Raw genomic sequence first — 72,089 nt, 5'->3', positions numbered from 1 at the left:
GCACATACTGACGATTCTGAAATAGCACCCATAGTGCTGAGTTGAGACTAGCTTTGTGTTTCTGACCAGTCCCACTTTTGTTTTTTTTCTTAATTGTTTTTATTATTAGCTCAAGTCCTATGCTTCTAGTCACAAGAACCATACAAAGCCAAATACTTCTCTGAGAAAAAAACCTTAAGCGTGATTGTGGGAATGACAATCATATTTCACCACACTGAAGGCAGATATTCTAGGAAAATACTGATTTCCTCAAATGCTGTATAGGGCAAGCTGTACCCGAGGTGATAGCACAGACTATTTGCTAGGCTTACCGAGGGGTCTCACCTTCAATTCTGATAGAGCTGGGTTTGAAGAACATTCAGTTTCCCGTGGGAAGATGTGTTGTTTCTGTTTTAGAGGATGTGGATAGTATGGACTGGATGTCCCAAGAAACCCATTGCAAGACACTTCAAGCCTCTCAGGACTCCAGAGGTCGGAATGTGGTCATCGGTATTCTAGCCTTGCTTGCTTCTAGGGTGCAAATGTGATTTAGCTCCTATCCAGTTGCTTGAGATTTTGATTGGAAATTGATTTATAACACTGAGATGTCCCATATTCTCCATGTATATTATTAAACATAAAAAAATTTTTAAATAACTCTGAGTTATGAAAGAACTAAATTACTCAGGGACAGAAATAATCTGTGAATATCCCTTTTGTAACCCAAAGGGAGGCAGAAGTAGTATGATCTGGAGCAGATGGCTCGATAGAAGATTCCAGTTTCTGCAGCTTCCTAACTGAAGCAAAGGTAGCAGTGTTCTTGGTGGGCTGGTTCTGTGGTGAGGTTTTGAGAGGGAGTTGTTTCTGGAAGCTCAAACTAGGGTCTGCTTTTTTAGCACCTAATCCCGAAGACTCTATCCTTTAATAAATCCTTTTCTTCATGAAGCAACTGGAACAGATTCCAAACCTGAAATAAAAACTCTGACCACCTACAGGACCATGAGAGAAGTCATGATATGAAGGTACATAAGGAGCCATGGAACTCTCTTAGACTTACCAACAGGAATGTTATCACAGAGCATGTCTCAGAACTTTCCTTCTCAAAGGATACTCTCTTGGGATGTATGTTTGGCTGAAAATAATAGACAACTCAGTTTCTGCTGTCTAAAATCATAAAGAATATGTATCGTCTTACAAAATAAGAAGGTCTAAGATAAGGCATCTCTACTGAAAGTAATTCTGTGGTTCAGTTATATCAACAAGAGTCAGGTTCTTTCCACTGTCCACTCCACTGTCTAGGTACGATGGCTTTGATTTATGGAGCAGCTGCCCCTACAATTGTTAAATGTCTACCCTAACTCTGGTTGCATCCAAACATACCGACATCCTTTCAAAGACAATAATTTGTTTGCTTTGTCATTCCTTAATGAACATCCCTTAATGAATGGCCGTCCCACCCTGGTCTCCTGCTATAACAAAAACTGTAACAGTGAGTAACTTTGGACATCTGTCTTTGCTCATGTGTGTAGATGTAACTGTTAAAATCCTAGAAATGGAATTTCTCAGTCAAAGCAAGCAAGCATTTGAAATGTTGATAGCTCTTGTCAAATTGTCTTCCCAAGAGATGTGTCAATTATAATGTATGAGAGGGTATGTTTCCCCAAAGAAGGGTGTGCTTTCATAGGAGATATTCAGGGGTTGTTTCTGTGAATGGTGGATCAGAGGTACCTGAGGCAAGGCAGAGGAATAAACCTGCTTAAATTTGTGGTCCCTCCATTTGGCCTCAGGACAGAAGGAAAGACATTATCTTTCCAAATTGAAAATCCATGTTTGTGCCCAAAGTACTGGCCTCTTTGTAGTATGCTCCATAGTAGGATTAGAACCCAAGGAAAATGAAAACTAACTGAGCCACAAGGCAAAGCAGGTTAATGAATGGACCCCAAACAAAGCTAGAGAATGCTGTTGTTTCTATGAAGCTGATAAGAGTTATGGAAAGGCTGTTTTCACAGAGCTTTTTTCCAAACTCTCATGAGTTCCCTGGAAGTGTTTTTCAAAATACTGATGGATCTAATTATTTCACTGTTAGTTCAAGGAAAGTTTTCTTTCTTCTTCTTTTTTTTTTTTTTTAATTAATTCATTTATTTTGGGGGGGAGAGAGAAAGCATGCATGCGGGGGGTGTGGCAGAGGGCAGAGGGTGAGAGAGAAGCAGACTCCCTGTGGAGTTCCGAGCTCAAGGAGGGCTTGATCCCAGGACCCTGGGATCATGACCTGAGTTGAAATCAAGAGTTGGATGCTCAATCAACTGAGTCTTCCAGGCACCCCTCAAGGAAATTTTTTTTTTATCCTTAAAAAACTTTAAAGTTCAAATTCTGAAATGCAACTTTTCCTCTGATGGAATTCTGAAGGTTTTACAATAATTAGGAAGTAAAGACTTAGATCTTATAAATATATTTTAGCACCTTAAGAATGGATTAATTTGCAGTCTTTCCCAGGAATGTCAATGCATGATATTCTGAATTATTTTTTCTTGCTCTTTTTGCTTATTTGAGAAATTAAGATACTGCTTGATTTTACATTTGGAAACACTTATTTTAATTGTTTAAAGTCTCTTTTTCAATACAAATTATTCTTTTTTCCCTTGTTGGGTACTGGTGGAGATCATTTAAAACCAACTAAGTGAGAGGTCCTCCAGGAATAATTGAATGAGGCACACACTGTATGTACCTTCAACTGTTCCTACCAAATCTTCAGAGGATCCTCTCTCAGAAACCCATGGCAGCCTACTCATGAGAACATTATTCTTAAATTTCAATGTTATAGCTAATATCATCAACTCATAAGGTAATTGTCTCCAGTGGGATGAAATTAAGCCAGGAAATAAAGTTCTGTAGCCTCGTTTTAAGGCTTGATCATAAACCTGTGTTTTATCTTCTTCCCTTCCAATAGGTCACACACTATCTTCAGGCCCCACGGCGACAATAGTCCTTGAGCAGTGTGGTTTTCAGGCAAGCATGTTTTGCCCCAGTATTTCCTTTCAACACCCTTTGATGGCCATTTTATTTTATTTTTAGAACAGAAACTAGGATAGATGGCCCCAAATATAGTAATGACATCCCTGAATCATGGTGTCTTAATTAATTAATGTTGGAGAGTTATCTAACTAAGGCACATCCACAGGTCGCATTCTGGGCCTCCAAAACCACTCCTAACAAACTCAGCATTTCATAGTTAGACAGTTTTCTGACTTTCTTCGGCTGGGCCTCTTTGCTAACTCCTACCAACTTTCTCAGTTAGCTCAATTAGCAGGTGAATTTACCCTACTGAAATTTATTTTAGCATATATTTGCCATATGCTATGGACATTTTTGATTCACACATTGAGATGTAACTTAGGATTACGTTTTACACAAGTTCCATGAAACCTGATGAACCAGGACTAATACAAAGAAGGGACTTAAGTACTCCTTGTGAAAAGAAGTCTAGGTTTAAGCAAATCAGGGCCCCTACAGCAACTCCAAAAATGCCATCAAGGGACTAGGCTCTCTCTCTTCCTGTTTCATGACCATGAAGATAACCGAGCTACCGAATATAACCGAGCATGAAGCTCCAGCTCTGGTCGGGAAGAAAAAGGAAACAGAAGAGGCAGAACCAACTAACTTGAGCTTATGTCTTAGTCACCAGATATCACGTGGTGTCTGCTAGCTGCAAGGGACTCTAGCAAGGTGACATTTAGCTTTCCAGCTTCTGTATAGAGAGACATGGAAGAGTGGGTCTCAAGTGAGCCACTTTACACTGTGTACCCAGCAGGCTTGTGCCTTCTGGTATTTGGTCATACTCATTCCAGGTTTGGTTTTTATTGTTCATCAGTGAGAGTTAACAGTTACCGCTTCCCCTTCTGCTGCAGAGATGGGGCAATGAAGACCAAGATGGTAACCTGTCATTATGGGTTGCTTAGAATTTTTCTAAATCACAGAATGAACACAATGATCAGATGTCAGAAAACCTGCATTTTAATCTTGTATTATTTATCTTAAAATGTCTCATCACTTCACCTCTCTGAACCCTACTCTCCCATCTACACAGTGGAGGAACTGGGCTTCAACCTTCTGTTCTTCTCTTTCTCATAGGATTGCAAATGCCTGCTATGAAACCAGATCTCCCCTATGTTACCATGAGGACTCGCAGACGCCAGGCCAAGAGAGAAAGTCTCACCAGGCTGCCCATTATCCTTCTCTCCTCTCTCCCACTTATCTGTTAGGACCTCCCAGCACTTAAGGAGGGAGAACTGAGGGGTATTAGGAAGTTAGGACCTGTGTAGTAAACTGTTTCTCATTGCATCTATGTGACTTGTGCCTTAAGGGTATAAACTAGTCTAGTCTTTCTTACTAGAACTACAAGCCCCACTTCAGATAGTTAGGGCTTCTCTGGGATCACGAGAATAACCAGCCTAGAGATCAAGCCACCAAAATGGTAATATCTACCAGCTTTTAATTGCCTCTTGTCCCAGCATGTTCCAAGAGGCTGCCTTAAAGGCAGAGCCTCCATTCTTCATATAAGAAGCCTTTCCCAGGCCATGCCTGTATACACAGCTCCTACTTCAGTCTCTAAAATACTTCCAAAACTTATTTAACTGCCCAGAATCTCACAGTATCACTAAAGATGCTCACACCCATCTGGGGGTGTGAGGTTTATGGCTGATTTTCAGAAATTTTCTGCAGTGACTGTCACTGGTTTCTCTTTTCAACTTCACTCAGCCCAGGCATTTTTCACTTTGCAGCTGGGGTTGTGGGAGCCCTTGCCTCCAGCCAAGTTGTTGGACCTGCTCAAACCTGGTACTTTCCCAGGCCTGGGAGTTGATCCACAACACCTTCCCCATCTTTCCCAAACCCACCTTCTCTTCCAAGTCAAGGTCTTTATTTCTTCCACCTTGCTCCCTGCCCAGTCACCAGGAGCTGCAGACACCTCCGCTGAGGGCATGGCATCTATTAGTTGGTTTCCTCTTTGAGCTACAGTACTTTCTCAGAGTTCTGGTAATACCTCCTTTTGCTTCCCTTTGGTCTAATGGGTAACAGCCCTCCCTGTCACTGGCCTTGCAGGACCAGATCTTGTTTCCCTGGACCCTTGCCTGCACCTAGATAAGCAGTTCCTCTACTGCATGATTCCCATCTGAGGTTGCTGTCCACAGCTGCGGTCCTGACCCATCCACCTGACTGCATCATTTCAGCGGCAAATGAAAACCCCTCCATCTTGTCTCATTGCGTAGGAGGAAAACGAGAGAAAACACTATTGCCCCAGCAGTCCTGAGGTGGTGCTCTGTCCTCCATGATAGATGCTGCGGTCTGAAGAGAAGGCACTAGCAGTACATCACCTGCCCAGTGACCCGTAGGCAGGAGCCATGCAGCCCCTGTGAGGGATTGACTCCCAATGACTCCCCAGTGACCACCATGCAGAGTTTTCTGTATCCTTATCTTCCTCTCTGTGCAAGCTTGTCAGCTTGGGAAGAATAGAATGAGACCTCTAACAACAGCTCTGACCGCTGAGATCAAAGAGGGTACATTAGAAAGAATAAAAGGCATAGATTATAACAACACCAAAAAAGGGGCATGAGGCCAAGAAAGAGCCCACTCAGTACTATGGGAATGAGGCTACTAGAACATCAGACTCCTGGGAAGAGAACTCCAGAATATCTGTGCCTGAGTCAATCCCAGCAAATGGTCCTGCTGCTCAGAGAAGCTTATTTCTGGAACTACATTGCTTGAATCACTTACCTTCCAGAAATTGAGTTGCAAAGGGATCATTCCTGTCATCATTCCCGTTCTCGTGCATTATGGATACCCTCACCGCAGGAAGGATGTGATGGGGGCCCCAACGGGAGTAGGAATATGTAGGGAAAATTTAGTGCTGCCCAGATGGACTCTGGTGTCATTGATCAAGTGAAAACAGTAATGCCTACAGCAAGACAGACAGAGGGGGCACTGAGAATAAACATTTATTTCAAAGCAGCAGTCTTTATGAAATATGCATGATATGGCTAGCTGGTGGTATCATGCCTATTGCAAATATTTCTCTGCCTATTTGCAAACCCATCAATCACACTACCAAGTGGTACTGTGGGCAGTACAAAAAGGAATAATCACAATTAATTGATGTCTGCTGTGTATTAATCATCGTACTTGCACTCATCCAATTCTAATGACAACACTATGAGATAAATGTTATTATCTTCATTTTACTGAAAAGGAAACAAACTCAGAGAGATAGAAAGAATTTGTGCAAGTGCACATAATAAGGGACAGGGCAGGAATCCAACCATGAGCCTTAAGCTAAAGTGACTGATTGGAACTTCTGGTTATATATTAGTGAAAACAGGACATAGAACACTTTTATATTCATGTACAAAATGTATCATTGCTATAAAATATGACTGAGCCAATACAAGGTCCAAATGAGGTATGAGGGAAATAAATTCCAGGCTACTCAGAAGGAGAGTGAGTTTTTGCTTCTGAGGCAGTCGCTAGGGATGTGAGATTTGAGCTCAACTTGGAATAGTAGGGAGGTTTGGGAAAGATGGGGAAGGTGGTGGGGTCAACTCCCAGGCATGGGAAGGTACCCCCGTTTGAGCAAATCCAGCACCTTGGCTAGGGGCAAGGGCTCCCACAAGGAAGTAATGAGAAATGAAGCTGGAAAAGAAAGACTGAGAGAGCAGCTAGGAGGGAGATGACAATAGAGGGACAGAGGACAGACTTCAGGCTGTCAGAAGGGAGTCAGGAAATGATGAAGCAATGTTTCAGAAGGACTGACCAGGCAGTGCCACAACAGAGGCACAGAGAAGGAAGAGGAGCAGGCCTGGATTTAAGGAGCCCAGGAAGAAGGTGACAGCTGTCATCTGGCATGGAGTCAGAGAGGCCTGGATTGGGTGGTGGGGGGAGTGGGTATGAGAAGGAGGGATGAGTGAAGAGTCATTCTGAAGAAAAACTCAAGAGGCTATAGCAACTGACTCATACTAATATTAATAATAATATCAGCTAACATTTATTTGTTTGTTCATTTCCACAAACATGACCTAAGTGCCTTCTTTGTATCAGACACAATTCTGGCCCCTAGGTATATAGCAGTAAATATGACAGAGTAGGCTGTCATATTCCATTTATATTCCCATGGAAGAGATATACAACAAACAAACATGCAACAAATAATAAACAGATGCACAAAAAACTGACCAGTGTAATGGCATTTCAGGTGGGCAACTTGAGCAATACAGACCTATAAAAGAAGGTTATGGCACTTGACAGTAAAGGGTGGGGAGTTTAGGTCAGAATAGGTGTCTCTGAGGTCAAGAGGGAAAGAGAAAAGCACTATGGGCAGAAAGGGCAGGAAGTACAAAGGCCCTGAGGCAGCTGCAGCCTCCCAGTGATCTGAACCACAGGGCCAGGGTCAGCAGAGGAGACTGGGAGTCAGTCTGATGGACAGCAGGAGCTGAACAGGGAAGGGTCTTGAAGGGCATGGCGAGGGCTTTATGCTATTCTCTAAATGAGGTAGAAATGGAAACATTTTGGAAAAGGGGCTGAGATAATGTGATTTAGATTTTAAAAAATCATTCTGAGCACTTTATGTGAGCTGACAATGTCGTAGGGAGTAGAAGCAGGAGGCCGCTCAGGAAGTTGCTACAATGATGCAGGTGAGAGAGACTGGGGGCTTGGACTCGGGGTGAAGCTGATGAGAAGCAGGAGGGTTTGGGACACATCTGAAGGCACAAGGCGCAGAAGCCGGTGGTGGACTGCGTGGAGTCTATGGAGTATAAGGAAGGGGAGGATCAAGCAGGCATCTCTGAGAGGCTTTCTGCTCTTAGATTCCTCAAAATTTATCTTGGGGTACAGATTATCTGGAGTCTTTGATTTTCCTACATTTCCATCGTCTAATCCATTAATAAGTCCAACAGACTCTACCTCCGAAGCAGATCCTGGAGCTGCCTAGTTCTCTCCACCTTCCCCACAACCACACTGGTCCACAACCGTCATTTCCTTCTTGGACTATTGCAAAGTGTATCTCAGCCTCCCTGCTTTTGCTCCCAGCTCCTTCTCAACAAGCAACTCTGTGGAGAATCTAGATTCCATTGGCCTCCACTGAAACCTTCATAAGTAATTCTTGACATAAGAAGTACTCAGAATAAATTCCAGATTTCTCACCCTGGTTTACAAAATCTTATGTAATCTGGCCCCCATGTTTGTTTGTTGTATAATCTGGCCCCCACGGCTTTGCCGACGAAAGCTCACAACAGTCCTCCTCTTTCCTCTTTTCTCCTTTTCTCCAGTCTTCAAGGCCCATCCTTCATATGACTCAGATCTCAGTTTATATGGTCTATCCTTATACCCTTATATCCTTATATCCTTATATCCTTAGTCAGCCTTCCTGCTCACCCAAGTCACTGTTGACTTTGAGAGGAAGAGTATAATCTCCTTCCCCTTGAATCTGGGCTGGCCTTCCTGATTGACTAGACTAATAGAATGCAGCAGAAGTGACACTCTGGGACTCCTGAAGCTAGGCTCCTTGTAACGTCTGCCTGGGCCTCTCAGAACATTCCCATTTGGAGCCCTGAGCTGCCCCATAGGAAGTCTGGCTACCTTGAACACCATCATGCCGGGCAGGCCATGTGGAGGCGCTCCGGGCAACAACCCAACAATCCCAGCCTTCCAGTCATCCGCCCTGGGCACCAAACTTCCCAACAAGAACAGCCATCAGCTGAATACTGTGCACATAATGCCATGGGGAGCAGATTTTCCCAACTGAGCCTTCCCCAAACTCCTCACCTCAAAATTGCGAGATAATTGTGGCGCCTCTGTGGCTCAGTGGGTTAACGCCTCTGCCTTCTGCTCAGGTCATGATCCCAGGGTCCTGGGATCAGACCCCACATCGGGCTCTCTGCTTGGCCAGGAGCCTGCATCCCTTCCTCTCTCTATGCCTGTCTCTCTGCCTACCTGTGATCTCTGTCTGTCAAACAAATCAATAACATCTTTTAAAAAAGAATTGTGAGATAATAAAATGGTTGTTATATTAAGCCACTAAGTTTTAGGAGAGTATGTTATATAGCAATAGATGACTAGAAAACTATCACAATATTTCAGTTCTTGTAGAACACTTACCACTATCTGATATTTTTCTTGTTCATTTAGTTACTCATATGCCATCTATATATCTACCTAATCTATCATCTATTTACTTTTTATCGATCATCTATCCACCCATTTACTCTCTCTTTTTCCTCCACTAGAACAGCAGCTTGAAAAGAGCAGGGGTCTAATCTGTCTTGTTTATTGCTGTATCTTTAGCACTTAACTCAGCACTTGTACAGATAAGTGCTCCATGAACACCTTTGAGCAAATGAGTCCCTGAAAACCCGACCCCTAAGGGCAGCCAAGGTGAAAAAGTACAATACACATGTCTACCTGTATACCCACACATTCAAATGCAGAGAAAAAACCTGGGTGAGCATCTCAAAATATCCTCCTCCAGATTCACGGAGTCGGCAAAAAGCAGAGCCTGGGTTGAGACCTAGAGAATTTGACTTTCCATCTGTACCCTTAAATACCCATGCTCATTTGTAAAAGAAAAAAGAGTGAGGGAGCAGTCCCTGGTATTTCCAAGTTTACCACCCTTGGTAGAACAGGAAAAAAGAAAGGGAAGCAGAGAGGGCAGCAGGAGGAGGGGAGCCCCGATCTCTCCCTCACTTCCACGTTTTCATTTCTGATTTATCATTTCTAGAGCAGATGTCTGCTATGGATTTAAAAATAATTATCTGACTTGTATTATCTTAGTTCTAACTTTGCTTATTAATTTTAATAGGTTCTGGCTTTCTAAGAGTTTTTTTAGTGAATCATATTAATGAAGAAAATATATTTTGGGGATTAACCTGTATGTTTACTGATAATTTCCTTCTTATTTTATTGCATTAGTTAAAACTTGAAAAATAATATTGAGTAATAGCAGTGACACCAAAGATATCAATTGTAGTCTTGATTTGAAATTCTCTCTTTTTTTTTTTTTTGCCTTTATATGTGATGCCCCCAAATTCTCATTTAATATGATGTCTGCTGCCTGTATTTTGTAAATGGTCTCTGTCAATTTTAAGGACAGTAGCTTTATTTCATTCTTTTTTACATTTTTTTAAAAAACTATGACTGGCTCCTGAAATTATTAAATATCTTTTTAGTATCTATTAATCATTTTCTTCTTTAATTTGCTAGTATAATGAATTACACTAATTACTCAACATAGTACTATCCTTACATTCTAGAATAAATTCTATTTTATCATGACTATTATTCTTTGCTATGATAATATCCTATTTTGAAATTCTACATATTTTTCATAAGCAAAATAGTTCTATGATTTCCTATTTATATTCTGTCTTCTTAAGACAGTCTTGGGCACCTGGGTGGCTCAGTGGGTTAAAGCCTCTGCCTTTGGCTCAGGTCATGATCCTAGTGTCCTGGGATTGAGCCCCGCATCAGGCTCTCTGATCAGCAGGGAGCCTGCTTCCCCTCCTCTCTCTCTGCCTGCCTCTCTGCCTGCTTCTGTTCTCTGTCTGTTAAATAAATAAATAAAAATTTTTAAAAAAAGACAGTCTTTATTGTTCTGTCTACATTTTTATATTGCTTTTTCAACCAATTTTAGCAGATTACTTTAAACTGACAAATTATCAATTTCTCCCAGATTTTAAAATTTATTGCCTTATGCTTATACCTATTATTATTTTTTAATTTCTATAATCTCTTCAGGATCCATGATGCAATCTGCTTTCTCATTTCTCACACAGTATATTTTAGCTTAAATACTCAATCAGATTTGACAGAAGATTATTTTATTCTTCTACCCAAAGAACCAACTTTTGATTTTTCCTTTCTATTTTTTTCTGTTTTCCATTTTGTTTATTTATGCTTTTATCCTTATTATCCACCATATCCTAGCTTCCTCTGTTTAATTTAGTTGTTCTTTTTATAACTCCTGATGGTTGAATAATTATTTCCTGTTAGTTTTTTCTTTAAAAAAATTTGCAGCTCTAAATTTTCCTTTGATGAGAAATTTATCTGTGCTGGTAGCCTTTTCGATGAACTATTTATACTTTCCTTCTTTCCAGATAATATATAATTTTAGTTTTAACTTACTTTTACATCCAGGGGTTATTTTTCATTATTATTCTTTCCCAAATGAATTTGGAAGGTCTGCTATTTTGTTTCATTTCTTCTAGTGGATACTTTTTCTTTTTAGCTGTCAAGATTCAACTTTTATTTCTTTACCAATATGTTAAAAATACTACTAACTACATCTTCCACCAAAATGTTTTACTTCTCACTCTTTCATACTCTACTTCAAATCATGTTTGGGCCTCTCTCAATATTCCTAAGGGCATAAATGAGAAAGGATTATGAGTTGATATATTAAATCCACAGCAATTATCTGTCCTAGAAATTATAAGTTGGAAATGAAAAAGTAAAGATGAGGGAGAAATTCTAGTCCCTATAGGGACAGAAACTGTAAAATATGAGAGACATAGAATATGTTCTGCACATACAGAAAGGCATATTATACTTCCCAAATTAATAAATGAATTTATCGTAGTTTCACCACAATCTCAAAATAATTATTTTTGGGGTGATATAAAAAATGATTTAAGAGTTCATATGGAGGAATAAATGATAGAGAATGGCCAAAAACTTTTTTGAAAGGGAAGAATAGTGAGGAGGGACTTTCTTCCCCAAATACTAAAAGATAATAGAAAGCTAATAAAATCAAAACAATATGATACTGACAAAAGATTACTGAAACAGGACAGAAAATCTAAAAATAGATCCAGAAACATGTGAGATCATAAAATAGGACAAAAGTAGTAATGAAAACATAAAATGTACATTAAATAAATCTCATATTAAAAAATAAAAATATTAAAAAGAGCATTTTGAAGAAAATCCATATAGCAAGCAGGGGGCAGGGACAGGGAAATGCTCCTAAAGCAAAGCAGAAAAATCAAAAGACATAAAGAAAAAGACAGACTTGACCTTATAGAAATTTGAATAATTTGTAGGCCAAAGGTATCAAGAACAAAGGTAAAGACGAAAGTTGGCTAGAAAAGCTTGCCCAAAAAAGAGAGAAGTTGTTGTAGCATATGTGACAGCTCAATATTTTTAATATCCAAATATATCTTATAAATTAACAATTAAATGATTCAAAAAATGAGCAAGTAAGATCCTTGAGAATTTAATAGAGAAATGAAAATAACTGGCAAACATGGAAATACATTCAGCTTAACTAGTGTCACCAAAATGCACATTAAAAGAAGTCACATGTCAACGTGCTAAAATCATTTAATTTCATTGTTTTTACTTTTTGGAAATTTTTTAAAATAGGTTTTTTTTTATTCATTTATTTGAGAGAAAGAGAGAGTGAGAGTATGGGAAGGGGCAGAGGAAGAGGGAGAAAGAGAAACTCAAGCAGACTCCCCGCTGAGCATGGAGCCCAATGTAGGACTTGATCCCAGGCCCCTGAGATCATGACATGAGCTGAAACCAAGAGTCGAATGCTTAACCAACTGTGCAACCCAAGCACCCCACTTTTTACAAAAAAGTTAAAGGGAATGGTATAATGAACATGTATATCCATTGCTTAGATTTAATAATCATTAATATTTTGCCACATTCCTTAATCTTCTTTGTTTTTTGATGAAGTATTTTTCATTGAGGATATCAGGCTGTTTCTCCCTAAACATTTTAGCATATCCCTTTTATAAAATGAACATTTTCCGAAATAACCACAATGCCGTTTCCATCAAGAGAATTAGCAGTAATTCCTTCAAGCTCTCTGTCACACAGCCTCTATTCTAATTTGCCCAGTTGACCCTAAAATGTCTTTTACAGGTCGTTCGCCCAAAGTGTAACTCAGCCGAGGATCACTGATCACATTTGGTGGTTTTGTCTCTGGGGAATCTCTTTGACTCTGTAACGGAATCCCCACCCCCACCTTTATGTCTATGGTAGTGATTTGATAGAGGCTGGGGCAGATGAACTATATAATGTCCAGTCTTCTGGGTTCCTTCCTTGAAGTTTTCCTTATGTTTTTCCCTGTATTTCAGACAAGAAATCTTCATAGATGATGCTGTGCACAGGCCCTAATGCACCACATCGCTGTGCAGATAATACCTGGTGTCCACCATTACTGTTTCTAAGATTATGCATTGGTTCAGGGCAGCAATAACCTGATGCTATGTTGTAACCGTGTGTTTTCCCAGTTATGACCAGTATGTAATTTGTGAGGTGATATTCATCTTCCCCCTAATTGCTTTGGCATCCACTGATAATCTTAGCTTGAATGAATTATTTTCATTATGGGTTGAAAGATAGTAATTTTCTAGTTTTATCATTTATTCAACATTTAATAGCTGGCATTAACTCTCTAAGAAGAGCTATCCTTCATTATCAAGGAACTATTGGGTAATTCTGATAGAGTTCACACCGAAAGGGCAGGATAAGTAATTAATTCCTTCTGCTTCATAACCGATTTTCAGAGGAAGAAGTAGTGCTAGGAACCACCTCCCTATATAACTTCCTCTTTTCTTACATTTTTAAAAAACAAATTGGATTTCTCTTTTTGCATTTTTGCATATCCCACTCACCTACCTACCTATCTAGAAAATAAGCAGTTCCTAATGTCCAAGAATAATCTGACATTTACAATTGGTCTTCAGTGTTATTACAGACTGATCTAATGCTTACAGCTAAACCATGCTGTTCTCCTGTTGGACACAGACAATTTCATAGAACATCCACTTCAGACAAAGTCACTTTGCCACACACAAAATGCCACTCCCTTCTCTCAGCTAATATAAGTGACCTCTGCTTCTTCAGCAATTTCAGCTTTATCTTGGCTCCGTTCTGCTCTCCCTACAGATAACATTTACTAAGGTATTCAGTCATCTAGAATGATTTCTGACACTTTCTAACAACACTCAATCTAGAATAAACTTCTGCTTCCTTAGGTTCTCCCACAAGTTACCCAACCAAAGACCAAATCCCAGAATAAATTCCTTCTAACACTCTTTTATGGAGATGCCTTCTTCAGTGCGACCCCCTCCCCCATGGTATACACTCTCCTTTGCTATAATGAGCAAGGAAAATAAATTCAATTTATTCAGTGACATGTGTTCCTGGTGGTCTTTTGATGGAGGAAATTGAAGAAAAAACACATTTTATATACGATGTGTTGCAATATGGTGTTATTCAATCCATTACAGTTATTATTCCTTTTGATGTTTAAATTGTCCCAATTTCGTTGATGGGAAACCCTTCAGACCAGTTCATGTGACTCTTTGCCAGAACACCATCAATCTCTGAAAACATCCTTGTGTTTTGGCACACAAAGATATTCCAAGCTCGCCTGGTACGTTTCCTGCCCTGGACCTAGATAAAATGTAAATTAGTAATATGAGCCAATGATTTCAAGGATATGGGAAGTCAAATACTTCCATACCTTGCTGGTTGAAGTTGAATTTTTATGTTTTGGGGAAAACATAAGGTATTTACTAATATTTAAAGTATTCAGGAGCATCTGGGCATCTTAGTTGGGCTTTGTTTTTGGCTGAGGTCATGATCTCCTAAGTTGTGGGTTCAAGTCCTGCATTGGGCTCCACACTTAGCGGAGAGATTCTCTCTCTCTGCCTCCCCTCCTGCTCACACTCTCTCTCAAATAAATACATCTTTAAAAAAATAGAGTATTCATTCTTATTGACTCGGCAATCTCATTTTGAGGAATCTACCAGAAAGAAACAAAGTAGAATATAGGAATTTATGCACAAGGATGTTTAGTAGCAACACTGTGTTGGCAGGAGAGTAGAAACTGATTATCCACCAAAGAGAAATAGGAGACTAAATTATGGTATATAATATAGAGTATAGACTATTAGGCAGCTATTTTTTTTTTTTAAATGAGCTCCAGCTATAGCTAGAAACTATACATGAAATACTGATACACAAAAGAAACAAGTTACAGTGTGATATGTATAGGACAGTCTTAATCTGGAGGGAAAGAAATCACCCTGTGCTCCTGTTTTTGTTTGATCATGAGGGAAGAATTTTATTATATTAAGCCAAAGGAGTGGGAATGTATCCAAACCATCTTTGATTTTAGGATGCAGCAGATATGCATATTTTTTTTCATTTACCAAAAATTAAACTAGAGGGGGAAAATAAGCAAACAATAACCAAACTAAAAAACATGGAGTTTGATTTAAATATATTTTACAGGTAATCAAGAGGATAAAGGATAGACGTTTTAGGGAGAGAGTCAGCTAGTTTCTTAACAAGGGCTTGGGTTTCTCTCAGGAGGCTATATCATCAGATCCTCCGTCCTAAAATATCCTCTCTGCCATATTGAGTCCCAGGTTATACAGGAAGAACTCTTATGGTGGCTTGGATGGAGCCAGTGCACTTCTTCACCCGCACTTCCACAGAGAAAAGCACCAGACTTCTTATCAACAAGAAAAAAAAGTTCACTTTGCAGCCTCACGGACTGCCCCCTAACTGAAGTTTGCCTTTAGCTGTTCATCACAAAATGTACATACATATGGAAATTGTAGGGGATTGGGGACAAAACAACTCTGGGAAAAGTATTTAAAGTCATTATATTTGGGCAATTTAAAAATAAATTAACAGAGCTTTTCAAAGATAGGGGAACTAAAGCTAAATGGAAAAGAAAGCTGAAATGAGAAAAAGGTGCATCCTTGCCACGGCAGAAGGACTTTCCGCCCAAGGTAATTTCCGTTTTCCGGGTGAGTGGGTTTGCATTCTGGCTACACTAATGCAATGGTTCTATGTATGAGTAATTTTAGAGTTCTACTCAGCAATTCTAACTCCACTGATAAAGCCTTCTTGTGGACGAAACAGTATGTTTACCTTTACCAAAACCGCATTGCCTACGACAGTAAATTGTGACAAACACGGGAAAGTGTATTACTACTGACAATGCTATAAATGAACGCAGGCTCTGCTCATGGCCATGAGTACTTTCAGTAATCACATATTACATAGTTTAAGTATAATTTTCTGATGGTGCAATAGCCCCGAGCAGTTCTTTGTTTGTTGTTTTTAGGACATGAAGCATTACCCAGAAAGTACACTGCCTGTGCGCCTGATGTTATAGGAACAGGAAGGCTATTAATTCCCCTCTTTCTCTGAATGCATTTCTCATTTATCTTGCCAGGATTTCAACAGAGCTGAGAGGAGGCGACTCTCCTGGTTAATCTCAAGACCTGGCTTTAAGGTCTGCTGTTTGGGGCCTCCATTTGTCGCTAGTTCCTGCTTCCACACCCTCCATAATTTAGAAACCAGGGTTTCGGAAAGGGGGAGATGGTGACTATCAAAATCTTTCTCCACGCCAAAATATTTAAGTCTCAAGTTTCAGCAAAAGGCCCAAGGATTCTCTCTAACTTATTTGCTCTCTTCTGTTGGTGACTGTGGGGTTGGATGTGTACTTGCTTCCCTTACTTTAACTCTTTGAAAATATCCTTAGTCAAATAAGTTTTGTCTTTTGTCAAAAAAAAAAAATATTTTTTTATATCTTTACTGTCCATGGGGCACTATTCTCCTTTCTCTTTCTTCATTCCCACCTCCAACCCAACACGAGTTGGGGCTGATGACAGCATTTGATTACACGCTCTCTATCCCCTCTCTGCCTAATGCACACTCCCCTCTTGCCTTCCATTCATTGGATGGAAACCGCTATGTTGGACAGCAAATATTTTCCCCTTCTGTCTACTGAACCTGGCACATGAAACTTACCATTCTAGGTACAAATATTTCTTCTTTTCCATTTTAAATGATTTTTAATATAAACACATTTAATCTAAACTAGCACAGTGCCAAGCTCATAGAAGGCAACAAATATATATTAAACGAAATATTCTCAGTCATGAATCTGACTCTCACGTACGAAGCTTGGCGTGATGTTGCCAGCTGTGAATAGATGAGAAAGATGTGATAGGGGAATACAGATACATAAAGAGTCAAGGGAACATGCAGGTGTTGTAATCAATGTGCAATTTATCAGCAGCCGAATCACTTTCCTACTGGATAGAGACCTATTTTATCCAGAAACTGGTCCCTACTGGCTCTGACAAAGGCAACTGAAAGAAATGCACGCTGAAGATAACATCTCCCAACAGATTTTAGGGTCAATTCTATGGCATGACCTTACCTAAGCATCTAGAAAATAATTCAGGCTATGGAATAGCCTGGCTATGAAATAACTACTTGCCTCGGATAAAAATATATTCTGGACATGTAGAAGAGAGGAGTAATTTCATTCATTTTTTCATGAGTGTATTTCTATGGACCATGACTAGCCAGTAAAACATTTTTACTGATTGCATCTAGTACTCATTTACATGGTTGTTTGCAAGTAATTACAACAGCAAATGACATTATTTCTAAAGGTCCAAGCACCTGATATAATTCACAGTGTCAAAATCCTATTTCAATCGATACAATCTAAATAGGACGTGTTAGAAAAAAATCCAAATGTTTTCTTTTAACCCAAAATGTTGGAGGCATGGAATAAAAACGGCTGCAGCCACTCAAGTTCGATTTCCGAAATGCCCAGGGAATTGCACAAAATCTCAGAGCCTTGATTCCTAAATCAAAAGATTTACACACATGAGCTTCCGTTGTGTACTGGTGGAGCCTTCCTCTTTCCATTCTTCCCAACTCAGCAGGACCTTCCTACCCTCTGCAGATGTGCCAGATGACTAAGGATTGTAGGGTTTGCCCCCATGCTGCCCCATCCTTCTGCCCTTAAGCATGGAGATTTCTGCCTCCATTATTTTTTAACTTCTTATTTTGAAATAATTGCAGTCATTAAAAGTAGCAAAAAAAAAATTACAAAGAATATCTCAATACTCTTCACCCAGATTCTCCAAATACTGATATTTACCAAAATATCTTTATCATTCTCTCTTTATATATGCATATAGATACACACATATAGACGTATACATATATAAATATATATGCATGCCCATTATATAGAGAGGAATGTTTTCATGAACATCCAAAACTAAGTTATTAGACATGCTTTTCCCTTTATTCCTAAATAGTTCAAGATCTGTTTTTCTAAAAATAAGGACATTCTTTTATATAACCATAGTACAAATTACCAAAATCAAGAAATTATCATTGATCCTATACTGTTCTCTAGTCTACAATATTTACACAAATTTACTCTTTTTCCAACCAAGGTCATTTATAGCAAAAAGAAAAAAATTCAGTCCATATCTCTTTAGAGTCCTTTAATGTTTCATGAACTCAACAGTTTTGGTAAGTACTGGTTAGTTATTTTGCAGGATAACCCTTAATTTGAGTCTGCCTGATGTTTCCTCATGATTTGATTTCAGTTATGCATGCCAGGTAGGAAAACCACAAAAGTGATGTCATGTTCTTCTCAGTACATCAAATCGGGAGGCACATGATTTGAATTTCCACAATTATTGGTGGTGTTATCTTTAATTACTTAGTTTAGGTGTTGTCTCCCAGGTTTTCTCCACTGTAATATTGCTGCTTTTTCCTTGGAATTCATAAAGAATTTATGGGAAGGTATTTTGAGGATATTTAAATATCCAGTTTCCCATCAAATTTTCATCTTTAGTATCCATTGATCATTCCTTTCTGCTGCTTCTTCAGTTTTTTCTTGTATCACAGTGTTTTCTCAAGGTAAACTGATAATAGCCGCCTTTCCTTAGATAAAACATTTTGGAATGGTTTGGGCAACTCTACAGAAATGCAATTTCTCCTGTAATAACTTTATTCATCAGAATACATCATCATGGGATGCCTGGGTTAAAGCCTCTGCCTTCAACTCAGGTCATGATCCCAGCGTCCTGGGATTGAGCACCGCATCGGGCTCTCTGCTCTGCAGAGAGCCTGCTTCCTCCTCTCTCTGCCTGCCTCCCTGCCTGCTTGTGATATCTCTCTCTGTCAAATAAATAAATAAAATATTTAAAAAAAAATACATCATCATTGTAGCAGATAATTATTAAACCGGTCCCATAATTTAAGAGAACTGTTTAAGGATCCATTGAGTAAAATGCACTAAAAGAAATTACTTAAAAAGACATGAATTTGATAAATCTCCAAATGGACAGTCTGAGAAAGTGACTGAGGAGTGACTGAGAAAGTTAGTGGTGACAAGCTAACGCTGTTGTTATTTAAATTCACAATAACAAAGGGGACCTGAATGATCTTGGCACGTTTAAATCAATACACACATTCCCTCCAGGAAAAGAGTGAGTGAGGGAGTGAGGCTCTCAATTTGAGATTAAATATTGATGAATAATTACTTTCCACACCCTTTTCTCCTGAATTTGCTAGAGTGACTTGTTTCTTTGCTTTACAGATGTTTATTGGAATCATAGGGCTTTCTGTTTTATTCAACTCTGGGGATGTGAAATTCACAGGGGGGCAGAGAAGAGTCATAGAAAAAATAATGGAACTCCTACTGGGCAGAAAATATTAAGGTATTCAGCCAAAGCAGAACTATATTCATTCAGTTCTCTCAAGATTACCTGAAAACTCTATGTGGCCATATTTTCTCTGAGGTTTCCGGTAGGATGTGGTTTTAAGCCTTCAGTAGGCAGAGAATATATCACCTCCATGACTAAAATGAAAGCTCTTTAACGATAGGCGAAAAGTACCAGGTACCTGGAGAGCACTGGCCTTCAATCTTGGTCTACAGGTAACCACCTGGCCCCCATTTTGAGATTCTGATATTATTGGACTGGGATGTGGCTGGCATTCAGGGCTTTCAAAAGCTTCCCTAGATGATTCAGACAACCATTACTATAGAACATTTTTATTTTTACTTTGAGTTTCAAGAAACAAAATTCAGACCTTACTTATGTAGATTTCTGTGACTAACTCGTCTCCCCTACTAAGGTATCTCTACGCGTATGAATGGATACAAAAAATCAAAAGCAAAACAACTTACCTAAGCTGTTTTGTACAGTAGGGGTTGCTAAAAAATTTCAGAGACTAATTGGGCCAAAGATATTTGCCTGATGTTTCACCTTAGAGAATAACAAATTAGAAATGTCTTATTTTTCACATTTAAGTTTCACTGTGTATGTCACGGCATTGTTTCCCCTTCACACTTGTTCTCATCACTGTGATGCTTTCTGTTCTTGGCAGCCGACTGAGCTGGTTTGGGATAGTTATTACATCTTCACTAACTGAGTGCTTCCTAGCTACCAAATGCTTTACATATAACTTTTAAAAAAAAACATATTTAAAGCAGAAAATTATCAGCTTTTAAATAGCTAAGTGAGAGCCAGGATTAGGACCCAGGTGTGGAAGACTCCAAAATCTATCTATTGATGAAGAAATTTGGGGGACATTTCTCATCTGTTGATTAGTCCAAGCCATTCAGCCCATTATTTTCTGAGACAATTATTATTGGTTTAGAGGTAACCATCTGTTCTAGGCTCTCCTGAAAAAAGTAAGTATATTCCGTTGTTAAAGGATAGGTTAAGGGAACCTGGGTGACTTAGTCAGTTACGTTTCTGACTTTTGATTATGGCTCAGCTCATGATCTCAGGGTTGTGAAACGGAGCCCCAAATCAGGTACCATGCTCAGCTTAAGATTTTCTCTCTCTCCCTGCATATGCTCTCCCTCTTAAAAAAGGAGGGGGGGCAGGTTAATGCCTCTCTCCTGCTGAACATAAATGAGGAAGCATGGAGCCTTTTAAAAATATTTTATAGAATTCAGCCATAAAACCATCTGGGTAGATTTATATCTTTCTTTCCTCTTTTTTTTCTTTCTCAGATTTTATTTACTGATTTGATAGAGAGAGACACAGGGAGAGAGGGAACACAAGCAGGGGGAGTGGGAGAGGGAGAAGTAGGTTTCCTGCTGAGCAGGGAGCCTGATGTGGAGCATGATCCCAGGACCCTGGGATCATGACCTGAGCCAAAGGCAGACGCTTAATGACTTAGCCACCCAGGTACCCCTGTGTAGATTTCTTTTTGAGGAGGCCTTTAACTAAAAATTTATTTTTTTTATTTAAAGATTTTTATTTATTTATTTGATAGACAGAGATCACAAGTAGGCAGAGAGGCAGGCAGAGAGAGAGGGGGAAGCAGGCTCCCTGCCGAGCAGAGAGCCCGATGTGGGGCTCGATCCCAGGACCCTGAGATCATGACCTGAGCTGAAGGCAGAGGCTTAAACCACTGAGCCACCCAGGTGCCCCTAAAAATTTATTTTTAAATCAGATACAGTACTACTCAGGTTATCTATTTTATCATAGCTGAGTTTTGGTAGTTTAAGTTTTTTGAGAAATTATTCCATTTAATCTAACTTGTTAAATTTATATGTGAGAGTTGTTTATAGCATTGCTTCTTATCCTTTTATTTATGTTTTTAAGTTGCTTATTATCCTTTTACTGTCTATGAGGCTTATAATGATTTCCTCTCCTTCAAATTGATAATAGTAATTTGTTTCTCCTTCTTTCCTTCTTCCTTCCTTTCTTCCTTCTTTCCATTCTTGCTTGAGGCTTATTCATTTTTAAATTTTTAAATTAAATTTTATTTCCATTGAGGTATAGTTGACACAATGTTATATTAGTTTCAGGTGAGCCTTATCAGTTTTATTGCTATTTCAAAAGGCAAGCTTTTGTTTCACTGATTTTCTTTTTCTGTTTTCAATTTCATTAATTTCTGCATTTTATTTTTTCCTTCCTTCTGCTTAGTTTTAATTTTGCTCTTGTTTTCTAGCTTCCTAAGGAGAAAGTTTATTGATTTAAGGCCTTTTTCCTTCTATAATACAGTTGACACTTGAACAACATGGGACTAGACATGCTGAACTCTGTTGCAGTCAAAATTTGCATGTAACTTTTGACTCCCCAAAAACTTAACTTCTAATATTCTATTGTTGACTGGAAACTTTACTGATAACATAAACAGTTGGTTAACACATATTGTGTATGTTAAATGTATTATATGCAGTGTTCTTACAATAAAGCTAGAGAAAAGAAAATGTTATTAAGAAAGTCATAAGAGGGTGCCTGGGTGGCACAGTGGGTTAAGCCGCTGCCTTCGGCTCAGGTCATGATCTCAGGGTCCTGGGATCGAGTCCCGCATTGGGCTCTCTGCTCAGCAGGGAGCCTGCTTCCCTCTCTCTCTCTGCCTGCCTCTCCATCTACTTGTGATTTCTCTCTGTCAAATAAATAAATAAAATCTTTAAAAAAAAAAAAAAAGAAGAAAGTCATAAGAATTTACAGTACTATACTGTACTACTAAAATAAAAAATCTAGATATAAACAAACCTTGCAGTTCAGACCCATGTTGCTCAAGGGTCAACTGCATAAGAATTTAATGGTATAAATTTTCTTCTAAGTACTTGCTTTCCAGAGTCCTCCTCATTGTGTACTTTCCAGGCTTTATAGCTACATTCAGTGGGAGAAAGATGAGGGAGGTTGCTTATTCCAAACCAGCTAATCTTTTTAAATAGAATTTTTACAGGAATCTTCCGTCAAAGAAATTCTCTATTTCACAATATCAGAGCACACATAAACTTCATTATTTAAACAAGATAAAAATATGGAACTTTTCTGCCAGAATTTGCCAGAAGTAGGTGCTTAAAGCAAGTAGTTACTGTGATAAAACTTTTTCATAATTAGTGCTTAGCTTTTGCCTGATTTATTATTAATTATTGCTCCAAACTCTTCTGTTGGAGAGGAATATATTGTTAACTGCTCTTAAGAAGAAAAAACTAAGACCTTCACAAGAGAAGTCTTTTGTCTGAAACCTTTACTGATCAGTCCTCTAGTTCAGAGATTCTTTCCTTCATTGTGACCAGTTTATTAACAAGCACATTAAGGGCATTCTTTATTCCTGTTCCAGTTTTTTGATCTCTAGCATTTGTTTATGCTTCTTTCTTAGGATTTCTCTCTCTCCACTTACATCCTCCATTTGCTCTAGCATGTGTCTATCCGTTAGAGCCCTCAGTGAATTAACCATATCATGTTTAAATTTCGGGTCTGATAATTCCAACATCCCTGCCAGGTCTTGTTTTGATGCTTTTTCTGTCTCTTCTAATTGTGTCTTTGGCCTTTTGGTATGTCCTGTCATTTTTTCTGGAGACCCAGTCATGATGTATGGGGCAAAAGGAGCTTCTGTAAATAGGACTCAGGTAATGTGGTGGTCAGGTGTTGGGAGGGCAAGAGCTCCAGAGTTCTATGATTAGCTCTGGGTTTTTTAGTGAGCCTGTGCCTTCTGAACTGTGGACTTCATAAGTGTTTCTCAGTATCTTTTCCTCCCTGCCCTTAGGTAGAATAGGAGAGCTAGAGAGGGCTAGAGTGGGCGTTTCCCCTCACTCAATTCAGTGAAACTCTTAGACCCCAGCAGGTTAGGCTTTGGCTAACTAAATTTTTATTTGACAGAGATTGCAAGTAGGCAGACAGGCAGGAAGAGAGATAGAGGTGGAAGCAGGCTCCCTGCTGAGCAGAGAGCCCAATGCTGGGCTTGATCCCAGGACCCCGAGATCATGACCTGAGCCGAAGGCAGAGGCTTAACCCACAGAGTGAGCCAGGCGCCCCACATTTCACAAAGCTTCTTTTGCCCCTTCCTCTGCCAGAATTCCTCGAGGAGAATTTTTTTCTTCCATATTTGTTGTGAAAATCTGGTCAAGCTCCTGGAGGTAAATCTCAGAATATTATAGGGACCCTCTATGAATGAGTCAGGAGTTTTGAACTCTCATACTTGTCTACACTGAGTCTCCAACAATTATTCAGTTACGGTTCAGGTTTTCCTTCCCTGGGCCCTGGCTCCTATGGTGATTTCTGCTTGAGAGTCTGTGTTTTGTGACACCCTGTATTCACCTGTTTCCCTAGTTTTGGGACAGGGCTTTGCCCTGTATCCTTCCCCTCTTACAAATACAAGAAGAATTATTGATATTTCAGTCTATTCAGCTTTTCACTTACTGTCTGGATGAAATGGCAACTTCTAAGCTCAGTACTTGTGATACTGGAACCTAGATGTCCTGGCTGGAGCCTCTAAGTGTCAGTCTATGCCCCTAATTCAAATGACACAGGAGAAAAATATGGATCATCTGTGGATGTTCCTATGGCCCACCTTGCTGGCTGTCTAGTCCATTTGGCTGGGCCTGGAAATAACAAGTGGACTCAGATGAACAGATGCAACCAATCTTACTGCATACATTTCTTTTCCAGTGTTTTAAAAGGAAAAAGTAAGGGAATCAGCCAGGATTATGCTTCCAAATCCCTGAGGCCGCAAATTGATTCTCTTTACGCTCCTCAATGATACAAGGATACTTGATCAGTCTCTCTCAACCCCACCCTGGTATGATTTAATACTCGGTATTTCATCATCATTTCAGCATCATCCTTGCTACTAACCTATCTTTGTAGTATTGGTCAAGTGTCTCTCTTTTAATCATGTGGAAATCAACATAAATAATGGGCATCACTCAGAGGGATGTGTGACACCCAAGTCCATATGTCAGACCCTTAAATTCTGCACATTGTCACAATGATGTAGGCTGTGTACTTCCAGCCCCTCAATTGTATTTTGTTTTTTTTTGTTGTTGTTGTTTCTTTTTTTTTTTTTTTAATTTATTTATTTGACAGACAGAGATCACAAGTAGGCAGAGAGGCAGGCAGAGAGAGAAAGGGGGAAGCAGGTTCCCTGTTGAGCAGAAAGCCTGATGTGAGACTTGATCCCAGGACCCTGGGATCATGACCTGAGCTGAAGGCAGAGGCTTTAACCCACTGAGCCACCCAGGCACCCCTGTATTTTGTTTTTATCCCCTTAGTAAAGATGAACAATAGGGAATCCCCTGTTTTCCTACCACGATTCATCATATATTTCCTTCACAATTACAATTCTATGATTTGATCTTCATGGTTGTAATTATAATACAGAGCTTTGGGACTTGTTTTTGAACATTTGAGCAAATTAAAATAAAGCCACCAAATAGAAAGTTTTGTTCTGCCAATGAGCAGCTTAGAGAAAATCACCATATATATTTTATCCTCAGAATACCTATTTTCAAGAATTTAAACCCAGAAAAAAAGTGAATTGAGCCTGAAATGTTGGTAAACCTCATTTCAACATTCTTGAGTGATTTATAAGGCTCCCCTGAAATCCTCCAGCATCCTCATCATAACCATCAATCACATTTAGGGAACAGATGCGCAGAAGTGACAGTCTGGAGAGAATTCTAGTTAACGGAATGTCAGCTGATTCAAGAGTTCACTCTCCGGGCAGTGTTTTAGGCACCGGGAAGAACTTCTCCAAATATTGACACAGACGCCCATCCCTTCATCTGAGATACAGGTGCACTCACTGACCTGTCTGAAACTTCCCTCTTATGCCTGCACTCAACTCCTGGCAGCATCTGGACTACATTGTCACCGCCTGGGTCATAATTTTAGAAAAACATAATGCTTAGTAAAACTGATATTATGATACAAAGAGCTGTCCACATCATAATATACGTGTAATGGGAAGAGACAGGAACTTACCTTTCCCAAAAAAGCTCTGATTTCCTCGGTGATGCCTGCTTCCTGGACCAATTGCTCAGACAGCAACATGGCTCATCTTTTTCTTGTCAACCAAGCATGATGTACTGAGAGGCAGAGATACCTTGAATTTCCCATGCATCCTAAATGATCAAAGAAAGTAGCAAAGTCTACAATCATTGGGACTCCTGCTTACCAGGACCTGCATGTGGGGACATGATTGTGCCTGTTCACGTGCAGGGCCATTCCCTGCTTTGATGCTTTTTCCAGCCTTTTATCCCTGTTCACATCAACTGCAGATACCTATAGACACGTGTGTACACCTTCCACCATCCATTGGCAGCATATGACTTTAAGAGCTTGGAAACTAGTGTGCAGATTCCTTGGGATAGTTACTTACTCCTTTTGAGCCTCTGTTCCTGTAAGATGGGGATAATGAAGGTTAACTTGCAGAAGCTTTGTGCCTGTCACGTCGTCGGTGCTCCGGAACTGGAAACCATCATTGGCAGTTCCCCTCTCCCTTGAGTATTTGACTGTTCTAATTGCCCAATAAGGTCACCCCATGTGTCTTTCAAGCTGTACCTCATGAAGCAAGGTCATATTAACTCCACGGGGCTCTGTCATACAGGACACACCAGAACATGCTCAATCAGCTTGTCAAGTAAGAAGCCAGTTCTCAGCAATTGATTTATTTAAGATTTATCCAGTGTTTAGGACAATAGTTCATGGGATCTGTTCCAGCTCAGAGGGAAAGAAATAACTGGGAGAAACAAAATTTAATATAAGAAAGGGAGGATATTCATCTCATTCTGAGCTCAAAAAACAGGAATTTTTCAAGAGATGTCATTGATTTTAATTAACTAGAAACATGTTCTAATGATGGTTTGATTTGTAAACTGGCTAATTTGTGAAGGAACATAGATGTGTGAGATATATATATCTATATATCTATATATATATCTATATATAGATATATCCACAATCTCTTTTCCTGTGACCCTAGGTGTTTCTGTTATAACACAAGATTATAGAGCTGAAAGGACTCTTCTAGTCCCACAGCCGAACAAAGTGCTCTCTCCTTTGTTGACGGTTTTACCTCTACTGGCCCTCTCCTCTCTGGTTCCCCTGCTCTGGGAATAGTCCACACAGGAACTAACACGGCTTCCAGAGCCCAGTGTCACCCTGCCTATTTAGCAATCTCACGTGAGCTCATTAGTTTATCAAAACCCACGCCAAGTCAGGACAGAATGTCTGCAACATTTAACTTAGAAGTATGGAATCATTCCGACCTCTTTCCCCAAGACCCTCTTGGAAAGGTATAAGACCAAGTTATTTTGTGCGCTGTTTCAGATTTATTAGCAAAAACTTCTCAGCGCAGGTTTGATGATCAGTTTTACAGATTTAGACACTTTAAAGAAACTTTGACCTCAGAGGGGGCTCAGGGGGCTCAGTGGGCTCAGTTGGTTAAGTCTTTGCCTTGGTGCAGGTCATGATTCTGGAGTCCCAGATGGAGCCCCACTGGATCCCCATGTGAGCCCCACATCATCACATGAGCCCTACATCACCACATGAGCCCCACATTGGGCTCCCTGTTCAGCAGAGTGTCTGCCTCTCTCCCTCCATCTGCCCCTCCCTCTGTTCCTGCTCTCTCCCAAACAAATACATAAAATCTTCAAAAGAAGTTTTTTGACCTCAGGGTGTATTAGTCTTTGCAAGAGAGACTCACCTAAGTGACCATAACAATAGATAGATCTATAGGCTAGATCACCTATGTATTAATTTTTAGGGTAATTTAGATGCAGCTAAAGAAGCCATGTCTGATAACCAATAATTGACAATCCCTCAATTAAGGGCTAGTCCTACAGAAGAAAGGTTGAGATGAAATAGAATGTTGTTTAAAGATATGGCATCAGAACAATCAGGACATCAATATTAGATGTCCCTGAGGCAGTGGTTTTCAGTCAGTAGTGATGTTAGCCCGAGGAGATATTTGGTAATGTCTGGAGACAGTTTGGGTTGTCACAGTGGGGAGGGGGTACCCCAGGCATCTAATGAATAAAGGCCAGGGATGCTGGGGAACATCTCATGATGCACAGGGCAGCCCCCACAGCAAAGAATTATCCTCCCCAAAGTGTGAACAGTGCGGAGGTGAAAAGACCTGCTTTAAGAGGTGGTTCAACTCAAGTCTTAAACTTTTGTCATGTGTCTCTTTGGCATAGAGGCCAAACACAACAAAGTATCACCAGCAAAACTACTCAATAAATCAAACTAAATGATTAACTTCCCTGGGTCACCTGGGTGGCTCAGTGGGTTAAGCCTCTGCCTTCGGCTCAGGTCATGGTCTCAGGGTCCTGGGATCGAGCACCACATCAGGCTTTCTGCTTGGCGGGGAGCCTTCTTCCCACTCTCTCTCTGCCTGCCTCTCTGCCTACTTGTGATCTCTCTCTCTCTGTCAAATAAATAAAATCTTTTAAAAAAATGGTTAAACTTCCCTACGGGACCATTAAAATGCCAGCTATCAAATGTCCTAGTTTTCCCCAGAACAAACAGTGAGTGCTTTCTGGCACATATTTTTCTTCCGTTGAGTGAAAGGTGACAACATCATTTAAGAATACGTATGTATTCCCTTTTAGGCAGCATTTGTATAAGAGGAGGGTCAGCTGGGAGGAAAATCTTCTGGTTGTGATCAAGCCATAAAAGGGGAAAAAACATACACCCCAGACTGGATGAATGTATAGAGAACTGTCCATAATCAATAACAAATCATTACCTAATACTCATGAAGCTTTTGGAGTTAGAAAGGTAATCTTTCTCTTAAAGAATGTTCTGCTATAGTTCAGGGAACACAAGCTTCTCACAAAAGCTTTGTATTGCGGTGAGAAGGAAAGGGGCTGGGCTGGAGGCTGGGGTCTGGGTGGTCACAGCTGTAGGTGGGAGGCAGCTGGTGAGCCAGGGAAGAACAAGAGGCTTTGGGGACATGAGGCGTGGAGGAGCTGGAGAGGACACAGCCCTCAGATGGGATTACTGCGGGCCTATCTCCAACTTTACCGAACAGCGGTCCATCCACTGTCCTCTCAGACCAGTCACAAGAGTCAAGCAAGTTGATCTCAGCTCCTCCAATCCAACAAAGCAGCACTTGCTCCTAGCTCCATACCCGGAACTGGCAGAGCCCATGGAGACTCACAAAGAAGTGAAGGCTAACCCGGGGCAGGCATTGCTGACATCAGGGGATAGCGGGAGATCTGGGGCCGTGTGCGGGCACAGAGCTGGGAGGCACTAGAGGAGACCTCTGGCTTCCATCTCTATTTCTATAAAATGAGGAAGTCAGGTGAGATCCCAGACGAGGGTCTTTCCAACTCTGAAAGGGTCTGGTTTTATCATTCATTTCTATTACCTATTATAAATCAGCTAGTGCCTACAGAAATTGCTGCTGAAGGCTGGAAATCCCAACCCTTCTCCCCTTGGCTGTATCACCGGGTACACAGAAGCAGTCCCAACATCCTCTCTGTTGCATGATTCTCTGCTCCCAGTCCACATGGTGGATGATCCGGGAGGGCACTTGGCCTAAAAAAGTAAAAGGGAGAGTTTTTCTTCGTAGGAACATTAAGCTGGGAACTGAAAGACACCCAGCCTGGGGCCAGAGGAATGGAGTCATGCTCCCAGTGGGGCTCTGGAGAGGAGACCTCTAAATGCCGTTGCTATGTGGGGGTTCCGGAGCTGCCCTTCTGGAGCCTTGGTGGCTCATGGGTGCTGCTAATTCTCTCATATTCCAGTATTATTCCACTAAGTCTCACTTTTCACGTATGCTAACCAGAGTCTGTTGCTGCTGCTTGCTACCACAGGACTTAAATGGGTACTTTCATGAACCAAAGCCTCATCAGAGATAAACCCAGCGGTAGGAGGTGCCCCAGTCTGAGGGTGTTTGCATCCTATGGGGGAGAGAAGACACACACACCAATAACCATCACACAAGGATAACAGAGCGGGGTCACAGAGGCACAATTTATTGACTGCAGTGACTGAGGAAGGCGTCCCATAAAGGAGCACTGTAGCTGGGCCTCGAGGGATGGGCAGGAATCTGGCAGGAGGGATGGGGGAGAGAAACCCCAAGCAGAGTAGATACTGCAAACAACAGTTTGGGGTGTGGATGAGGGGAGAGGGGGTGGGAAGAGGAAGAAATGGGATTTGGCTGCAGCGTGGGAGGGGGCTGGGTAAAGCTCAGACAGCGGCTTAGGGCAAGATGCTTTCCCAGCAAGATTTTTTGTGGTCCTGCTAATAATATATAGCCTTGGAATAAAAATGTGGCTTCATATATTAACTTCTGTTTTTTGCTCACAGGACTTTTTTCCCCTTCTTTTTTAAACTTAAAGGAGACAAGAAAGATTCACTGAAAAGTACTAAACATTGGCCAAAGGAAAAGAAAAGACACAAGAAAAGGAAAGCCATCCAGTGCTCATGGATCAAAAGACTCGAACTTGTTAAGATGGCAAACCTATCCAAGGCAGTCTACAGATTTGGTGTAATCCCTATCAAAATTCCCATTGTCTTTTTTATGGAAAATTTTTAAAAAGACAGTAGAATTCTCATGGAACTACAGTATTTTCTTCTACTTCTTGGCCTTCTTCCGCTCAATCATCCAGACATTCCACACTTTGCCTCAGGTTAGGGATGAGATCACAGAAAGCAGAGAAAACAGCTGTCAATCTTGGGATCTGAGTTTCCAAATACCAACATTCAAGAAGGGACAGTAGTTAAGAGAGAAAACAGAACTGCAGCAGAGAGACACACCTAAGGAGAACAAGTGCAATAAATACGATTTTAATCCTAATAAAAAAGAAAGAGGCACCATGTCAAGGACTGGCTGTGGGTTGCTGCTAATCCACGTGGCTTCCTTCCAGGCCACTTTGAATCACAAATGGAGCCAGATTATCCGTCACCAACAAGGAGCTCAGAGCTGCAGGGTTTTAGGAAACCCATTCCTGAGCATTACATCCTGACTGGACTTTAGAAAAACCCCATTTCTCTGATCTCCTCTTGCTCACAATCTCTCGCTCTCCTCCATCTTTGGGCCCTTCCATGCCAGTGACCCTTGGGCCCCCACCTTCAACCGGGCTTCACTCGTGACTGAACCTAGAGATGTCTCTGGCAACTTTTCTTCCAAGGCCAACGCCCACACCTCCAGACCCGACACGAGCCTGTTCTTGTGACTGCCCTCGTTCTCAGTGCCTCCCATCCATTCTCCCCCTGCAGCCCTGCTGCGAGCTGAACGTGGACACAGGGGCCACCCAGGCACTCACTCTCTCTCTCTCTCTCTCTTTCTCTCTCTCAAATATATATATATATATATATATATATATATATATATATATATATATATATATCTTCTTAAAGAATTGCCTCTAACATAGAAGTTGAAGTTGAGATATCACTCAACCCTAGTTAGCTATAAAATCTGCCAATCTCTCCAACAACAGAAAAGACAGTGCCCTGTGGTTATTTGGAGTGGGCCGCTAGAGTCAAAACTTCTGGGTTTACATCCAGACTCCACTACTTATAAGCCCTGTGTAGCTCGAGGCAAGTCACTTAAACTCTCTGTGCCTTAATATCTCATATGAAAAATGAGGGTATGAATAGTATCTACCTAAAGGGCTGATTTGTGGATTCAGTGACTGAAGTGCAAAGAGTTTAGGACAGCACTGGGCACATACTTGTCTCCCAAACATTGCCTGCTGTTGGTACATGGGGAAAGTCTTTGCCTTCCAACCTATGGCTAAGAAGCTCGGTGTAAACCTGACCTTGTAAACAGATATGCGAGGCTAACATGAAAATGGGAATTTCAGAGCTGTAAAGTTATCTTCAAAGGATTTTAAAGGACTCTCTTAAAAGTAATCAGGAAAGTAGAGTTAAGGCAGTAGTTCTCAATTTTGGCTCCAGGAGACACTGAGCGGTGTCCAGGAACGATGTTGGTTGTCATAACTCAGGAAACGTTACTGGAATCCACTGAGGAGGCCAGGGATTCTGCTGAACATCCTACAGCCACAGGACAGAGCCTCACAATGAAGAATTACCTGGACAAAACGTCCATCATGCCAACTTAATAAAAGAGGATTCCACTCTGAACCTGAGACCCCCGAACTCCCAGGCCAGGGGCACTTGAGCCTTTCTATCATCCCGACTCCCCCAGGGAACTAAAACCAAATATGCAGCTGGCGGTGCTCACGGAGCATGGTGTCCCTCTCCCCATGTTCCAGCCCCAGAGGCAGCTCTGACATTAGCAACATGCCGCCTCCATCAGCATCCTCTGGGATAACATGTTTTAAAATGTTTACAAAGTAACTGGGACGGGCAAACAATCCTAGAACATTTGCAAAAAACATCCGCTCTTGTCCATTTGTTCTCAGAATTCATGACCAGCATTAGAGCCACAAAGAACAGGGCTGGTGTTCCAGGTACCAGTACACAACCAGGACATGAAGCCCCTGCCCCGCGGCCACAGCGTGATGCTTTACACGTTGTCCTCGCCAAGGTCAGGTGCTGTCATCATTACTTTGTTAGATACTGTGGTGTGGGTGTTACCCCCAAAAGGGATAGTCACACCATTTCATGTCCTGAAAATCCTCTTGTTAATATGCACTTAATGCCCACTCCATTTAAGGTGCAGGAGATTTTCCCCCTCCGGTTGATCAATGTTATTTTTCACATTTCCAACAGGAACTCTCATATTAATTATTGCTAAGCCAAATCCATTCACTTGAAAGCCATCCACTGATTTATTCATCTTTCATTCATCGATTCATTCCTGTTCACTGAACCCCTAGAACAATGAGTCTTATCGCCACGTCCCAGGGGCAAACGTATGACAGGTCTTGTGCTTAAGGTTACAAAAACAAAAACAGCTCACAATCCAGTTAGCAGAGATGCAACTTTTTCAAAAACGATTGCATACCCTATGACTCGGTAATTCCAACTTTCAGGAGCAAGAGAAGTGCTCATATGAGCGCAAAGATACAGGCACAAAAATGTTCAGTGTAGTGTTAGGTGAGAAAAAGCTGGAAACAACCCAAATGCCGACCAATAGAATAATTGCTAAATAAAATGTAACTTAGGCATACCATGGAATGTGATGCAGTAATTAATAGGAAGGATCTTCTTCTACATGTTACAACACACATAGATCTCTAAGACATACAGTCTTAGAGGAAAGACACATCAAACTCTGTGGTGGTTACCTCTGGGCACATGGGAGGAGAGGGGATATGGATTAGGAGTGGTGGTCAAAGAAGACTTAACTTTAGTGCAAATAGTTTATTTTGGAGCACCTGGATGGTGCAGTCAGTTAAGCATCTGTCTTTGGCTCAGGTCATGATCCCAGGGTCCTGGGATGGAGCCCCATGCTTAGATTCCTACCCAGTGGGGAGCCAGCTTCTCCCTCTGTTGCTCCCTCTGTCTGTTTTTTTTCTCTCTCTCTCTCATTCTGTCAAATAAATAAAATCCTTAAAAAAAAAAAAAAAGAGGAAATAGTATTTTTCTAGAAAAGGATTAATTGTGCTGCTCATACATCTGCATATAAAACTAAATTTTAAAAAAACACACAAACCACTGCAACTGTAAAGCAAAGTGGTAATTAGTATAAAGGAGTGGAAGGTTCTGCTCTGCTTGGGTGCGTCTAGAAAGACCTCCCAGGAAAAGCGACATGTGAACTGAGTCTGTAAAAGCCTTGACGTAGCCTGATGGCTGAGAGGGAGGTGCGGATTATTACATACAGGAGATAGCAAAGATGCAGAGAGAGCCCCCCCACCCCCCACCTTGGAACATTTCCACATGACTGACCCATTCGGTGGAGAGGAGTGGACTGACCCTGGAGGAGACAGACACATTTGGGACGTGAGACTACTGGAAAATGAATGCTTTCATATATCTTACAGAGAAGCTTTGAATTTTCTTCCACAAGCAATGGAAAGCCTACAAATGAGGGATGACATGACCAGATGTTGAGTTTAGAAATATCAATCAAGTAAGTGATTTTTCTCTCCAGAGGCTGCAGAGGACAGATGTGCCCATTACCCAAGCCATCTATAGCATCCCATCAAACCACCACACTGGTTTTCCTTCTGCTGCCTCGCACATCTGGACCCACAAGAATTATTTGTATAAAGATTGTCAAGCATAAAGGAGAGTGCAAAGTAAAACACTTTAAAACACTGAGGTTTTAATTATTTTTTAATAATAATACACCATATGAATGGAAGAAGGCACAAATCTTAGGAGTAAGTCTGATGAAGTCTCTTTACAAAGCAAACACCCCTAATTAACGAGAACAGAAATCAAGAGAGAAAACAATGCTAGCATTCCAGGTGTGTCTCTCCTGACCACTTCCAGAAATTGCACTCTTGAAAGGTAACCACTATGCTGACTTCATCTGGAATTGATTTTTAAGAATAATGGAAGAATCAAGGTTTCTTTTCTTTTTTTCACGCCATCAAATTAGTCTAGCTTTGTCTATTGACAAGGACATTGTTTTCTCCTCTGTGTGGCAATGTTGATAATTTTTAAAATGCCTTTCTGAATTTAACTACTATTTTACTTGGAAATTTTTCATATATTCCTTTGAGTTACATTGGGTCTGTAATTTTCTTTCCTTATCATAGTTTATTAACCTTATAAAATTGTTTGGGTAACTATTTCTTCTTTTTAAATTCTCAGATACACAGTTGGCCCTTGTACAACACAGGTTTGAACTGTACAGATCCATTTATACATGGATTTTTTTATATATATATGAACAGTACACTACTGTAAATGTATTTTCTCTTACGATTTTCTTAATAACATTTTTCTCTAGCTTATTTTATTGTAAAAATATATAGCATATAACACATATAACATACAAAATATGTGTCAGTCAACTGTTACCCAGGCTGCTTCTCACCAATAGGCTATTCATTGTTAAGTTTGCGGGGAGTCAAAAGTTATTCTTAGGTTGTCAACTTCATGGGGGATTAGTGCCCTAATCTACCTCTGTGTTGTTCCAGGACCAACCACTTTATATAGTTGCCTTATGGTTTGGTCAAATTCATTTCTAAATTTACCTTGAGTATTTGGGAAAGAGCAAGGGAAGATTTTGACTGATTAGGTTTTCTCCATAGTATTTTGTTAATTCAAGTGTCCTTTTTATTTTCTTAATATAATTTTGGTTATTTTGAAAATTTTAGAAAATTCACCACTTCGGGGTTGCCTGGGTGGCTCAGTCAGTTATAGGTCTGCCTTTGGCTCAGGTCATGATCTCAGGGTCCTGGGTTCGAGCCCTGTATTAGGCTCCTTGCTCAGCAGGGAGCCTGCTTCTCCCTCTGCCTGCTGCTCCCCCTTCTTGTACTCTCTCTCTCTCTGACAAATAAATAAATAAAATCTTAGGAAAAAAGAAAACTCACCATTTCTCTGTGTTTTCATATTTATTGGCATAGAGTTGATCATAGTATTTTCTCATAATTTAAAAAAAAAACCTCTACTGTATTTGTCTATGTTTTTAAAAAGAAAATATAATTTTTATTTAATTTTTAAAGATTTCTGTATTTTAGAGAGAAAGAGAGAGAGAGAGAGAGAGAGAGCCAGCAGTGGAGGGGTAGAGGAAGAGGGAGAGAACCTCAAGTAGACTCCCCGCTGAGCAGGGAGCCCACCATGGGCCTTGATCCCCCACCCTAAGATCATCACCTGAGCCGAAACCAAGAGTCAGATGCTTAGCTGACTCAGCCACCCAGATGTTCCCCTACCCCCACAAAAGCAAATCTACTTTTTAAATTGAGGGAACATTCGTATAGAATGAGATGCATTAAGTGCAGAATCCATTCATTTTTGATAAATGTACAGACACATATAACTACCACCTCAACCCAGAAAATTTCCTATGCCCCACTTGCAATAAATCTGTGCCCCTTATAGGCAATCACTGCTTGTGTATTATTACTACAGTAATCTAGAAGAGATGCTGACTATTCTTGAACTTCTTGAACTGGAATGACCAGTATGTATGTATGCACAGTATGAACAGTATGTCCTCTTTTGTCTTGCTGCTTTTGTTCAGCATAATGTCTTCGTGATTCATCCACATTGCTGTTTGTATCAGTAATTTCTTCTGAGCAATATTCTGTTGTTTGCCTACACCACAGTTTTTGTCTGTCCACTGTCCTGATAATGGTTATTTTGATTGTTTTCTTTGGGGAGCACTTTGAATAATGTTACCATAAACATTTTTGCACAGGCCTTTTTCATTTATTTTGGTTAAAAAGCCAGAATTTGATTACTGGGCTATAGAGATATTATACTGATAAGTGGTAAAACCAGAACTGACTCTAGATCTGTCTGCTTCCAAAGCCCCATGACCTCCAGATTAGTTTGATCTCTGGTCCTTGCTCTGTCACTAACTAGTGGTAGGATTAGGAATAATTTGCTTTTCTGGGTCTCAGTTTCTTCATTTGTAAAACAAGTAGGTTGGATAAGGTGATTTTTGAGTTCTTTTCTTCCTCTAATATTTCAAGTTGTATTAGGGCAAATTTAATTGTCACTGCTCCTGAATCATTCCTTAGGACCACAGGGGCTCCCTTCTGGCCTTCAGAAAGGTTTCCCAGCATTGCTACAGAGTGATAAGAAACTTGTATCTTATCTCAGGTACCTGTAGCTATTCCATGAGCCAATCTTGGCCCAACTTCTTGACTTCTTTGCCTTAATAGACCTCAGATACTAAAATTATTACATATGCAAAATAACCTGTATGTAGTCTTTAAAAAGAAGGTAATCATCCCCACTTGACCCTTTGAATGGAGAGAAGAAATGGCTCTGACTAGAAGGCTCAAACTCAGTCGCCTGGGGCAGGCACTTCTGGCCCTTCTGGTTCCTTCTCAATTCACAGCTTGAAAAAGTGAGGAGTCCAGAAGTGGGAGCTCAATGCATACTCTGGGGAGAAAAGGAGAACTCTAAAAGATAAGAAGCTTCATGGAGAAAGCTGTAGAGAAAGAGTAAGTCTAAAAGTCCAAGTTTTGAAACCAGATAGAGGTGATGATTGCACAACACTGTGAATGTGCTAGATGCCGTTGGATTGTCCATTTTATAATGGTTAAATATGGTGGGGAGATCAGGGAGTCTGCTGTAACAGTTAAACGCTGTCTGCACAAAACAATTGGATTCTAACATTCTCTATTCGTTCTGCACTAAATTTTTTGATAAATAGATTAGAGTTGGGCTTCTAGAGTAATATGAGGCCCAAAGTGTGAAAAACATAAGTGAACAGTTTGGGGTCCATGCAGGGACCACTTTTGTTTTCCCAGTCTGCAATGTCTGAGGTTAAAGGCGGCTCTCTCGGTAGGGCAGGGAGCGCTCACCTGCCGCGGCAAACATGGTTATGTGCTGTAAATGCACTTGGAGCTGAGAAGTGGCTGACAAGCAGGCCTGCAGGAGTGATTCAAAGGCTTTACCAACCTCAGCTCTGACTTACAGTCCTTCCCATTGGTGAACTGTCCAGGCCTTTCATCTTACCCACAAATGCCTTCCTTGCATAGATGATCTCATTAAGGAATGGAGAAGCTTACATACGCAGAGGGCTTTGCCATTAGATGGTTGTGAGTCACATTTCCCCGGGCTCAGAAGGGTTTTCTTGAGCCCACTTGGATTCTCCTCTGATGCAAGAGGGTTAGAAGCCTAGGTGTGAAACCACCACTTCAGATAGCAGGAAGGGCAATTATTTCCGGGGAGAATGGCAATTGATGATGTCTGGGGTCTCAGCTGTACACCTGACTACTGGGGGTGACTCAGTGATGGAGGGCCGGGCTCATCTCAGGGCTTCTTCACTCACATGTCCCATCCTTGGAAGAGGCTGTGGACAAGAGTGCCTCTATGTGTCTTCTCCTGGTGGCCTGGGCTTCCTCACTGTGTGGTACCCTCATCACAGCTGGGCTCCAAAAGAGAGCATCCCAGCAGATGAGGCAGAAGCTGCGTTACCTTTTACGATCTAGTCTCCAAAGTCACTAATAGCCTTGTTTCCGCTGTGCTCTGTTGGGTGATGAGCGAGGCATAGATCCAGCCGCATTCCAGTGGAGGAGGCTTAAATGTCTTCTGCTCGATGGGTGAGTGGCAAGGCCATGCTGGAAAAGAGCATGTGGATTGGAAGGTGTTTGCCCAGCCACCTCCAGAGGCTGTGACCTGCTACACTGTTAAAATCTATAATACCACCAAGAAGCCCCTTACTTCTCCCCGAACTCTACTTTTCCCTCCTCCCACCCTTCTGGAACCACTTGGCTCCCTGCCCTGCTCATAATAGACAGCAACGGTGTGCAAGTTAGTTTTCTTTTTTCTACTGTCACAGCTATTTCCACCTCAAGATACCCACTCTTTCATCTCCTTTCTGATTTCCTTCTTTCTTCCTCTCTTTCCTCTCCCTTTCTTTGTTCCATTTATCGTTGGGGGAGAAACTCTCGACTCTTAGAATGAATGATACCAACCAAGCTGCTGGGAGAAAAGATACAAATCTGGAGGAAAAGGAAGCTGGATGCTTTGACATGTTCTTAGATATAAGGAGGAGCAGGGCTCAGGAGGCCTTTTTTGGAATCTCTCTTAGCTTTTCTAGGTAGGCTACTATTTCTCAAGCACAAATATTTAAGATAAATCAAAAACTCTGTTTTGTCATATTGCTCTTTACTTATATCACAGCTTAAATAAGCTTTCATGGTTTGGCCTGGGGGTGTAGTGAGTTTGCCAAGTGACTACTAGTGACTGACAAGTGAGCTTAAAAACCCCCAATACTCGTAAGCTGGTGGTTTACACGATGCTCCTAAGGCCCCTGCTTTAGCGATTGACCACTTGCTTAGTTAGGTACCTGGATAGCTGGACTCTAGGCCAAAGGAGGAAATCTTGACATGGAAGGAGACAGCCACACTCTGTGAAGTGCCTTGTGGCCAAAGTCTCTGAGCTGCCCACTAGCTCTCAGCCTCGCCCGTTGGCTTCCACTTACAGCTTCATGACCGAGGTCTGCAGGAAAAGCTGAACAGACAGATATCCCAGTGGCCCTGGATTAATCACATTTTATTTTTCAAGGCCCTTTTTGAAATAAACTGCAAACCCCATTAGATTTCTGTGAGTGTGTGTTCCAAATAGAGGCTAAAAGGGATAGACCTCTATTACTAAACCTACATGAAGCTCTGTACCTCAACCAGGGTTCACCTAGACTCGGGGGAATGATTGATTTGGAGGAAGTTTAAAGTGTGGGATAAATCCCACGATTGGACTTTTTTTTTCCCTCTAGCTTTATTGAGAAAAAACTGATATGTAACATAATATCACTGTATGAAGTATAAGGTGAATAATGTGATTATTTGATATATGCATATATTACAAAATGATTACACAATAATGTCAGTTAACACATCCATCACCTCCCATAATTTTGTGTGTGTGTGTGCGTGTGTGTGGTAAGATCATTTAAGATTTACTCTCTTAACAACATTCAAGTGTATATTACAGTTATGTTAACTGTAGTCACCACGCTGTATATTAGACACCTAGAACTTATTCATCTTATAACTGGAAGTTTGTACTCTTTGACCAACATCTCCCCCATTTCCATCTCTCCCCCAACCCCTGGCAAGCCCACTTTACTCTCTTTTTTCATGAGCCTGGCTTTTTCTTTTTTAAGATTATATGTGAAAGTGAGACACACAATATTTGTCTTTCTCTGTCTAGCATCATGTGCTCAAGGTCTACCCATGTTGTCACAGGCAGGATTTCCTTCTTTTTCATGGCCAAATAATATTACACAGTGAGGGGGTACATATATCCATCTCACATTTTCTTTATCCACTCACCCCATCAATGGACACTTGGGTTGCTTCCATGTCTTGGCTATTGTGAATAATGCTGCAGTGAACCTGAGGGTACAAAGGTCTCTTCAATATAGTGACTTTATTCCTTTCAGATACATACCCAGAAGTGGGATTGCAGGATCATAGGGTAGTTCTACTTTTAAGTTTTTGAGGAACAGCCATACTGTTTTCCAGAGTGGTTGCACCAATTTACATTCTACCAATAATGCACTAGGGTTCTCTTTCCTCTACACCGTGATAGGATTTTGCAAGTACTTACTAGGCTAAACCTTCTGGTTATTGGACCCAACCTAAAGGCAACTGTAACACTTGTAAGGACCTATTTTAGCCAGAGTGCTTCCATCCTTTAAACAATAACCTTGTTGTTTAACCCTTAAACTGTCCCTGCTCCCCTTCCCCCAGGGGACTGACTTAAAAACAAGTCCCAGAAAGCAGCCCCAGGTAACAAAGCCCAAATACAAGGGAGGGTCAGGCCAGGTGGAGACATCTGATCAGTGGGGGGATGCATACCATCTCCCTAGTTACCCAGGAGAATGGGCCCCGCCCTCTGGATGCCTTTTGGATGCCAACTCTGACCAAGGTGATAGGCTAGTTCAAATATCTACTATAGGGTAAATTATAATTCAATTGGTCACTTATGTGTGACCTAGCATGACTGTGCAGCTTTCTCTGTGTGTTACAATTTCATTGGCCACCTGTGTGTGGCCAGACCCAGCCACATGGCCTTTGCCCTTAAAAGCTAGTCTGTGAAGCAGAGAGAGGTCACCCTCTCTGTAAGAGGCACAGCCCCGAACATTCAGTCTGATTCTCTATGCTTGGCGCGGAATAAAGCTTTGCTTGATCTTTGCTTTATATCAGTCTCACTCCTTTAAACACGGACCCATTATTGGGGGAACCTAACATACTCTGACAGGATTGCATGTTGTGACGAACGTGACACAATTATTGTGAAATTATAGAAAAATAAAACGATTGAGAATGGCACATTGCCACTATGATCTCCAATTTGCCAATGAAACAAAAGCATGAAATCATAGGGTTTATTTTTCCAAGATCGCACAGGATCTTGAGCTTAGGTTTATAAGGAAAAACAGAGCATTATGAAAATCTCTAGCAGAGTCCCCACTTGAAGGCCATCTCTTATCATCAAGTAAGTGCCTGCATGCCAAAGAAGTAACCGTTCAGTATTGAGAAGATGAGAATATGTCCTCAGTTTTTCTCATATTCTTCATATTGTGTAGTGAAATAAGTGATCGATCTTGTCTGCTTCTTCACTAGTAAAGTGTGCACAATCTGTCATTCCATAGGTCCTGACTCATCAATGTCCCCTGTGACCACATATTCCCCCCTGAAATTTCAGTAAAGTCCAAAAACGACCTCCTATGGAGATCACTTTAAATAACGCGCTATTCCCAGTAGCTTTCTATTAAAGGCCCATTTGTATCGGGGGAATAATTTTCTACTTGGAAAGCAATAGACACAATTTCCATTTATTTTAAGAGAAGAAAAAAAATGTCAGTACTAACAGGTTTGGAGTCTCCTGCTGGGATGTTAGGTTACTGAATTATTTTCCTCCAAGCTATTTGTAGACCCATTAATTGAGAAATTAGAGAAATAAGGGCACAGACGCCTATGTAATTAAACTGCCCATTTCGCCTTCCTTTACCAAAGCAGTTTCCAAGGATGTTAATTGGCTGGAGAATTTCTCAGCCGCCTGCTTGCACTGCTCCCACCCTGAAACTGTCCGGGGGCATTTTTTTTTTTTCTTTTTTTAAGCAGACTTAGCACTTTGAAGAGTTAATTACAAATCCAAGGAATATTTCTGTTTGGTGTGCCTCTGGGCGCAAGGAATGCTAATGGCCCCTTCCTGCCATTAAATGATAAAAACTTCCTATTGGATTTTCTGGATTGCCCACGGCTGAGGGGAGAGGCCTTCCTAAAAGCAGTCACCACATTGTGCCTTTGTTTTTCCATAAGCCATTAATTTCCTCGCTCTTTTGCTTTATAAGGAAACCATTTGATTTCTGCGTCTGCAGTTCTCCTAGCCTGGTGCCTGCCATTCGTCACCCCCAAGCGTCCTGGTGCTTCTGCAGACGCATTGCCCTTCTGATGAGAGTTCTGGGAGAAATGCACCCCCCTCCACCCGCCGTCCTTGGCTTCTTTGCGTCTTTATCAACCCTGACTCATTCCTCTTGGTGTTTCATTGTCCTTTTTCTCCTGACTTTTATTTCTAAGGAAGAAAACACATACACGCTTTCCTTTAGGGGAAAAATATATAGATAAATGACCAAAAGGAAGAGAGAAAGTGTGTTTTGTGTAGTTTTGAAGCAACTAGCCATGATAACCGACAACCAAGCTTTTAATATTTTGTATATTGACAGTTGACAGCAACTATTTATTTGTCCCAGATCTTATGAGGCAGCCTCAGTTTCAAATTGTCTTCCCTGTACTTGTCTCCTCAGATACAAGTGTTCACAAACGAGAAAGGGCAAAAAAACCACCTCCTTTGCTGATGAATATAACCTGATTTTTAATGTCAAAATATATAAACAAGATAATCATCTGAATGTGTATGAATAAAGGTTAATATTATAATTAAATAACACAGAGAGTCAATCTAACATTAAATTTTTCACATGCATATGTCTGCACACGCACACACACAAGAACATCATTTCTTTGCATGGTAGAGGCAAATAATAAGCAGGCCAATAAATAAGTATAATTAGACCCATCGTCACATTAAAAAAAAAAGTACAAGCTTTGGAACCAAACACACCTGGGACGGTATCCTGTCTGTCACTTAGGAGCAAGCTCCCACCTCACATGCCTGAGCCTCAGCTGCCGCATCTGAAAGGACAATATGACATTTGCCTGACAGGGTAGTTGTTAGATGAAACGAGCTGAGATTTATGAAGTCCCTAGCACAGCGCCTAGCAGATAGAATTGCTTTTTTTAAGAAGGCATAGTCTTATTAGTCTTTTAGAGGATAGTATAGCTGCTGCAGTCAAAACAAGACTTTCTGGAAGGTGCTGGGAGGGAAAAGTTGAGTAAGGAAGGAGAATGTGTTGCATTCTTTCCTGCCTCCCTTGAGAGAGAGGAGTCAGGGAAGGAACTTCTTCCTTCTCCAGGGCTTGTATTAGACCAAACAAACCTACATTCCAGCTAACTGCTCAGGAGTGGATAGACTGGGCACTGGAGGGCTCCAGGTCACTCCCTGGACATCCCTTGTCAGAGAAGCCACATCATCTGTGTCCCCCTGGAATACAGATCCAGCTCTAGAACATCTCAGAGAAGATCTGTCCTGACCTCACCTTCAAGTCTGAGGCCGGGTGGTGAGCTGCCAAGTTCACCTTCCTTGTCCTCATCAGGGCCCCAAAGGATGAGTGAGAAGCAACCTGCGACCCCAAACCACCTCATCCACAGCTACTTGTACATCTCCTGTTGAGATTTGTTTCCAGATTCCAGATTCCAGGTTTGCAGATTCGTCCGAGCAAACTGAGAATCCTCACAGTCAGTGGATCCCAAAGGAGGGTTCTAAGCTGCTGTAGCTAGGAATGGATGCTCTCAAAACTCAAGTGCAGGGGCGCCTGGGTGGCTCAGTGGGTTAAAGCCTCTGCCTTCAGCTCAGGTCATGATCCCAGAGAGGGTCCTGGGATCGAGCCCGGAATCGGGCTCTCTGCTCAGCGGGGAGCCTGCTTCCACCTCTCTCTCTGCCTGCCTCTCTGCCTACTTGTGATCTCTGCCTGTCAAATAAATAAATAAAATCTTAAAACAACAACAACAAAAAAACCTCAAGTGCATTAGCCTTGCCTGGTGAGCTTACTAAAATGTAGATTCCTTGGGGCACCTGGGTGGCTCAGTGGATCAAGCATCTATCCAACTCTTGGTTTCTGCTCAGATCATGATCTCAGAGTCATGAGATGAAGCCCTTGGGTGGGCTCCAAGCTCAGCAGGGAGTCTGCTTATCTCCCTCTCCCTTTGCTGCTCGCCTGCCACCCTGCCCTCACATGTATGGCTCTGTCTCAAAGATAAATAAATAAACCTTTTTTAAAAATGCAGATTCCTAGACCCTTTGCCTAGTTGTTCTGATTCAGTAGATGTCTCAGTAACCTAAAAGAAAGAATGAGTTTTTCAACTTACTGACTATTTGTTGGTTACTCTGTGCCAAGTCCCACTGCTAAGTGCTTCACATACATGATCCACTCTTGTTCACCCTCAGTCCTACGTGGCAGGCATCACCAATACCTCCATACGGTTAGGAAATTGACATTTGGAGAGGTTGAACAACCTGACTCAAGTCACCAGGCTCTGTGTCACAGGTCCCCGAAACTCTGTGCCACAGGCCCCCCCTTGCCTTGGGTCACTGGCTCTCATGCTTACGTACTTCTGACGGACTCCCTAGACCTCCGCACAAACGGAGCTGAGTTTGTTTCGGACTTGGACTGATCAAGTTCATGGTTCTAACCTTCTTTTATGAAACAAATCACAAAAACTTAAACAGCAGTTTCTAACCCACCTTCTGAGGAATCCAGGCCCCAAAGGTCCCACTTTGCCTTGTAAAAAAAAACCATGACTAGTCATGAAAGTTCCACTTCCCCAGTGTTCTTAACACCCTGCAGTGAAAGAGTTACTACAAAGTTGCTGTTCCTTCTACTTATCTCTTGTTTCTGAAATCAAGACACCATAGACTATGACTTCTGTAATCCACCAGATTTTCTTTCGCTCTTTCCAGAACAGTCAAATCCTGTCAATATGCTTTTTCATCTTAGTCTGTGGATATGAGACTTTGAAGGGTTTGGCTTTATTATTATTCTGACATTTCTATTGTTTTTCTATTTAATAAGAAACAAGTAACCAGAGGCTCACACACTACATTTTGATTGTTACCATTTCCCAAGGGTATTATCATAATGGTTTCAGATGGCACTCCAAAAAAATTATGTATTATTTTATCAGTTATTCTAGTTAGCATGGGCTTCGGGTATCAGAACTGAGCCCAAAGACAGAAAAATCCCTCGTTAACTTCACTCACCACAAAAATGTATATCCATTTGGTATAATTTAACAAGGAGACCTCTCAGCTCTGAGAAGGAATTTCTGTTTTCAATTACAAAGACCAGGGAGAGGGTAAGGATAACTTTGGGGAGCAATTAAAAGAAACTTCAGATGTTTTATCTAGTAAAACTCAGGAACCTAATGATGACATGTGTAAGTGACGGGTTATTCCTTCCCATATCTAGAGGCTGTGTCCATAATTTAAAAAATATTAATTTGGGATGCAGTTGATGCCCAATCCCCTGAACTCTGGAAACCAGCTTATAGGAGCTCATCTTAATCAGATGTGCTCATTTTGTTGGGCAACAGGCGGAGTGTTGTTCTGGAACTTCTTTCTCAGCTTTAATAAAAGCCAGAATGGCTTCTAATATCCTTTGCAACAAATCATGTGCTATTTCCCTAAGCTGATGCGTGACTGAGCTGAACATTTAATGTACCAGTGTGGGCGGAGGGGGCTGAGCAGTCTCAGAGTAGGGCTGAGCCTCTACTCTGCTCACCTCACTGGTGTTCTAGTATGCGGCTTCCCATGCCCAAAGGTGCCATCTGCCACCAAGGCATGCACCTGAACGCTCCACCACCCAGGTAGAATCCAGGTAACCTCAGGTTTATCTTTTCCCTTTTTTCTGCTTACACCACATAATAAATGTGTCTGTTATTACTAACAATAGAAAGAGAGAATTAGGAATAGGATATGTGTCAGGAAATTAATCAAGGCATGGACCACGTGGGGCTAGCTTCTAGTAGATGATATTACTCAGTTTTAATTTATGTAGTTGATATTTTGGACATTCACAAGTAAATATTAAATATTCTTTACAAAATAGAAATAATTCTTCATGCTGTAAATATTGAGTTCCAAACCTCTAACAAACTAAATATAAAAAATGAATGGAGCAGTATCTCAGGGGAAGGGAAAAGCAGAATCTTTTTAGTTACATTAAAAAGTTACGTTAAATTTAAGAGAGGCAACAGTAATTGACAAGGGAAAATGCAGAGATTCGAAAGATGGTGCTTAGCTTGTCAATGCCACAGAAGAACCAAATACATTCAAGGAGAAAATACTATAAAAAGGAAACTAGAACCTGCACTAAAAAGACTCCAATACATTTGAATAAAAGCATCATAAACTCAAACCACTTGGGTACATAGATTCATACATCCATTCATGCCATTGGAGGTTCTTCTCCAGGAACCACAGTGATTTTGCTCCTTCTCTTGCCTGGGGATATCTAGCAATGTTGGGAAACATCTTTGGTTGTCATGACTAGGCATTGAGTGGACAGAGGTTTGAGATGCTGCTAAGTGTCCTACAGTGTACAGTACAAACCCCAACCCCTGCGGGACAAAGATTCGATTCAAAATGTCAGTCCTGCTGAGGTCATCAGAAACCCTGCTCCATTAGGACCGCGTTCAACCCTGAGCAACAGAAATTGTGCTGCAGTGACTTAAATAATTAAGAGGTTTCTTTGTCTCACACAGTACGTAGTATAGAGGATGCCAACCAGGGGCTTGTGTTGCCGCTCTGCGACATCATCAAGATCCCAGGACCCCCAGAGGTGGTTGTAGAAGATGTCGCTTTAGCTGGGTGCATTACTGCCCAAAAGCAAATTAAGATTGCCAGTAAGAAAGCAGGGTCCTAATGAATATTGTATGGGCACATAGCAGGTTGGCCACAGAGAAGCTTTTCCCTTTTCATGATGCCTCTTGCACTAGCCTCTCTTAATTCCCAACAAAACTCTAACTAGTCACTTTCTACCCAAATTAAACTCTTCCGTGGAGTTTTTCATGCTGTTCCCAGCAGTGCAGCTTCCTCTGGACCAGAAGCTTCAGTCTTTGGACAAGGAGAACCTCAGATCCATAAAGGGACCCCAAAGGAAGAGAAATGAGCTCTCTGCAGAGGAACAGTGCTCAGGGATTTGGACATGCTTCCTTGTGGACAAATGAAAATATTTCAGTAAGAAGCCATGGATATTTGATAGCAGGGCAGAGAGATGCAAAAGGGGAAAACTAGAGATTTTTTTTTTTTAATTGAACAAGGTTAATAATTTAATGTAAAATCAACAGCAAATTCAAAAATATAGGGTGGGAATTTTACGAAGTTTTGCAACAACCACTGTATAATGAAACAGTGGGTGGGAAAGAGAACATAAAAGGTAGGCCCAAACATCTTGCTTATTATTATACAATACGAATATCAATATTCATAATGATAAGGATGACAAAAATAAGAATCATCAGGTAGTCTTTGAGTCACTCTCCAGTCCCTTGGAGCCCATCACAAAGAAGGATTCTGAGGTCTCATCTTAACATAAGGGGTTGGGGGAGTGACATGACATAATCAATCATTAGTAAAATCTTCTCTAGATCTGAAAGGAGAAATGGTTTCAGATGATTCTTCCTCTCTATAACCCTGTCCATACATAGGCTGACCACAGAGATACTGGTTCTAAGGAGAGCTTGGTGAACGGAGGAAGGAATAACGGAACTGAAAAGTATTCCCACTGTGACACGTGTGGACGTTTTCTGAAATTGCCAAAGAGATTCCCAAGACAGGTTTTCTTGCCCGCCCAGAGAAAGCTGATGAGATGTATGTCAAGCTTTCTTTACATCGTGCTTTCACTGATCACTTGTACATTTGTTCATCATTTTCAGGGGGCAGCTGTGACTTCCAAAAGACTTCCTAATCTTAAAGAGGCTCATTATGCTAATTCAATTATATAGTCCTCTAAATTGGAAGCATATTGGTCAATCTAAAAATGAAATCTTGGCAATCACAGAAAACAACTATAACAACAACAAAAAAACCTCACACATAAAATACAACTTCTGCTAAGCAATTCTTAAAAGTCTGCTTAGTACAGAAAAGATCAGAATTTATGGAGATTTAATGGCTCCTTAATAATTCGGTACTCTTATTTCTTTTTCCTTCATATTTCTGACCTGATTTCCCTTGAAACAATATTTGCATCCCTCAGAAGACCTTATATGACTGAGAGGTTCATACTACTGTTAAGCGCTTTGGCCCTTACTGAGAATTGCACCCTGTTGGTAAGGACTGCTACTCAATTCTATGCTCTGAAGTGGTCCTTCAGATGTAGTGGGAGCTCAGTTAATCCTCATCAGTCAATTTCTGTAGCATTTGTGCAGAATGATCAAAATGGCATGGCTGTCCCATTGCACATGCATTATGTGACATTAGAGCGGTACATTTTAACTTATTTTCAAACCTATTTAGAGTGTACTTACCAGCATGTTTGATATAACAGAATATGTGTTTTGAAAGAAGCTGAGGGAGAATAAAAGATCTGGACGTAATGACCATAAGTGTGTCCTTGAATTGCTTTGCTATTTCAGAAGGGATGTAGGATGTACTTGAAAGGTCACTGATTAGTCCAGTTCCACATCAGTAAATCAGGTTTTAGAAACAGACACAGGAAAATAATAGCCAATGGAGTTTTACCAATACAATAAAATAAAACAGGGAAACATGATTTATAGATTATGTTCTCCAGCAGGATATTTTCAAATCTGACGGCATGGTACATTAACAGGACACTGTGGACATGTTTCCCTGGTCTCTGAACAGACTTGATTTCTAGATTGGATGTTTATTCTGCATTAAAATGTAGATTGATCTGGCAAAATCCAGTACAAAATTGTGTTGAATAAGCAGTACAGGAAAAGATGTTATGCTGAAGACAGTAGGAGTAATCTGTTTCTGTAAAAATATTTTTGAGGTCAAACTTCTCCTATTTTGGTGAGACACAACGTCAAGAGACAGTTTGATCACCCTAACATTACCCAGCCAAAGGCTTTGGAAAGTCCAGGACATAGATACAAGCCATTCATGATTGGCTTGGCTTGTCTGCTGCCCCTACTTTTCTGCTCTTTTTGCATCTTGCACACAACTGACACGAGTCTAAGGTCTTTAGTTTTATCACTTGGTGGACGCCATGGTTGCCTACCCAAGGGTCATTCTACCTTGCTAAAGAAATTCAGAGGAACCTCGGTTTAACCCACCACTCACCTACTCCTCTTACCCAGAGGAAGAATCCTGATTAATCTAAGCCCAGCATGGGTAGTTCCATTCTCTTTCACTTGAGTTGGTTTAGGAATGGCATGTGACACAATTCTGGTCAGTGAAATATGAGGTGAAGACCTTGGGGGATCCTGAGACTATTTCCCTCACTTTACAAAAGTTCACAAGACAGCGGCCTATCATCTTTTCCAGAAGCAAGGATGGTAGCAGCCATCTTGGGGCCACAAGAGCAACCAGCCTCTGAGGAAAAGCCAACACACTGAGGTGGCAGAGCAGAAGGAAGGAAAGAAACCAAATTCTTCAAGAGACTATTAAGAGGCTGAATTAATTCATCCTGCCCACTGAAGGTAACCACTATCCTGATACAGTGAACACTGTGATGTCATCCAGATTCCTTCTTCAGGACAAAGGAACTCATTTCCTCAGCTATCAGAAGTACACCTTCTCTAGAAATCACCTTCTTTAGGAGGTGCCTCACTCCAAATTGACAACTCTTATCACCCTGTAATTATGTGTAGTTTTTCAGTTAGAGCCAGGCTTTATATCTTGTTCTTATTCAAGAGTGTCTTAGCTATCTCATTGACACTTTGCATATTTATGTAAAATTTTATTAGCTTGTCAAGTTCCACAAAACATCACTTTTATTGCACTCCATTCCTTATTGCATCTCTAACTTTGGTCTGAAATCATTTTCCTTATGTCTGAAAAAATGCTTAATTTTTAAAAATATTTTTCAAAGATTTTATTAATTTGTTTGTTTGTCAGAGAGAGAGAAAGAGCACAATCCGGGAGCAGCAGGCAGAGGCAGAGGGAGAGGGAGAGGCAGACTCCCCACTGAGCAGGGAGCCTGATGCAGGACTATCCCAGCACCCTGGGATCATGACCTTAACCAAAGGCAGATGATTAACCGACTGAGCCACACAGGTGTTCCTGAAAAATATGCTCAATTATTTCCTTTGTTACATGTCTGCTGGTGATGTATCTCAAGTTTTGGGTGAATGTATCATCTTTGACCTTAATCCTTAACAGTTATTTTTTCCTGGGTATATTTTGCTAAGATTGTCATCACAATGAAAATACCACTTCAATATTTTCTTGATTCTATTCCTTCCACTCTGATGTCAGCTGTATAATTGTTGCTCCTTTGCAGATAATGTCTTTTTTTTTTTCCTGGTTGGATTTAAGACTTTGTCTTTGGTTTTCTTTTTTCTTATTTTTTTAAATTAATTTATTTATTTTCAGCATAACAGTATTCATTACTTTTTCACCACACCCAGTGCTCCATGCAATCCATGCCCTCTATAATACCCACCACCTGGTACCCCAACCTCCCGCCACTTCAAACCCCTCAGATTGTTTTTCAGAGTCCATAGTCTCTTATAATTTATCTCCCCTTCCAATTTACCCCAACTCCCTTCTCCTCTCTAACACCCCTTGTCCTCCATGATATTTGTTATGCTCCACAAATAAGTGAAACCATATGATAATTGACTCTCTCTGCTTGACTTATTTCACTCAGCATAATCTCTTCCAGTCCTGTCCATGTTGCTACAAAAGCTGGGTATTCGTCCTTTCTGATGGAGGCATAATACTCCATAGTGTATATGGACCACACATTCCTTATCCATTCGTCTGTTGAAGGGCATCTTGGTTCTTTCCATAGTTTGGTGACCGTGGCCATTGTTGCTATAAACATTGGGGTACAGATGGCTCTTCTTTTCACGACATCTGTATCTTTGGGGTAAATACCCAGGAGTGCAATTGCAGGGTCATAGGGAAGCTCTATTTTTAATTTCTTGAGGAATCTCCACACTGTTTTCCAAAGAGGCTGCACCAACTTGCATTTAAACTCAGCACACACAAAACAGACAATCATCAAAAAATGGGCAGAAGATATGGACAGACACTTCTCCAATAAAGACATACAAATGGCTATCAGACGCATGAAAAAATGTTCATCATCGCTAGCCCTCAGGAAGATTCAAATTAAAACCACATTGAGATATCACCTTACACCAGTTAGAATGGCCCAAATTAGCAAGACAGGAAACAACATGTGTTGGAGGGGATGTGGAGAAAGGGGAACCCTCTTTGGTTTTCTTTTATTTCACTATGTTATCTACATGTGCATTAAAATATGTATTATACATTTTATGACATATATGCATATCAAAGAAATACATCAATACAAGATCAAGATCTTGATCAAAGTTATTGTGTATTGATGTATTTCTTGATTTTTTTTTTAAAGATCTTATTTATTTATTTGACAGGCAGAGATCACAAGTAGGCAGAGAGGCGGGCAGAGAGAGAGATGAAAGGAAGCAGGCTCCCTAGTGAGCAGAAAGCCCGACGCGGGGCTCAATCCCAGGACCATGGGATCATGACCTAAGCCAAAGGCAGAGGCTTTTACCCACTGAGCCACGCAGGTGCCCAGGCACCCCGATGTATTTTTTGATTTATAGAAAACTCTTACTTGGTACCTCTTTAGAGCTTGCTTATGCTCAATTCTTTCTACCCTCTCCTCTGAGACGCCAGTTACATATATGTTAGCTATTCTCATCATAATTCCTATGCTGCTAATTTCTCTTGCTTTTTTCATTGTTTTGCCCTCCTGTGCTTCACTCTGGATATTTTCTTCCGACTATATTCTATTGTAACAGTTTTCTCTTCAGTTATGTATAACCTGCTAAGCTTGTTCACCGAGTTTTTCATTTTAATTATGCTTTGAGTTTTAGAATTTCTATTTAGTTTTTTTAATCTATGTTACTTTTTTAATAGTTCCCACGTCTCTGACTTGACTTAATCTCCTTAAACATGGTAAGTACATTATTTTTAAAGTTTGTGTTTGATAATTTCAATATCTGGAGCTGTTGTTCTGTTTCCATTATCTGTTGCTTGTGCTCATTTTCATTCTATGTTGTTTTGCCTGCTCACGTGTTTGTTTTTCTCTGATGGTGTTTCATACATTCCATTTGAAAAATTGTTTGAGAAATTATTTGAATCCTAGGATAATTGTATCTTCTTTTAATGAAGATTTTCATTCCCTCTGTCAGTTTTCCATAGGTATTAGTAACCCGTCATCTTAATCCATTCCAGGGATTAATATTTTCTAAGTCACACAAATGTCTCAAAGACAGACTACAATTCATATGAGGGCTGATTTGTTTCCACTCCCCCCTCACTTGTAGGATACAGATCATCAGACTCAATCCAAAAGTTGCAGGGTGGGAGAAGGGAGATGTCAAACTGACCTCCCACTTGTTGTCTAGAACCATTTGGCTTTCAAAAGCACTGCTCAACCTCTCAGACATCTTAGATCAGCACATGTTAGCAGGGTCAAAGCAGCCCCAAATGCCAGACTAACTTCCGTGGATTTCTGTCTTTTCCTGGATATTAGTCCGGTGATTCTAGCTCTCTGATGCTTTTAAACTGACTTAAAACATTTTTTTCCAGTTCTTCTAGTTGTCCTCAGTGGGATATTAGGTCCAAGTTATCTAGTTCATCATGACTGGAACTCTAATAAACTATTTCCATCAGCATAGAAAGAGGCCATAATATCTCCAACTTAAAGAAAACCTCTTATAACGTCTTTAGCTATTCCTTCTATTGGATATTTTTCTGTTCTTTACATGAAAACTCTTCTAAAGAGTTTGTATCTTGATACTTCTAATTCCTTACATCCCATTTGTCTTGAACCCACACAAACTACCAAAAAAAAAATCTATCAGCACTCTACCAAAAACATCTCTGGTCAAAGCCCTAATGTTTCCATGTTGCCAACTCGTATGGCTCTTTCTTCATCCTCATCTCACTCAATCTCTCTAAAGCATGTAACACACTACACACACTTTTCTTCACTTGGATTCTAGGAAGACCTTTGGTTCTCCTCTTAAATATATGGCCATTTCTTCTGAGTCCTCTTGGCTGAATCATTTTCTTGTCCTAACCACTAAATGTTAGGTTACATTAGAGCTCAATACTTGAACTTTTCTATCTGCGCTCAATCCCTAGGTGGTCTCATTCTGTCCCCTGGCTTTAATTCCAACTACTCCATAATGGCTCATAGATAGATAGATAAATAGACCGATTGATCTAGCTCCGATCTTCCCCCTCAACTTCCTCCTTGATACCTCCATTGGAATGTCAAGTAGGCATCTCAAACCTAACATGTCTAAAACAAAATTGTTGCTTTCCACCCTCTTCTCCCAGCCCAATCCTCTCTAGTGTTTCTCATCTCAGTAAAAGGCACAATCATTCAACCAGTTTTTCACTCTCCAGACCTTGGTATCATCTTTGACAACAAATATATTCTGAATTTAATCACCTCTTGCCACCTCTAAAGATACCACTTTGATCTATGTGTGATAATTAAGAATAGCTAGCGTTGCAGGTAAGAAAAAAACTCAACTGCAGTGGCTTAAATCATCAATCAGCAAAGGAGGCCCCCAGGATCAAATCTAGCCTGCCACCTATTTTGGTAAATAAAGGTTTATTGGAGCATAGCCATTCTCATTCTTTTACATATTGTCTATGGCTATTTTTGTGCTATAACAACAGAATTGAGTAGTTGTGATAGAAACTATCTAGTCCATCAAGCCTAAAATATTTATTATCTGGCCCTTTACAGAAAAATAGGTTGACCCCTTTCCTTAGGGGGTTATTATTAGGCTTGTATAAAGACCTTTATACAAGAGGACGATTGGTGCAGTGGCCCCATGAAGTCATGATGGATATAGGCTCTGTCTAGTTTTCTGTTTTATCTTTCTTGGTGTATTGCCTCATGGTCACAAAATGACTACTGCATCTCCAGCATCATAATCACATTCCACGTAGGAAGAAGGGAAGAGCATAAAGAGGAAAGGGGTGGGGAGAATCAAGATCAACCGTATGAGTCACCCTTCTTATCAAGAAAGCAGTGATTTCCCCAAAGCCTTCTCAGTAGAGAAGTAGAGAAGGCTTCTCATTTCTATTTCATTGGCCAGAACCATGTTATGTCACCTTGTGCTGCACAGGCAGCTAGGAAATAAACCACTGGGCTTTCTAGCTCCTCTAGTGGACAAAGGAAAGGAAGAAGAATGAAAATAAGTTTTGGGTGTCATATGAAACCATTGTCGTTTCTTTCCTGGATTACTAACCAAGTCTCTTTTTTACAGCCTTACCCCTTTACAACCTATTAACCACACTAAAACCAGGGCTTTTCTTTCCAAAAATAAATCACATAACACCACTGCTTTACTCAAAAACCTCCAATAGTTCCCAATACACTTAAACTCCAAACTGTTTCAGGATCTGGCCCTGGATACTCTCCAGTCTTCTTCCTCCCTCTCCTTGATCCATTCTTACCAGTCACGCTGGCTTCCCTGCTGTTTTCAACACATAAATAGTCCTACCTCGTGGCCTCTGCTTGACACATCGCACTCCCAGATCTTCGTGTGGCTTGCTTCCTCACTTTGTTCTGGTGTCTGATCAAATGTCACCTCCTCAGAGAGAGCTCTCCTGTCATATAAAACAGCCCCTTCTCCTCCTTACCTGCTGTATTTTTGGTCTTGGCACATGTTAGTACCTAACAGTATCATTTATCTTTACTTGCTTAGTTGAAGGTAGAATATGAGACAAGGCCTTTTTCTTTCTTTGTTATATCCTCAGAACCCGGAAGTGAGTCTTGGCACTGAGTGGGGCTAATGTTTGATAAATGAATGAATAAATTCCTATCATGACCAGTTTATTTCTATTCCAAAAACTTGTTCTTACTGGTTTCACAAGGACACTATCATTTACTATCATTGGAGAGTCTAGAGCCTTATGTTGTTCCCATTTTTCTCTGGGTAACCCTGAGGATGTCAATCAATTTCTCAGGGTCTCAGTTCCATCATCTGAAAACCAAAGGGTGGGGAGTTGTTGCTGTCTAGGGTGGTTCTAGTATTCCTCAATTCTGTGTTCCTGAGGAATCTTTACAAAAGGACCCTCACCCATTCAGAGACTGGGCTGGGGCGGGGGAGAGGTTCCTTGCTGTTTTTATACACACTTCCTAGGCCTAAGAACTTGGCTTCCCTCTGCTCTTTCTCTCTCTCCCTCATTCTTTTGAGGCTTGTCAGTTTCACAAAGATTTATTACATGGAATGGAAGCAAGGTAATGAATCCTTGCTCTTTCAGAGAACCTTTCATTTACCCTTCAATATAAACAATCAGAGCCATGATAGACTATAAACACTGGGCACAATCGCTCATTCTTTCACATTGGAACTTCTGTTGCTGCTTTGTGTCTTGGACTATTTTGCAGTCTCTCCCTGTTTTTATATCCTACGTATTAGCTGCACTTGAATTTTCTGACTTATCTATACACCACCCTGCTGTGAATTTTAGAGCAGGAAAACAGGAAAACCACTGAAATGCAGCAAGTCCAGACCATAGGACCTCTGGAGATAACTGAAGAGGGAGAGATTTCAGGGGCCTGTGTCTGACTGTCACCTGCCCTGAGAGGGGCAGGACCAGAGCAAGAGATGGCTTGGCCAGTCTGCCCTACTAAGGATAGTACAGTAAACAAAGCTTGAATCCCACAGGAACACTGAGGTTCAAGCTGCAGAAGAGAAAGGGAACTGCTCATTTAGGGGAACCAAGGCACTGCCCTGGCTCCTTTTGTGGCAAACCTCTGAAAACCAATGCTACCATGAGTGAACAGTTAGAACTGACTCAAATTGGGGCACCTGGGTGGCTCAGTCCTTAAGCATCTGTCTTCAGCTCAGGTCATGATCCCAGAGTCTTGGGATCAAGCCCCGCATCAGGCTCCATGCTTTTCGGGAGGCCTGCTTCTCCCTCTCCCACTCCTCTTGCTAGTGTTCCTTCTCTCACTGTCTCTCTCTCTGTCAAATAAATAAATAAAATGTGAAAAAAAAAAAAAAAAGAATTGACTCAGATCAAAAGGGCAGGTGGCAAATTCTCCATATATCTGGCTCATACTATTGATGGTCGATGGATGGATTAGGGGAGATGGTTCCTTGGAGAGCCCTCACCCTCAGCAACTGGACAGCATATCTCCTTTTCAAAGTGTAAACAGGGGTCAAATTATCTGTCATGATGTAATGTCACAGGATGACTTTTTAACCACAAGTGGGACAGAGATCAGCAAAACTTATAAGATTTGTTATCATGTTCAAAATGACTTGAAAACCTCTAAAGTCATATACTTGTGACTCAGTTTATTTAGGCGCATTTTAAGGCGCAAATATTCACAATGTACTCTATTTACAATACACTCAGTAAGCCACTGTTTTCTTTCCTCCCTCCCTTCCTTCTTCCCTTCTTTTCTTCTTTTCTTCTTTCTTTAATATTCACTGACCACTGTCTTCAGCAATTTCTGAGAACTTGCAGTGAAGTCCAATGCATCCTGACTCTGCTGAATTTAAGATTAGCTTTGAAAATGTCACTTTTCTGGGGCGCCTGGGTGGCTCAGTGGGTTAAGCCGCTGCCTTCGGCTCAGGTCATGATCTCAGAGTCCTGGGATCGAGTCCCGCATCGGGCTCTCTGCTCAGCAGGGAGCCTGCTTCCCTCTCTCTCTCTCTGCCTGCCTCTCCATCTACTTGTGATTTCTCTCTGTCAAATAAATAAATAAAATCTTTAAAAAAAAAAAAAAGAAAATGTCACTTTTCCCATAACAAGGAGTACAGTCATTTAGAATAAAAGAAGATTCTCTATTCTCAGTCATACAAGTCATACGCTGTTACCTAAGAACAAAATATTCTCCTTGGTTTAAGTCTGCCTTATAGTAAATACTTGCTCTGTATCGAGGGATATTCATCAGCCATTGTCTTGCTACTTCCAGGTCAAAATTAATATTTGTGTGCTAATGTAATTCTTCATCTTGGTGATATTTCCCAGCATGTGATTAGCAAACAGAGTCTAAGCATATCCAGGTCAAGCATCTTATATCCTCCATTCTATAAAGCACTAAGAGTCAGTGCACAGAATTTTCAAAGCCAAAAGGAACCCTGGAGGCATGACCCCCCCCCCCATTCTACAGATGATTGATAAGTGTTAAGTGACTTCTTCAAAGTCACCAGCCAGTGAGTGGTTAAATTAGGACTTTTTTTATCTTTCCACCCAGTTTTCTGGCATTTTATACCCATTGTCTTTGAATTTGACACATAAGGAATAGTTTTTAAAAGTCTGGATGGATATAAATGTGACATTAAAAATACTATCTTAAATGTTTGGTGGGGGATAGGGGTGGGGGTGGAGATCCATAGTTCAACACATTTGAATTCTCATTTAGGAGGAGGTTTTATTCAAAACCACTCAACGATAATCCATTCTTCTAAGGGCATTCTACCCTTCATGGGTGACACGAATTGTTTATAGTTAAAATAACAAAAAATTAGTTACCAGAGAATAGAGCTACTTATTCACATTAAAGCTGCCAAGGACTTAAATTTCTAAAATGTAAGTTAAAAAGACAAAATACTTTTTATGCGGTTTTATTATTTATAAATACATATCCGCTATATCCATTTCTGCAAATACTCTAGAGTTATCTGTGAATCTTATAGCTGAGAAGAAGGAAAATAGTATGTCTTAGATATGGATCATGAATGTAGCCTCAAAATCTACAGATATCCATATGGGTCCAAGAAAGGAACATAAACACAGAGGAAAAGTCTGCCTAGTCAGAATTAGAGTTTTAAAAGACTTCTAAATTTAAGTTTAACTCCAACATAAGTGGATATTAGTAAAGCTAAAGCTTCTGAGTAAAGAAGATGTAACGGAAAGTACTCTTCAAGATATATGTCGTCCCAGTCATGGGCAAAAGACAAGAATTTAGAATGTATAAGCAGATCCTGTAATAAGTCTGCTGTTATCTGGGTTTAGTTCCAAACATGAGACTTTCAAAACCCAGGGCTTCTATTTCTGGCCAAGTTAGAGGAACAAGTTCAAATGTTCCTGGTAAATAGAGAAAGACATGTACTTTGAGTGAACCTTTCATCAAACTCAAACAAGGTAATCTTCTCTCTTTGATAGCTTCATAGACAGGTTCACCCATTTGGACGCAGCCAATTCAAATAACTTAAAACTGAACTAAATCAGGCCCATTTTGCTAATCCCTGAAATGTGCTTTTAGCAATTATTCTTTTTCCAACTCCCGAATGCACCCTGTACTCCTTCTCCCTCATAAATCACTCTGCACTACAACTCCTTTACACAGACCTTCAGGCCCATGCAAGCTTCTTCTTCTTCTTTTTTTTTTTTTTTTAACTTTCACTCAAAGCCAGAACTGATAAACAGGTCTCCCACACCCTGGTTTGTAATCCCTTCCTCATTTTATACAACTTTCGGAGCGACAGAGGCCAATGTGGTAGGAGGCAGCCATGGTAGGTATATCGATAAAAGATGTCAGCATCCTAGCTCCAACTGTGACACCTCTTTTCAATAGATAAACTTCTCACCACACTGAAACGTTCATTATGCCATTCAGAAGTAGAGGTCTAGTGTGACAATTTGCTGTAAAGCGCCTCCGTGATTATAAAGAGAAAATCAGTCACTTATTCTGCTGGGATTGTTCATAAGACTGACAGACATGCTCAGTAAGGAGCGGAGAGCTTGCACCTGGTCAGGAAACTGCAAGATGAGACAACGGTTCCTCTGTTGCTAATAATTATGCCTTGGGTTTAATCATCAACTTCATGCCTGACAAAATGGAAGCCAGAGACTGGGAAATGATGAAGCAATAGGTATTTAAATCATGGAACATTTTTCTTTCAATTAGTATGGTGATGAGGCGCTCCATTTGTTCGGGATTCTAGCTGATGCAGACAGTATTTTAAATTAAGGGTAGCTGAAATGACGGCAGCAGAGTTGGGAGGAGTGACACACCACAATGAATATGTCAGTTCTCTATAGGCTGGAGATAGACTTTTGATGGTTTGAATCATAGCTCAGAAAGCTGAGATTGAATAAGAGAAAGTAATTTACTGCCTAACCCATGTTCATAATAGTTTCTCCTCCTTTTAGCTAAAGCAAGGAGTAGACTTAAGAAGAGACAGACAGCATGGAAGAGGGGAAATGATGACTCTAGTCTGTAAATTCCATTTGCATATCATTAATCAATTTAGGCAGCTGGACGGTCTGGACCTATTACTTTGAATACTGTGTTAGCCAGCCCAGTTTATACTCATCTAATTGCTCCATTGTATAGAGAATGTACCAGGAAATGATAACATCGCTACTCTGGCTTTGAAGCTGGCAATTCTAGAATTCTTCTTTTTTCCAACAAATTTCACAATAACACTCAATCATATCTCTCCCTGAGAGTCTGCTTCTTGATGTTGTCTTTTGAATTAAAATTACTCATGAACACTCTTCCATTTTTTCCATCTCTCCTTTCCCACCATTTGCAAAACCCCTCCATGCTAAAATCACGAATTTTCATTAATTTGTATAACGGCATGTGAAATTGCTGCAAGGAGGTCTTCTTTGCCTACCCTGTTATGAATGTTGATGGTGGAACAGGCGTTTCCCAACAACTCGGGAAAAACTTGAGGGACAGGTTTTATCTAGACAGCCATGTTTATTGCCGCACAGTGACAACAGAAAAGAAGCTTAATTAATTGAACAACTGGAAGATAGCTATTCATCTCAAGGCAGAAGATAAATAAGAAGACAAGAATAACTCTTGCCAGACGGAGATAAAAAACCCCCCATTGCAGTTACCTCTTAATTAGCTGTACATGTATGATACACTCTGTGGAATTTCCTGGGGCGAATTTTTAATTGCAAACCATGTTCTTGCTAGCCAAATGGGTATATAGGCGCTCCTTCCTATGATATATTTATTGCTGTGGGCTCTAAGAATGCTGAAGAGTAATGTGAATATTGGTCCAAGAATCTGGTGGTTGTATATTATATATATATATATATATCTCTGTTCTCATTCCCATAGGACATATAAAGAGCGTGGGATGTGCAAAGAGCTGGCCTTCAGAAGACTAAGTTTCTGCCATAACTAGCCATGTGATCTTGGGCACACCTCTTGGGGCTTCAGTTTTTTCATGAGTTAAATTTAAAAAGTGAATCACTGAAGTTCCTTCTAGTTCTAACATTACATGATTTCAGGCCTTTTTTTAAAGTTAATGTGTATTAAGTTCATGATGGTTTGGATGCTGTCCCATCTGCCTCGTAGGCATTCTCTTGTTTGTTCCTCCCAACAGCCTTTAGAAACAGGGACAATTATCCATCGTATTCATTATTCACCCCATTTACCGATGAGGACACTGAGGCCTAGAGAGATAAAGTTAACAAACTACAACCATGGAATCAAATATTATTTTTATAAAAAAAGTTCCTTATTATTTTAAAGTCAATCAGTACAGAAAAGCACAAATAATAAAACAAAAGTAATCTTTACCTTATAAAAATTATTAATATCAGATGAACATTATTCCAGATGCCTCCCAGTATACATATGAACCTACATGGAGCTGGATAGACAAAAGACAGAAAACATAGTGCTGAAGTAAAGTATATTATTTATATATATTACATTATATATAATATATATAAATTATATGTATGAAGTAAAATATATTACATTATATTTTATTTGATTCTAATAATGAAAAAAATGAAACCAAAGAAACTACTGGTCTTTAAGTATGTCTTCTGCCAGAGATATTATTTTCTAAAGAAACTTAGTAAGAGTCTCTTCATTTTTTTAAATCTTATTTAATTTTTTTCAGCGTTCCAAAATTCATTGTTTATGCACTATACCCAGCCTTTTTAGAAAAAAAGAAATATCGTGAAAGACAGTGAGAGATGAGTTTCATACACACATGCTTACTTCAAAGTCCAGTTTCAGACAGTTGTCTGCCACGAAAGGTGAGGAAAGTAGCACTTATTCCCATATTCTAATTTTCATTTGTTCTTGTCTTTTTTTTAAGCGCCATCAAGATTTTTAACCTTCTCATTCTATTCTTATTCACAATCCCTGGGATTTCAGAATAACTCTATAACTCCAGGATTTGCAGTTTGGATTCTAAGTTCAAGTAGATTTATTGTTCACTTTTCTTTTTGCCATGTAGCTTTTCCATTCCTGAGTACTTCTGTTCTGAGCCATGTCTTGGTTGGTTGGAATATACTGTCAAGTAGATTTTTCAAGAAGGACTCAGTAAAGCTGAATTCTCCAAATTCTTGTGTGCTTAGGAATTTCTGCCTGATGTCTCTGCATACAGCAGACACTTGGCTAAATGTAGGATTCTTGGGTCATAGATAATTTTTTCTCAGAATTTTGTAGACATTGCTTCCCTGTCTCCTGAGAGTGCGATTATGGGCAAGTCTGAGGCCAACACAAGTTTTCCCCTGTGGGTGACATTTTTTTTCAGGCTTGTTGCCTAAATTATTCTTCTATATTTTTACTATAATAACTCAACACAATATACCTCCATGCTGAATAATCTGCATCACTTTGTTTTAGGGGAAAAAGAAGGAAATTATTTTATTCTGCAGATCCAGTTCTTTGTACATTTCAGGAATTGTTTTTTTTTTTTTTTTAAATCAGATCAAATCCTAAAAAAGACATGCATGAGACAGGTAAGAATATGCCTCCAAAACATTCAGAGGGTACCAGGTAGGTTCTTCCCAAAATAAAAGCCTATATAACCTTTTAGCTAGAAAACCATTTCACTTTGTCTAAAACTAAATATTTTCAGTGGTTTCCCTGATGCTTAGCACTGTCTGGCACACAGTGGACATTCTATAAAAATTTGGTGAGCAAGCATACAAAGATAACTACCATGGAGAGGGCAAAATAGAGACTAGGCCTGGAAGGGCAGGTGAAAAGACTTCAGAGCATTAGTGACTCCAGTCAACACCACTTGGAGCAGGAGAAATGTCCCACTCAGCCCAACCAATGCACAGAACCATGAGAAATAAAAACTTGATGTTATTTTATGCTCCTAATTTTCGGGGGGGTGGTTTATATGCCCCAAATAACTAGAATTCTGACACTCTTTTACCCACCATGTCAGAGTAATAAATATGAACTCATGTTTCAAGATTTGGCTAATGGATCTACTTTTTGTCAGTTCTGTGTTCCTACTCTGCCCACTACAGCCCTATTTCCCCTTCTCCTTCCTGAAATTCCATAGTACTTTGCATTATAAATCATGTGCTTACTTCTCCCAAAGCTCTAGGCACCTGGGGGACAAGACCCTGGTCTAATTCATTTTTGCCTGTGCTTGGCACAGTATCTGGCACCTTGAGACATTCAGTCATTGTTTGCTGAACAAATGAACAAATGAAATGACTGAGAACATCTAACGGATGATATCTTCATACACTCTGGTTCCAAAAATACCCATGTAAGTTATCAATGCCCAGGAAAATCAACATAAGCAATCTCTATACCACACTAAAGTAGAACAATGAAAGATGGCAGACTCCATAGGAGACTAGAGGCATCCAGAGATTACATCCCTCACCTGAAGGCACTGTTTGAATTAAAACAAATCAGTTAACAACCATGCAAGTGGTGAAGACTATGTCTTTTGGCAAAGTGCCTTACAAGTAACAGCAAAGTCCTTAAGACAACGTCAGTCGTGGTTTACCACACACCATCTTCCACCTCAGCACTGCAAGGCCTTCTTAATGTCTGGGCACGTCCAGTTCCTCTTTCCTTTTTACCTTCCACACCACCTCCAGCATTCTCTTCCTAAACACAAGTCTGAGCTGGTTACCTCCTACTTTAAATCCACAGCATAATGCCCAGTTTCCTTTACTTGGCAGACCATGTCCTGCCCAACCCAACTCCAACATTCTCCTCTTGTGTTATATCCCGTGATTCTTCAGCACGCGTGACCAGATTACTCACCGTCTCCCGCAGAGCTGTGAGTTATTTTTGGTTTTCCGTGCCTTTAGACGTGCTGCTGCCTCTTCCCAGATGGCCGTTTTCTCCCCCAGAAAACATCCTTGCAGACTCTGCTCAAAGCTCACCTCCTCCCCAAGGCCCTCTTCCCCTCCCCAGCAGTCTTGCACACTTCGGCACTCACACACTCTTATACCACTCAATTACCATATATACATTTTTACATCTCTCTCTCCAAAACTCAAAGTCATATTTGTATCTTCCTCATTCCCTTCCTCACCCCTAGCACCATCCCTGATAGTCACGAGGCCCTCCATGGAGGTTTACTGAATGCCAAAGTACATTTTTTTCTCATCCATATCCCTGGCTTGTTGGAGGAATATAGTGTCCACAAATCTCAGTGCTTTTCTTTTCTTTATTGTGGAAGACGTGGTGGGTTTGAGTTCTTAGTAATAATCTTCTCAGAAAACCTTCATTTCTTCAGAAAGAGATATTTCAGATCCCTAGGCTATTCCCTACAGCAAATGTCTAACATGCCATTGTGCCGCCGGTGTGTGCAAAAGCTGGAATGGATTAGATCCAATTGATTTTCCGGGATAGGTTCCACCATGTGGTCCAGACTTCCCGTTTCTCCCATTTGTTCTCATGACAGCTCCAGCGGGAAGCAGCCTTGTGCCTTCGGGCTTCCTATACAGTTTCCATCTCTGTCTGCAAGGCTGTGCCTGCCCAATAGAGCGCACAGCAGTAGTTTAAGGAACGTAAAGGCTTACAGAGCCTTCCATTTTTCTCTTGCTCTGCAAGGTGCGTTCGATTAATTATATCATAAAATTCAAAGCTTCCACACACTCAGAACTCAGTAATGAGGTACATGATACACTGCTATTATACTGCCTGTTTCCAAAGAGATTTCAGTGCCTTTACTTTTAACGGATTACTGTTTTGTCACATTACCAGCCTTGGATATGTCTGAGGATCACCAAATAAATGCTTAACGGCATAAAGTCAGACATTCCTGTTATGACACCGCAGCCCCACCAGCAGGTGCAGCCGCGCTCACAGAGGATGCTTCCTAAAGCCTACATTGCCCTGTGATGAGGACAATTATAAACAGCAGTGCAGGAAGTGGCCAAGAGAATTCCTGATGGACAGACCTCTTCAGCCACAGAAGAGGTGGGCACAAAGTGTGGACTGTAAAGGCTTAACACTGAAAAAGCAGAGGCTCCCAAAAACATCTTTATTCATTTGCTCTCTGGTATCTTCTGGGCATGTGCTAAGTTACAGAGCAAGGACTGTCAACAAATCAGGATAAGCCATCAGGGAATTGATAATGAATAGACAATTAAAATTCAAAAGGATAATTTCTACTCAACATCCAATATTAGCTTTCCATGCAAAGTGAGATAAGATGATTCTTTTAAATAAGTTATTATTACAATCCACCCTCTCCCAAGTCAATAAGCTCATTCCGAAAGACACCGTGTAGTTAATCACTCATAGCATTTTCATATTGCTGCTAACATCATAACTTACTTGTTAATATTAAATTATTTGACAACATGAACTGGAGTTTATTTACTCTGAATTAGCTCCATAGATAATGAAAGTAAAGGCCAGTGAGACAACCAAATCCATGACCACTCAAAGGAACTGTCTTATTAGCTTAACAATCACATAAATTAGCATTCTTAGAATATAGCCACATTAGCTTTCAGCTGGTGGTAGGACAGTACTGTGTAGAAAAAGCAAAGGCTTTAGAAAAGTCTTGGATGTAAACCCCAATATGTGGCATTATGGGAGGTCACTGAAAGTGTTATGACTCAGTTTCCTCATACCTAAAAGAAGCAAGGGTTTAGTAGCTAGCTTCTAAGGTCATTGTGAGGAAATTTATGCAAAGTACATAGACCAAGGTTTGGGTTTAATAGATGCAATAAGCATTTAATAAATAGAATATCTGATTATCATAAAAAGAAGGAGAAAATAAGTAAGAAAAAATAAATAGAAATTATAAAATAAATAACTAGGGAAAAACTCCAAATATATCATTAATCAAGAATGAAATGAGTTCCACATCCAGCTAAGATGGAGTAACAGGGACCAAATTTACCTTCCCATCTGAAACAACCAAAACATTGGACAAAATAAAGGAAACCCTTGTTTTTACAAACTGGATATCTGGTAATGAAAGAAAGAACTCCCTGAGAGATGATGGAAAACAAATCAGGCATATGATTTCCCCACCGTACTGCCTTCAGAGTTTCCAGGCAGTGGCACAGAGAAGGAAATGCCAACAAAGCCTGAGAGACTCCCTGAATTTAGAGGGAGAACTTGGGAGACCGGATAAATAAAGGCAGCTAGAGTTTGTGAATAGAGTATTAGAGAGGAGAGGGCTGTGTAGGGATCTGCAAGGGCCTCCTTGAGTATTTAGCAGAATGTTGATCAGTAAGTGCATATGAGGAAACTAGGGGGATAAAACCACCCTAAAGGATTAGAACAGTCCTCAGAGTTCACATCAAGCCAGGAATAATGTTTGCTGTCACCAGCCAAATTGGAAAACCTCATAATTCATAGGGCACTGGATAGAGTATTCAAAAGGCTCATGCCACATTGTAGACAAAATCAGTCCTAGACTAAATGCTGACCCATTCAGAAATCTTAAAAACAAGGGATGCATGTGTGGCTCAATTGGTTGAGCGTTTGCCTTCAGCTGGGACTATGATCCCAGGGTCTTGGGACTGAGTCCCACATCAGGCTCCTTGCTCAGGAGGGTGCTTGCTTCTCCCTCTGCCTGCTGCTTCCCCTGCTTGCACTCTCTCTCTGACAAACAAATAAACAAAGTTTAAAAAAAAGAATCTTAAAAACAAGACTTAAGATGATCAAGCTGTTTCTAAGTAACTAAACTGCATGCTAGAACAAAGTTTAATAATATTTATAGGAATGTAAAAACATACAGAACCCAAGAGGTAAAATTCAGAGCATCTCACATCTAAATAAAAATGACCAGAAATGAGATGAAGAAAGAAAATATAACTTATAATATGGAGAGAATCCTATCAAACTAGACTGAGAACTGACACAGATGTTAGATAGCAGACAATGATAGCAAACCAGTCATTATAACGGTACTCAATATGTTAAAAATACCAGAGATATGGAAAATATAAGAAAAGCCCAAATGAAACTTCTAGGGATGAAAATTATAATATCTGAGATGAAAAATATGCTGGTTTAGATGAACCAAAAATTAAATGTTTCAAAAGAAAAGATTAGTGAACTTGAAGACACAACAATAGAAACTATTCAAAATAAAAGTTGGGAAAGTGATTTTTTTTTTTTTTTAAATTTTTTATTTTTTATAAACATATATTTTTTATATACATATATTTTTATCCCCAGGTCTGTGAATCACCAGGTTTACACACTTCACAGCACTCACCAAATCACATACCCTCCCCAATGTCCATAATCCCACCCCCTTCTCCCCAACCCCCTCCCCCCGGCAACCCTCAGTTTGTTTTGTGAGATTAAGAGTCATTTATGGTTTGTCTCCCTCCCAATCCCATCATATTTGCAAACGACATATCAGATAAAGGACTAGTGTCCAGAATCTATAAAGAACTTAGCAAACTCAACACCCAAAGAACAAATAATCCAATCAAGAAATGGGCAGAAGACATGAACAGACATTTCTGCAAGGGAAAGTGATTTTTAAGAAATGAGAAGATCCTGGGGCACCTGCGTGGCTCAGTGGGTTAAGGCCTCTGCCTTCGGCTCAGGTCATGATCCAAAGGTCCTGGGATCAAGCCCCATGTCAGGCTCTCTGCTCAGCAGTGAGCCTACTTACCCCCCACCCCCACCCCCGCCTGTCTCTCTGCCTGCTTGGGATCTCTGTCTTTCAAATAAATAAAATCTTTAAAAAAAAGTATTAAAAAAAGTGAAGACAAAATATATAAATATTCATCTTACTCAAATATACAAAGTATGAAAGAATTCATCTTCAGCAGACCTGCCCTACAAAAAAATGTTAAAATTGTCCTTTAGACAGATGGAAATATAGATCTACATAAAGGAATGAAGAGCAGTAGAAATGATTACTACATTAGTTAATATGTACTTTTTCTTATCCTTTAAAATTCCTTAAAAGATAATTGATTATTTAAACAAAACTAATTACAATGTATTGTGAAGTTTATGTCGTATGTAAAAGTAAAGTACACAACAACAGGACAAAAGCTAGAGAGGGAGAAACAAATATACCATTGTAAAGTTCTTACACTCTACAAGCAGTTTTATATCATTCAAAGGTTGACTGTGATACCTTAATGCTGCATAGCATAAAGCCTAAAGCAACCAAAAAGTTATAACTAATAAACCAACAAAAGAGATAAAAGGGAATCAATAATAAGAAATACTCATTCCAAAAAAAACCAACTACTAAGAACCACATTAAATGTAAATGGTTGGAATACCTCCATTAAAAACAGATTTCCAGACTAGATAGCAAAGCAAGACTGTACTCTATGTTGCTGCAAGAAGTATATTCTATAAAGACACAATAGCTGAAAAGTAAAAGGATAGAAATGTGTTATACTAATAGTTTTTATTCAAAAATCTGGAGTAACTATTTTTCAAAAATCTGGAGTAACTATTTTTAGTTTTTTTCAAAACTAAAAATTTTTTAAAAACCTGGAGTAACTATTAATAACAGATAAAGTAGATTTCAGAGCAAAGAATATACAAGGTAGGTCATTTCAGTATCATAAAGAGGTCACAGGACATAACAATCCTTAACACTTATGCATCTAATAATGGAGCTTTAAAACTGAAAGAACTACAATGAGAAAAAAAAATCCACAATTATGACCAGAGATTTCAATACTTCAATGACATTTATAGAACACTCCACCCTACAACAACATAATATACATTCTCTTCCAGCATACAAGAACATTAACAAAATAGACTATAAAACAACTACCAATAAATTTTTTTGAAGATTAAAGTCATATAAAATATGTCTTCTAACCAAATGGAATTAAATTAGAACTTAACAGCAGTGAATATCAATCAGCTAAAATACAAACACTATTATATTTGGTATGTGTGTGTAGACACACAGACACAGATATGGCTATGCACTTTTAACAAATGACAGATCTAAAAGAGAAAGATGCAGAAAAGTTGAAAATCAAAAAAAATGAAAGGCATATATTAGGTAAAAAATTTTATAGCTACTTTCATAAGTAATAAGGATACTTTAAAGTAAAAATCCTTACTAGGATAAATAAAGTCTCTACATAATGAAAATATTTTAATTCACCAAGAAGATAAGATAGTTGTAAACTTCATGCAAACAAAGAGAAAATTTTAAAAAACCTCCTGGAACTAATAAGCAATTATAGCAAAACTTTAAAACACAAGGTTAGTATACAAATGTTAATTTGCTTTCCTATATATCAGGAATAAATAATTGGAATTTAAAGTTAAAAAATGCAATGCCCAATAGCAAGTAATCTTTCTTGACATGTTTCTTGAGGTAAGTGAAACAAAAGCAAAAATAAACTGTTGGGACTTGACCAACATAGTCTTCTGTACAACAAAGGAAACAATCAATAAAACTAAAAGACAATCTATGGAATGGGAGAGGATATTTGCAAATGACATGTCTGATAAAGGGTTAGTATCCAAAATATATAAAGAATTTACAAAGCTCCACACCCAAATAATGAATAATCCAATTAAAAATAGGCAGAAAGACAAATCATAAGACACTCTTAATCTCACAAAACAAACTGAGGGTTGCCAGGGGCAGGGGTAAGAGGGTGGTGGGGTTTATGGACATTGGGGAAGGTGTGTGCTATGGTGAGTGCTGTGAAATGTGTAAACCTAGCGATTCACAGACCTGTACCTGTGGGGCTAATAATACATTATATGTTAATAAAAAAAAAACTAAAAATTAAAAAAAAAATAGGCAGAAGACATGAATAGACATTTTCCCAAAGAAAACATACAAATGGCTAACAGACACATGAAAAGATGCTCAACATGGTTGATTATCAGGTAAATACAAATCAAAACTATAATTAGAAATCACTTCACACCTGTCAGAATGGCCAAAATCAACAACACAAGAAACAACAGGTGTTGGCAAGATGTGGAGAAAGAGGAACCCTCTTGTACTGTTGGTGGGAATGCAAATTCCTGCAGGCATTCTGGAAAACAGTACATGGAGGTTCTGCAACAAGTTAAAATAGAACTACCCTACAATCCAGCAATTTCACTACTAGACATTTACCCAAAGAATATAAAAATACTAATTCAAAGGGATACATGTACCCTGATATAGATAGCACCATCATTCACAATAGCCCAATTGAAGAAACAGCCCAAAATATCCACTGACTGCTGAATGGATGAAGAAGTTGGTGTGTGTGTGTGCGTGTGTGCGTGTGTGTGCATGTGTGTGTACACGCACATATGTACAATGGAATATTACTCAGCCAAAAAAAGGAATGAAATCTTGCCATTTGCAGTGACATGGATGGAACTAGACACTATTATGCTAAGTGAAATAAGTCAGTCAGAGAAAGATAAATAACATATGATTTCACTCATATGTAGAATTTAAGAAACAAAACAGATGAGTAAAGGAAAAATAAAGAGAGGAAAGTAAACCAAGAAACAGGCTTTTTTTTTTTTTTTTTAAGATTTTATTTATTTATTTGAGAGAGAGAGAAAGAGATCAAGCACAAGAAAGCAGAGGGACAGAGGGAGAGGAAGAAGCAGGCTTCCCTGCTGAGCAGAGATTCCCAGCTTGTGGCTCAGTCCTAGGACCCTGGGATCATGACCTGAGCTGAAAGCAGATGCTTAACCAACTGAGCCAACCAGGTGCCCCCAAGAAAGAGACTCTTAATTATAGAGAAAAAACTGATGGTTTCCAGGGGGAGGTGGGTGAGGGGATGGAGTAAATAGGTGATGAGAACTAAGGATTGTGCTTCTGTGATAAGCATCAGGTGATGTATGGAAATGTTGAATCACTATATTGTACATCTGAAACTAATATTACACTGTATGTTAACTAAATAGAATTTAAATTAAAACTTTCTAAAAAATTAAAAGAATAAATAACAAAAAATAACACAATACCACTTACATTAGTACCAAAAAGTGAAGTATTGAGAAATAAATCTAACAAAATATGTACAAGATCTATATGAGGAGAATTACCAAACTCTGATGAAAAATATACAGAGCTCTAAGTAAATGGAAAGATATTCCATGTTCATGAATAAGAAGACTCAATATTGTTAGGATGTCAGTTCATCCCAACTTGATCTATAGATTCAATGCAATTCCAATTAAAGTCCTAGAAAGTTATTTTGTAGATATTTACAAAAATGTTTCTAGAGGTTGTATGTAAAGGCAAAAGACTCAGAATCAGCCAACCAATACTGAAGGAGAAAACAAAGTTGGAGGACTGACACTACTCAACTTCAACACTTACTATTAAACTACACTAATTAAGACAGTGTGGTATTGGCAAAAGAATAGACAGATCAATGGGACAGAGAGCCCCAAAAGAGAGCCACATAAATACAATTGACTCTCTCTGTTTGACTTATTTCAGTCAGCATAATCTTCTCCAGTCCTATTCTGTGTTGATACAAAACTGATATTTGATGAAGTAGCAAAGACAGTACAATGGAGAAAAAAAATGTGTTTTCTTAAGTAGAGCAGGAACAGCTGGACATCTACACCCCCGCCCCACCAAAACTTAGATGCTGATCTTCCACCTTCTACAAAAATGAACTCAAAGTGAATCACAGAAAGGTAAAACGCAAAATGATAAAACTTCCAGAAGATAATGTAGGAGAAAATCTAGTGACCTTAAGTTTGATGGTAACTTTTTAGATATACCACCAACAGTACAATTCATGAAAAAATAATTAAGTTGGACTTTATTAAAATGTAAAACTTCTGCTCTAGCAATGGCTACAATTGCCAAACTGTGGAAAGAGCCAAGGCACCCTTTAACAGTCGAATGGATAAAGAAGATATGGTCCATATATACAATGGAATATTATGCCTCCATCAGAAAGGATGAATAACCAACTTTTGTATCAACACAGAACAGGACTGGAGAAGATTATGCTGACTGAAATAAGTCAAACAGAGAGAGTCAATTGTCATATGGTTTCATTTACTTGTGGAGCATAAGGAATAACACAGAGGACATCAGGAGAAGGAAAGGAAAAGTGAATTGGAAGAAATCAGAGAGGGAGATGAATCATGAGAGACTGTGGACTCTGAGAAACAAACTGAGGGTTTTGGAGGGGTGGGGGGGTGAAGCTGGTGGTGGGTATTAAGGAAGGCATGTATTGCATGGAGCACTGGGTGTGGTGCATAAACAATGAATCTTGGAACACTGAAAAAATTAAATTAAAAAAAAATAACCAAATAAATGTCTATCTTTTCCCCACTAGGAAAAACAAACAAACAAACAAGCAAGCAAATAAAACAAACTTCTGCTCGGGAAAGATACTCTCAAAAAAAAAAAAAAAAAGACAAAGCTACAAAATGGGAAAAAATATTTACAAAACATATATCTGGATAAAGAACTCTTATATACCAAGAACTCTTCAAACTAAACAATAAGAAAACAACCCAATGTAAGATGGGAAAAATATCTGTTCAGACAACTTAGCAAAGAAGACATACAGCAAATAAATGTGTGAAAAGATGCTCAATGTCATGTGTCATTAGAAAACTGAAAATGTGAACAACATGAGATACATAGCTATTAGAATGGCTAAAATTCTGGTGATTCACATACCTGTACCCCGGGGGACAAAAATATATGTTTATAAAAAATAAAAAATCATTAATAAAAAAAGGAATGGCTAAAATTCAAAACACTGACAATACCAAATGCTGGTGAGGATGTGGAACAATAAGAACTCTCATTCATTGCTGGTGGAAATGCAGAACAGTTTAGCCACTTTGAAAGACAGTTTGGCAGTTTTTCACTAAATCATTTTATGATCCCACAATAATGTGCCTAGGTGTTAACTCAAATGAGTTAAAAGCTTGTACTTACACAAAAACAGGCACACAAATGTTTATAGCAGTTTTGTTCATAACAGTCTAAAACTGGAAATAACTAAAATGTCCTTCAAAGGGAAAAGGCATACACAAACTGTGGTACATCCAGAAAATTGCCTGTTATTCAGTGATAGCAAGAAATGAGTCGGGGCACCCAGCTGGCTCTGTTGGTGGAGCATGAGACTGATTTGGGGGTTGTGAGTTTAAGCTCCATGTTGGGTGTAGAAATTACTTTAAAATAAGATCTTTAGGGGCACCTGGGTGGCTCAGTAGCTTAAATGTCTGCCTTTGGCTCAGGTCATGATACCAGGGTCCTGGCATCGAGCCCTGCATTTTGCTTCTTGCTCAGTGGGGAGCCTGTTTCTCCCTCTCTCTTTCTCCCTGGTCATGCTCTCATGCTCTCTCTCAAATAAATAAATTCTTTCAAAATAAATAAATAAATAATCTTAAAAAAAACAAAATGGGTTATCAAGTTGCAAAAAGACATAACTAAATCTCAAATGCACATTGCTTAGTAAAAGCAGCCCATCTAAAATGGTTTTTTACTGCATGATTCCAAATATATGACCCTTCGTAAAAGATAAAACTATAGAAATACACAAAATCAGTGGTTGTTAGGGATTTGA

The sequence above is a fragment of the Mustela lutreola genome, chromosome 4 (genome assembly GCF_030435805.1).
Source record: "Mustela lutreola isolate mMusLut2 chromosome 4, mMusLut2.pri, whole genome shotgun sequence".
NCBI lineage: Eukaryota > Metazoa > Chordata > Mammalia > Carnivora > Mustelidae > Mustela > Mustela lutreola.
This window is presented reverse-complemented; position numbering follows the sequence as displayed.